Source organism: Nerophis lumbriciformis, linkage group LG04 (genome assembly GCF_033978685.3).
Source record: "Nerophis lumbriciformis linkage group LG04, RoL_Nlum_v2.1, whole genome shotgun sequence".
NCBI lineage: Eukaryota > Metazoa > Chordata > Actinopteri > Syngnathiformes > Syngnathidae > Nerophis > Nerophis lumbriciformis.
In genome coordinates this window covers 58,760,799-58,815,000 of record NC_084551.2, presented here as the reverse complement: position 1 = coordinate 58,815,000, position 54,202 = coordinate 58,760,799, and the positions used below count along the sequence as shown (strand labels likewise).

Here is a 54,202-nt window from a genome sequence, read left to right as displayed (position 1 = left end):
TTGTAAAAAAAACCAAAAAAAAAAACCATAATGATTTATACAATTTCAGAATGTGCTTGTTATGTTTTTAAACTAAGAAAACAATCTGAAGTTGTCTTTATTTTTAAGTGTTGGTGCCGTGATTTTACCAGTCCGGCCCACTTCGGAGTAGATTTTTCTCCATGTGGCCCCCGATCTAAAATTTGTTTGACACCCCTGTCCTATACAGTATATACCGTACTGTATACCGTATTTTTCGGACTATAAGTCGCAGTTTTTTTCATAGTTTGGCCGGGGGTGCGACTTATACTCAGGAGCGACTTATGTGTGAAATTATTAACACATTACCGTAAAATATCAAATAATATTATTTAGCTCATTCACGTAAGAGACTAGACGTATAAGATTTCATGGGATTTAGCGATTAGGAGTGACAGATTGTTTGGTAAACGTATAGCATGTTCTATATGTTCTAGTTATTTGAATGACTCTTACCATAATATGTTACGTTAACATACCAGTTGGTTATTTATGCCTCATATAACGTACACTTATTCAGCCTGTTGTTCACTATTCTTTATTTATTTTAAATTGCCTTTCAAATGTCTATTCTTGGTGTTGGCTTTTATCAAATACATTTCCCCAAAAAATGCGACTTATACTCCAGTGCGATTTATATATGTTTTTTTCCTTCTTTATTATGCATTGTCGGCCGGTGCGACTTATACTCCGGAGCGATTTATACTCGGAAAAATAGGGTAATTGTTTTATCTTGACAGATTGAAAATTAACACCAATGAGTTGACTGATGAACATCATCACATCATTTATTCAGAAAATATAAATAACGACAAATAAAGTATATATACTATTAACCGCAACAGGTAATTGTAAAAAAAACCCCAACAACAACATTATGATTTGTACAATTTCAGAATGTGCTTGTTCTATTTTTAAACAAAGAAAACAATCTGAAGTTGTCTTTATTTTGAAGTTACGGTGCCGTGATGTTGCCAGTCCGACCCACTTGGGAGTAGATCTAAAATTAGTTTGACACCCCTGGCCTATACAGTCTATACCGTACTGTATACAGCCTTCTATTTAATGAACATTGATGCAGTTCGATGCTCTTCCACAAGTTTTACAATTCATAGTAGCAAACTCTTCCTTCAGATGTGACATTAACAATAGTCGAGCCTCTCCAAATCAACACACTGATTGGCCAGTGTTTATTGCCAGCAAGCATAGAGTCAAGAAGTGTTTTGAGTACAACCCTCCTCCTTCGTTTGGCCCGTGTGACCAAGCTCGGCTGAAGCTGCAACTCCCCCCATTAGGTTTAGTTCGCATGGCAGCTCAGTGTGCTGCCTTTTTAAATCGCTTGTTGCTCCAATGAAAAAAAGGACTCTGTGAGTTGCGTACATTTTTCTTTTTTTTTGGAGATAGTTAAAATGTATTTAAAGTATTTGCTGTTTTGTGCATGCGGCTCTTTTGTTGGGCTCTGTGATATGCTGTCACACTTGCATTCGGTTTGGAGGGGGGCAGTCGTAGTTTTAACCTTATATAAACACATGCTTTTGTCAGATTAGAGTATTTTACTGTGCATTGTAAAATCTGAGGTGGGGGAAAACTGTGGAAACATAAAACGTGGCTGTCTACACAAAAACCCTGAAATGTATAAAATAGTCATGTCTGCAGCAGATGTTAAAACATTCAAGAACATCAAATATAGTAGAGAGGGGGGAGCTATGGCATTGTACCAACATTATTTGAAGGAGAAACCATACTGTGCTATCATATGGCTGTAAACTGCTGACTAAGTATTTTGAGTTAAGGCACAAGTAGCGAACATAAGAGGAGCGCTGGAGCCACTATGTGGATAAAATAGTCACTACAAGTTGAGGTCAAGAAAGACTACTGTGAGGTTTCAAATACTTTGCAAGAAGAGCTACAGTACAGGCCAAAAGTTTGGACACACCTCATTCAATGTGTTTTCTCTATTTTCATGACTATTTTCATTGTAGATTGTCAATGAAGGCATCAAAAATATGAATGAACACATGTGGAGTTATGTACTAAACATGTTTTATATTCTAGTTTCTTCAAAATAGCCACCCTTTGCTCTGATTACTGCTTTGCACACTCTTGGCATTCTCTCGATGAGCTTCAAGAGGTAGTCACCTGAAATGGTTAGCACTTCACAGGTGTGCCTTAGGGTTGATTCGTGGAATTGCTTGCGTTATTAATGGGTTTGGGACCATCAGGGCCACGACATTCACCTCTCATCCTCAGTCACTAATCTGGGTGTTAGAATGGACCATCACCTGACCTTTGAGGCTCACATAAAACAACTGTGCAAGACCTCCTTTTACCACCTCAGGAACATTGCAAAACTCCGCCCCTCACTCACTCTCTGATGCCGAGAGGCTCGTCCACACCTTTGTCTCCTCCAGGCTAGAGTACTGCAACTCACTTCTTGTTGGAATCCACAGCAAGAACACAAACACAAAATTAGAGTAGGGTAGGCTTGTACGGTATACCGGTACTAGTATAGTATCACGGTACTAGTGATAGTACCGTGACAGGCTAACCTCCTCCAACCGCCGAGGACAAAGCTCCGAACAATGGGAGACCGGGCTTTCTGCTCCACCGCTCCCACTCTGTGGAACGCTCTCCCTGACCACCTGAGGGTACCACAGACTGTGGATGCTTTTAAAAAAGGCTTAAAAACCCTTCTTTTTAAAAAAGCCTTTTTTTTTTTTAGATATATGTGTGCTAGTTCTAGCTATTAGGCTATTCTAGTTTTTTTGGTTTTTTTTAATGGGCTGTAGCACTTCAAGGTTGTTTGCTCAATGTAAAGTGCTTTTACAAATAAAATCTATTATTATTATTATTAGTTGTGTTGTGAATGAGAAGGTGTCCAAACCTTTGGCCTGTACTGTATTTAATTTAATTATTTCTGCAGTCCTAGAATAGTGAGATCATCAGGTAGTCTTGTACACTACATAATGTAGACCTCCATGGGCAAGGCTAAAAGATATACAGTGACTTAGAGAAAGCAAGATAAAGGGCAGGAAAACTTACTAAAATGTTCATGGAATTTTGCTTTTGCATGTAGTGAGACAAATACAAATTGAACAAAGAATGACGATAGAATCTCCCAAAAACTATTTTTTACCAGGACACATCTGGGTGTACAACTAAATTCCTGAACTTCTTAAACTACACACCTATGACATGTGCAATAAATCCCAGAAATAAATTGATTTTTTTTCTTTTTCTTTTAGCTCTAGGTCTCGGTCTCGATCAAGATCGCGTTCAAGATCTCACTCGCCACTTTATAACCGTGACAAGAAATACTTCAAAGGATACCAGAACAACCGTGAGTTCCGGGGCTACCACCGTGGCTTCCGGAGGCCATACAACTTCCGAGGCAGAGGACGGGGCTACTTCCCACGTGGACGGTACCAGCGTGGAGGTGGTGGTGGTGGTGGTGGTGGTGGGAGAGGCTATAATTATAATAATAATAACAATAATAATTTCCGTGGCAACTGGAAGAATTACAAACAGAACCCCCAGAAGCAGCAAAAGCAGAACCATCCAAGCCAGTACAAAGAGCGACCCGAGCAACAAAAATTCTCTGGAAGTCCACCTCCAGGACACTCGCGCCACTCTGACCGATCAGTTTCTCCATTATCCAGGCAATCACAGCATTCTAATGCTTCCTCCCACTCCTCTTCTCCCAAAAGTAAGCCAGCCTTGTTGCTGGATAATAAAAATGGTAACAATATGAAAGAGGAGCCCTTGGCTTCCAAGGAGGTCCAGAAGGAAGGAGCAGATGGAGATCAAATTGAGGCTAGAAACGCCAAAGAAGGTCAAAGCGGTGGGAAAACTGAGAGGGGCTGGCAAGGCTTGATGGACTGTGACAGCAGTCCAAATCGAGCCAGTCCGGAAAATCCTGCTGTTGTTGCTCAGGACCGGCAAAACTCTGACCAGGCTGGTAACTCCACCCAAAACATAAAAAACACCAGCAATGGCTCCCCCTCCTGGCAGACAGTGTGCAATTCATCCTCGACAAAAAAGCTTTCACAAGAAGCGCTAAATCAAATGCTTTCCAGCCTTGACATCCTCAACAGTGAGGAATACCCAGATGGAGAAAAAACTGCTATCACCATCGCCTTCAGAAAGTAAGACTGGTTTTATTCTTACATTAGACACAATCAACATTTGCATGCCCAATGACCTCTGTCTTTATCTATCTTCATTTAGGTTTTTAAAGGAGCACAATAAAAAAACTAAATCCACTTGTGGAAATGACAAGACTACAGAGGAAAATACAATCGATACGGAAAAAGTCAACATCAATGGTCAAGCACCTGCCAGGTTTGCTGACCCTGTGTCAAATCAGTACAAAAAAGACGCTGCTGATAAAGTGTCTGTAAACCATTTGTTGAAAGCTTCCCCTTGTCTGTCTGACGAGGAAGAGGATGTGATAACCAAAACTCATTTTAAGTCACTTCAAAAAGACAAGCACAATGGGAAGGACTCCTGTAATCTGAGGTCCAAGACAACCCAAGAGCAGTCTGATGAGTGCTTTGACAAATGGCACAGTGTGGGAGCTGACAGTGAGCTGGATGCCATGGGAGAGGAGATGTGCACCAGTCACAAGTCAGCTGCTGTTACTGCCGCCATCGCTCGGCGGGAAATGGTGGGGGATTTTGAAGAACTAGGTTGCAAACCTAGAAAGGTGTCTAAATCTCCCTCTACCCTATCTCCCACGCCACCACTGAGGCAGATGTTTATGGTCACCGGAGAGAGCTCATCTCTGTTGTCCGCAAGAAAACTGGAGACAAAGATTAATGTTAGAATGAATTTCCTTGGAGACAGCTTGATAGGGTAAGTTACGGCCGTGGTAATTGTACTTATGTTGTCTTGAGCAATGAATTGTTAATAGTGTTTAATTGTCCTATTTCAGCACTTCAGAGATTTTAGCTCAGGAGCGACAATTGTCTCAGGACCTGGTGCAGTCTTCAAAGAGGGGCCAAGAGTTTCACTCCATCTTTCAACACGTTCAGGCCACGCCACAGCAGAGGACTCCCTCCGAGCTTTTTGCTCAGCACATTGTTACCATCCTTCACCACGTCAGAGGTGAATCCTGGAGGAACATAAACCTAGATGGTCCTAAGGCAATCTTTTTGTTGAACTGAAATACTGTAAACAAACAACTAATCAATGCATGGTTCATGATCATCAACTACAAACAGCTCAATGGCCTTGTGGTTAGAGTGTCCGCCCTGACACTGGAAGGTCGTGAGTTCAAACCCCGGCCGAGTCATACCAAAGACTATAAAAATGGGACCCATTGCCACCCTGCTTGGCACTCAGCATCAAGGGTTGGAATTGGGGGTTAAATTAAATTACTGCTCTCCTCGCCTCCCAGGGGGTGTACATGGGGATGGGTCAAATGCAGAGGACAAATTTCACCACACCCAGTGTGTGTGTGACGATCATTGGGACTTTAACTTTAACTTTAACATGCTGAATCACCATATCAATGCGATGTTTGCTTTGACTAAACATGTAAAAAAGTGCCTGAGTGAAAAGTTACAAGAAACGTTAACAAACTTTCAAAAAAAACCTTTATCACTGACTGATAATCCTAGAAAGTTTGGGGCAGTGTGGCTCAAATGGTAAAGCAGTCATCCAGAAACTTGAGGATCCCTCGTACAGATCCAGTTTCCGCCATCCTCATCACTCCCATTGTGTCCTTGGGGAAGACACTTCATCCACCTTGCCTCCAGTGTAGCCCACACTGGTGTATCCCATCCATCCATTTGCTACCGCTTGTCTCTTTCGGGGTCATGGGGGGTGCTGGAGCCTATCTCAGCTGCATTTGGGCGGAAGGCAGGGTACACCCTGGACAAGTCGCCACCTCATCACAGGGCCAGCACAGATAGACAGACAACATTCACAAACTAGGGCCAATTTAGTGTTTCCACTGGTGTATAATGTAATTAAATGTTTGATGGTGGTTGGAGAGGCTGTTGCCGCAAATTATGGCTAGTTAAGTTTTTACTAAGTTTCAAGACTAAATGGGCGCCCCAGTCCTATCCTAGTAGGACCTTTTTAATCCCTGATCATTAAGGAAGACTCAGTCTAGAGCCAGGAAAACTAGTAGTTATGTGAAAACAAAATTTTGCTGGGTTAGTCGGGGAAGCAAACCAGTGCCATCTCCCATTCTTATTGCAACCATCACAGAACTGGCTTTTGTTTTACAACAGAAACTGAGCACTTGTGAGTCTTTGCACAAAGTTCTAATCGAAACAATATTGGTAAACGACATGTGGATAGTGTTCTATGTTTAATACTGAATCCAGAATGGATGGAAAAGGACCAATAATCAAGCAATAAAACCTAATCCCTTTACTCTTCATGCAGGTCAGCACTTTGCGCCTTCAAGAATGACTCTTAACGAGCGATTCACCGTGTACCAAAGGCAAACTGCGCAGAAGGAAACCCTGAAACCAAGACAAAGTCCAGAGATTCACAGGTAGAGTCGCTGGGTGAGGGACCCCTCTCACCCTTACTTTGCAGTGTGGCGTCACTTCCTCATAGTTCGACAGCTTTCAGGAGTTTCTCTCCATTTGTCTGCCTGACAAGTCCACTGTTTCCCCATTTATTTGTTTTCATTCTGAGTGGAGGTCAGTTTTTCATTCTTTGTCCTGTCAGATGTTGTCCTCATAGTTCAGTGTGGCTAACAAACCACATGTCTGCCTTACTTAACTTTTCTTTTGTGTCTTCCTTACAGGAGAATTGACGTTTCACCAAGTGCATTTAAGAAACACTCTCAGGTTTTTGAGGCAATGAAAAGCGCAGAAGATGGCACTTACAAGGTGACTGAATATTTTGCACTATGAAGTATAATTGGGGAACAAATCAAACAAGCAGACCAGTGAACAAGCCAGGTGGCTTTATAGCGTGCTCTCCCTAGAAATGAAGCCTGCGCTTTTCCATGAGGGGAGATGCAAGTCAAGTCAAAGCAAACTATGGCATTGCGACTTGGTTGTCAGTCGGTTATTATGTCGGCACAAGCCTGACCAAGGCTCATGCGTAAAATAAAGTCAAAGTGGATGCTGCTGTGCCCGAGCTGTTCAAAGGACTAATTGTCTTTGTAAGTATCCTTCAAAAACAAACAACGGAAATAACCAAAAGAGCAACCTTGTGAGCAGCTAACCAAATGGATAATCTTAGAAAACTCACAAAACACAATCTTCTGAAGTGTCTAGCACTAGCTAATATGGTGCACCAATACATAGATATTATTAAAAACTACAAATGTTGACTTTATTATGTTTAATTACCAAGAATAAGGTCTGTGGAAAGTGTATCTGCCTTATAAAGGAGAGATTAACCAACATGCTTAAAGAACTGCGTGCTATTCTATTTCTCACCAAAGCCTTTACAGTTGAACAAGTGGATTTCCCTACAATGTATAAACAAAACAATGTTGTAGGTACATTGTTTAAAGACAACCAACTTAAAAACATAGACTGATGGATGGTTGGAGCTTGGACAGATTGGTTGTGTTTTATTCATACCAGAGAGGCTTGTCTTCTTGTTCTCCAAGCAGCATGGCAGACTTCAAAGAATCTACACACTAGTCCAAAGTCTGTACACAACATTGTGTTGTGTTTTACTTTGCTCAGGACTCTGGGGAAAAAATGAAGGCTGACCCAATGGACCTACGCTTGGATATCGAGCGTCGTAAAAAATATACCAGCCGCGAAACAGATTACAGCCACGATGAAGAGGTTTCCCCCATCTCTCATATGAATAGCGAGAGATCTGTGGAAAAGTTGTCCAACAGCAACAAGAAACCAAAGTATGTGCAAACACGCAGACTTCTGCTCACAAAAAGAATTTAACAATGATGGAATTTGGACGTACCATTTCTCTTCCGCAGGGTCAGTGAGAGCAAGGGCTCTCGATCCAGGTCGTCCTCATCTTCGTCTTCCTCCAAATCCCAGAGGGATGATTTACCAAAGTCGGAGCTCAAAGACGAAGGTTTTAACAGGCTTCGGCTGTGTCCAAATGAATTACCTGGACCTGCTGAGAAAGAAACAGCATGGAGAGGATTTGTAAGTCAAACTCTTTTGTGAAACACCACAGATCTGAGCTACAGGTGGCCACGTTTCTATTTCTCGAATTATAGCAAATACAATTTCGTGGAAGAGGGTGGAAGAGAGGAAATCACCAGGGAGACAACTCACATTGCAATCAAGACATGGCACTACAACCCAATCATGAAGAATGGAATACAGAGTGTCCTCCAAAGAGCAGAACATACTACTTGGTAAAACCACATTTATTCCAGCTACAAAACCCAAAACCAGTGAAGTTGGCACGTTGTGTAAATGGTATATAAAAACAAAATACAATGATTTGCAAATCCTTTTCAAACTTTATTCAATTGAATAGACTGCAAAGACAAGATAATTAACGTTTGAACTGGAAAACTTTGTTATTATTTTGCAAATATTAGCTCATTTGGAATGGCACAATTGGCAAAAAAGGACTGAGAAAGTTGAGGAATGCTCATCAAACACTTATTTGGAACATCCCACAGGTGAACAGGCTAATTGGGAACAGGTGGGTGCCATGATTGGGTATAAAAGCAGCTTCCATGAAATGCTCAGTCATTCACAAACAAGGATGGGGCGAGGGTCACCACTTTGTGAACAAATGCGTGAGCAAATTGTTTAAGAACAACATTTTTCAATGAGCTATTGCAAGGAATTTAGGGATTTCACCATCTACGGTCTGTAATATCATCAAAAGTTTCAGAGAATCTGGAGAAATCACTGCACGTAAGTAGCAATGCTGAAATCCAAAATTAAATGCCCGTGACCTTCGATCCGGTACTGCATCAAAAAGCAACATCAATGTGAGGATATCACCTCATGGGCTCAGGGACACTTCAGAAAACCACTGCCCGTAACTACAGTTGGTCGCTACATCTGTAAGTGCAAGTTAAAACTCTACTATGCAAAGCCAAAGCCATTTATCAACAACACCCAGAAACCCAGCCGGCTTAGCTGGGCCCGAACTCATCTAAGATGGACTGATGCAAAGTGGAAAAGTGTTCTGTGGTCTGACAAGTCCACATTTCAAATTGTTTTTGGAAACTGTGGATGTCGTGTCCTCCGGAACCAAAGAGGAAAAGAACCATCCGGACTGTTATAGGCGCAAAGTTCAAAAGCCAGCATCTGTGATGGTATGGGGGTGTATTAGTGCCCAAGGCATGGGTAACTTACACATCTGTGAAGGCACCATTAATGCTGAAAGGTACATACAGATTTTGGAGCAACATATGTTGCCATCCAAGCAACAGTATCATGTCTTTCTGCTTATTTCAGCAAGACAATGCCAAGCCACATTCTGCACGTGTTACAACAGGTTGGCTTCTGGGTACAAGACTGGCCTGCCTGTAGTCCAGACCTGTCTCCCATTGAAAATGTGTGGCGCATTATGAAGCCTAAAATACCACAATGGAGACCCTGGACTGTTGAACAACTTAAGCTGTACATCAAGCAAGAATGGGAAATAATTCCACCTGAGACGCTTCAAAAATGTGTCTCCTCAGTACCCAAACGTTTACTGAGTGTTGTTAAAAGGAAAGGCCATGTAACACAGTGGTAAAAATGCCCATGTGCCAACTTTTTTGCATAGTGTTGCTGCCATTAAATTCTAAGTTAATGTTTGTTTGAAAAAAATTGTTTAGTTCGAACATTAAATATCTTGTCTTTGCAGTCTATTCAATTGAATATAAGTTGAAAATGATTTGCAAATCATTGTATTCTGTTTTTATTTACCAATTACACAACGGGTCAACTTCACTGGTTTTGGGTTTTGTAACTTGTTGAAGACAAATGACGTAACTACTTTTATTTTTGTCACAGCACGACGACAGAGACAGTGAGGTAGTCTCCCAGTGGACAGCTAACCAAGGGCAAGGCCGAGGCACCTCCACCCGGGGACGCGGCAGATTTCTCATACGCAAAGCAAACACCGGTCCAAATGTCAAATGGGCCCACAAGCTCAACGGTGATGAAAAAAGCGGTGAACAGGAAAACGGGACGGATCGGGAACATGAAGATGGAAATACTTGAGTGTAAACGCTGACCTCCTAAGAATCTTAAACTGTCTTCTTATGGATAAATCACTGTTTCATACACTCACAATGTTATTGTAGTTCTTATAAAACAATTGATAGAATTTTATTCCACTGGCAATACAAAAAACTCACTTTTGTGCCTTAAAACCTAAATACATTTTATTTGACAGACTGGTTTTTATAATCAGTAATCAGTACACTGTTATTAGAATCGTAGGAAACGGACCCTGATCTGACAGAGGGACCAAACTGTAAAGGGTCAAAACGTAACAGTCTTTTGTTGGTTGGCTTATCAGATTTTACGATAGTCGAGCATAAAATGTGATAATGCTATTCATATTGTGACATTCTGCTTTTAGTAGGGGTGTAACGGTACGTGTATTTGTATTGAACCAGTTCGGTACGGGGGTTTCGGTTCGGTTCGGAGGTGTACAGAACAAGTTTCCATACAAACATATTAAGTAGCCGCCTCCCCTTCCTTCTGCCTCTGTCAGTCCTCTACACAGCACCCAGCATTGTTCCACCCACACAACCATCTGATTGGTTACAAACAGAGCGGTAACAGCCAATCAGCAGTGCGTATTCAGAGCGCATGTAGTCAGTCCTTAGCGTTTAGCAGGTAAGCATCAGGCAGCGGACTCTCCCCAAATGATAATAAACACCTCCCAGTCAACTACTAGTAACATCACTATGAGCCCGTTGACCTTCAAGAAATATAAACTGCAGCTCAGCTCGCTCGCAGTTCTGGCTTGAGGTGAAGGCTAATTCGCTTTTAGCGTAACGTTAGCTCTTTTGCGGTGAGTGTGTGTGTGTGTGTGTGTTATGGACAACAAAGCCCTGTCTGTCTGTTATTTCACTTTACCTTTTTCTGTGTTGATTGAGCTGTGTTGAAGCAGCAAAAAAGGACATTATATTAAATGAAGAGTTTCTGTCTCTGATAGTTGATATAATAATGTAACTGCATCATTAAGCCTACATGAACTCCATGGTGTTCAGGGTTGAATAGTCTCTCCTATTGCTATTGTACTATTTTTTCAGCTATAGTTACAGTAATCATTAGTAATGGAGCAGCCTAGTTTTGAATGGCAGGGTCCCTGCTATTACATGTTGATAAAAATATAACATTTGCATAATAAAAATCAACTACAGGCTTCCCAAATGCTGTAGTAAATTAAGCATGATGAGTTGACTTGAAACTGTTTAATGTTGCACTTTTTATATGTAGAAGAAAAGTTTTGTCATTGTATTTAATCTGAGCAACAACTTGAGGCAGTTTAATGTTGATTAACGTGGGCAGAATTATTATAGTGTTCCCAATGTTAAAAGGATAAAGCCATTGTTTACAAATTTGGTAAATAAATAACCAAAAAAATTTAGATTTTGTTGTTTTCTTACTGTACCGAAAATGAACCGAACCGTGACCTCTAAACCGAGGTACGTACTGAACCGAAATTTGTGTGTACCGCTACACCCCTAGCTTTTAGATTTACCTTCTTCACATAATGACTTTTTGCAAACTAGCAGTAGAAAAACACTTTAAAAATATAACATTTTTTAATTTGTTGAGGGGTGTTTTTGTGTTGCGTTGAGAATAATTTAGATTTGGTCACTCTGTGCAAATGTGTCAACATAGTCTATAAGTGGAAAATGAGGTAAATTCGTACAGCAAAACATCAGGACTTTGTATATATACTTCAAGGGAAACTACAAAGACTTAAAATCTTACCAACATTTGTTTACATCTGCTTTTTTTCAGTCAAGTACACCAGAAGCCTCATTAAACATGGTCAAAGATGTATATACAAAAAAAAAAGGAGTGATCCAGTAATACTGATTTTTTTTTTTTTTAAATGATGCGCTGTGATCATACTGGAGTTATGAAACAATGTCATTTAAGGAATTATTTGAATGGTTTTTTTCCCTATCCACTGTGGAAAATTGGCTTTTTCATTGCCAATTCTTCTACAAGCTGTATGTTAGCTATTTGGAAATATTGTTTTTTTTTTGTTCCACATGTGTTTGTTATCTTGGAGGACATGTTAATTAAATGATGACAACAGAGTTGGATTGATGTCTTCTTTGGTCACACACTTAACTGAAATAATGATGCTGTTCCAATGAAAACAAGAGCAATGGCCTATTTAAGGAACAGTAAATGCTAAGTAAAAAGTCAATATGATAGCGCGATAAAGACGATATATGATATAAAGTGGGCCGATGATAGAGCTTTTATAATTATTGTTATATTGTGATAATGCACTTTGATGACACATTCTAGTTGTGTTCGCAAAGTTGACAATCCAATCCACTTTATTTGTATAGCACATTTAACAACAAACAACAACAAAAATGTTTCCAAAGTACTGCACAACAATATTAAAAACAATATTCAAATATTATCCTTAGCTCCACCAATGACTGAATAAAAACCAAAAATGAATAAGTATAAGTCCCACTGGGGTGAGTTTTTCCTTGCCCTTATGTGGGCTCTGTAGCGAGGATGTCGTTGTGGCTTGTGCAGCCCTTTGAGACACTTGTGATTTAGGGCTATATAAATAAACATTGATTGATTGATTGATAAAACCAATATAAAATCAATACAGAAATAAATATGATTAAAAACAATTTTAAAGGGTAAAACCAATTAAAACATTAAATAAAAATCTAAATTTAAAAACACAGAGGACCACACAACTCACGTAGTGTTAAAAGCCAGAGAATAAAAGTGGGTCTTAAGACGAGACTTAAAACACTCCACTGTGGGAGCAGTTCGAACATGGAGGGGCAGAGTGTTCCAGAGCTTAGGGCTGACCACAGAGGCTTGACAGGGACAGGCAAACAAATGTACCGTATTTTCCGGACTATAAGGCGCACTTGAAAAAAAAAAAAGTTTCTCAAAACTCGACAGTGCGCCTTATATCTGTACGGAATAATTCTGGTTTTGCTTACCGACCTCAAAATAATTTTATTTGATACATGGTGTAATGATAAGTGTGACCAGTAGATGGCAGTCACACATAAGAGATATGTGTAGATTGCAATATGACTCAAGTAAACAACACCAACATTTTATATGTTCCATTGAAAATATAGAACATTAAACACGGCGCTCAAAAATCCATCAAAATGTTTTAGTACGACTTTGGTAAACTATGAAGCCGCACCGCTTGACGGATTATTATTATGGTGTGTGTATAAGGTAAGACATTATCTGGTGTTTTGTTCCGCAATATTATGCAAAACCAACTTTTCTTACCTTCTGGTACCTGCTGATCTGTATTTGTGATCTGCATGAATCCTCAAAAATTGCGCGGGTCTGCCTTTGTCGTCCGTGTTGACACCATAGTCGATAAGCTTCTTCTTTTTCTCTATCTTCTTGTTATGGGACATTCATCCTCCACTGTTGCCATTTCTAATATAAAGTAGTGCAAAGTTCTTAATTATATTTGTCAGTATACTCGCCATGAAAGCACTAAAACATACCGGTGTAGTGAGTTTTGATAATTCACCCAAGGAACTTTAGTTATTTGAGAGTTCTGTTCGGACGTTTTTTCATGGGACACATTTCCGGCCTTGTTGTTGTTGTTGTTGTTGTTTCCGGATGAGAAGATGCTGCTCCGTTATTAATTGAAGTAAAGTTTGAATGTCATTAAAACAGTTAGCTCCATCTTTTGACACTTCTTCCAATCCCGTCCTTGCACGCTACACCGCGACAACAAAGATGACGGGGAGAAGACGCTGTCTAAGGTGAGCCACGTAAATAAGTAACACGCAAAAAAGAATAGATGTATAACTATAATGAATCTAATATTGTATACTGAATACAGATTGATTTGTGGCTAGTGTTTATTGAAAAATGCATAAGGGGACCTTGAAAAAAAATAGCCAGATATTAATCACAATCACATTATTGAGGAAAAACAATCGTAATTGGACTATTTTCAAAATGGTTCAGCCCTAAATAATACCGGTAATCGTTACGTCCTTAGAGTCATGGCCTGGAAACTACAAGCACTATTATTAACACAAAGTCTCAAGAGGAACTACATAATGTCTTGGCAGCATTATTATCCTCAGTGTTAAAATGATATGGAAACAGGACTTAAGAACATTCAGAGATTTTCTCAACCCACACAATCTAAAACATGTTTCCCTGGCCCTTCCCAAGCTGCACCATAGCCACCGGAACTGAACTTTTGAACTTGGAAATGAACACTTGATCCATCAAAAATGGTATCTACAAATCAATGGGACATCAACTACTGTATCTGAATAATGCGTGTAAGCCCTTCCTCCATGATACCATCAACATGTTAGTTTACCTCCTGCTGTTATCCGACATGTGACAATTAGCTCACTGCTGACAGTTCTGCTTTCAAGCTGGCCCCTTTGCATCGAGAAATTTCAAAGAACCGCAAGCATAGTAGCTCCTTCCCCAAAGCATGGGCTGCAATTTTGATAATTTGTAGGGTTTCTTGCATTATGAACATCCGTTAAGAAAAGAAACACTGCATGCTTTTTGTTATAATTCCTCTGATCTGTATGTTCATAACTATATATCAGAATCACATTTATTGGCCATTATGTTAAACAAAAAAAGGAATTTGACCTGGTAGACTGGGCTCTTTGTTCAATTCAAGAAACAGAGTAATGTCTAGCATTAAAAGATTACTGTTGGTACAAAATGCGGCTGCTAGACTTTCGAACAAAAAAGTTTGAAGTTTTATATACCTTTATATACCTATATACTAGGGGTGTAACGGTACGTGTATTTGTATTGAACCGTTTCGGTACGGGGGTTTCGGTTCGTTTCGGAGGTGTACCGAACGAGTTTCCACACATATTAAGTAGCTTTCCGCACATTGTGTAAACAATGCACACCGAGGCACAACTCACGGCATGCTAGCAGCTAACGGGCTAGGATAGACTGACCATACGTCCTCTTTTCACCGGACATGTCCTCTTTTGCGGAGCTGTCAGGGCGGAGTTTCTTAAATGCCTCAAATGTCCGGCATTTTGAGTTAGGGTTGCGTGTATTTTCAATGTACGTTCAGGGTTAAGAAGGGGTTAAAAACAAAACAAATTTTGCGCGCAGCAGCATTGGTGAGGGAGGGGCAGAGACAGAGAGAGAGAGAGAGAGAGTTATGATAAACGCGCATGCGTCGCCAGGCTCTGCTTTTTATCCATAGATTTATCACATTTAATTTTTTATTATCTATAGCAGGGGTGTCAAAAGTGTGCCCCGGAAGCAATTTGCGGCCCACGGCACATTCTAAAAATACTATTAAAATAAACAAAAACATAACAAAAGTGAAATAAAAAAGCTTTTAAAGGTGAAATGTAATTTAGAAAAAGTTGCATTGTTGATTAATAAAACAAAGCTGATTTTTCTTTCTTTCAAACTGTCATTGCTCAAAACATAATATTGAATCAAAATCAATGTTATTATGAATTATTGACCTATCCAAGGTTCCCATTACTTCACATCAAATGTTCCACTAAGAAAAATATTTTTGGTGGAAGATTTTGCAAATTTGGTAAATAAATAACCAAAAAATGTATATTGTGTTGTTTTCTTACTGTACCGAAAATGAACTGAACCGTGGCCTCTAAACCGAGGTACGTACCAAACCGACATTTTTGTGTACCGTTACACCCCTACTATATATATATATGTGTATATATATACCTATACTGGCTCACCTGCACTGGCTTCCTGTGCACTTAAGATGTGACTTTAAGGTTTTACTACTTAGGTATAAAATACTACACGGTCTAGCTCAGAGGTGGGCAAACTTTTTGGCTCAGGGGCCACATTTGCTTTTGCAATTCCACAGATGGACCGGGCGAGCACGCGATGCATATCATATCTGTTGGAACTAAGAGTAGGCTTCTTTAACATGGGCTATTTTATTCATAATACATCTATTTTCAACAATATATCATCAAAGAAACATGCAAATAGTATTAAAGGGTCAACACTTACATTCTCTTTTAGTGGGAGCAGTGTTGTTGGTCACCCATTTATGCGAGTGCGTCGAAGTTTAGTATCAGTTTTGTTGTGGCAATTCTCAAAACAGATCTTTGCTCAATTCTGTTTTAATATCTGGCGGGCCGGAGTAAAGGGACCAACGGGCCGGATGTGGCCCGCGGGCCGTAGTTTGCCCACCCCTGGTCTAGCTCCATCTTATCTTGCTGATTGTATTGTACCATATGTCCCGGCAAGAAATCTGCCTTCAAAGAACTTTGGCTTATTAGTGATTCCCAGAGCCCAAACAAAGTCTGCGGGTCTATAGAGCGTTTTCTATTGGGGCTCCAGTACTCTGGAATGCTATCCCGGTAACAGTTAGAGATGCTACCTCAGTAGAAGCATTTAAGTCCCATCTTAAAACTCATTTGTATACTCTAGCCTTTAAATAGACCCCCCTTTTTTAGACCAGTTGATCTGCCGTTTCTTTCCTGCTCTGGCCCCCTCTCCTTTGTGGAGGGGTGTGGAGGCACAGATTCGGTGACCACAGATGATGCGATAGCTGTCCAAAGTCAGGACCCAGGGTGGACCGCTCATCTGTGCATCAGTTGGGGACGTCTCTGCGCTGCTGACCTGTCTCCACTCAAGATGTTCTCCTGCTGGCCCCACTATGGACTGGACTCTCACTATTATGTTAGATCCACTATGGACTGGACTCTCACTATTATGTTAGATCCACTATGGACTGGACTCTCACTATTAGGTTAGATCCACTATGGACAGGACTCTCACTATTGTATTAGATCCACTATGGACTGGACTCTCACACTATTAACTAGATCCTCTATGGACTGGACTCTCACACTTTTATGTTAGATCCACTATGGACTGGACTCTCACACTATTATGTTAGATCCACTATGGACTGGACTCTCACAATATTATGTTAGATCCACTATGGACTGGACTCTCACTATTATGTTAGATCCACTATGGACTGGACTCTCACTATTAGGTTAGATCCACTATGGACAGGACTCTCACTATTGTATTAGATCCACTATGGACTGGACTCTCACACTATTAACTAGATCCTCTATGGACTGGACTCTCACACTTTTATGTTAGATCCACTATGGACTGGACTCTCACACTATTATGTTAGATCCACTATGGGCTGGACTCTCACAATATTATGTTAGATCCACTATGGACTGGACTCTCACACTATTAACTAGATCCCCTATGGACTGGCCTCTCACACTTTTAACTAGATCCACTATGGACTGGACTCTCACAATATTATGTTAGATCCACTATGGACTAGACTCTCACTATTATGTTAGATCCACTATGGACTGGACTCTCACACTATTATGTTAGATCCACTATGGGCTGGACTCTCACAATATTATGTTAGATCCACTATGGACTGGCCTCTCACACTATTAACTAGATCCACTATGGACTGGACTCTCACAATATTATGTTAGATCCACTATGGACTAGACTCTCACTATTATGTTAGATCCACTATGGGCTGGACTCTCACAATATTATGTTAGATCCACTATGGACTAGACTCTCACTATTATGTTAGATCCACTATGGGCTGCACTCTCACAATATTATGTTAGATCCACTATGGACTGGCCTCTCACACTATTAACTAGATCCACTATGGACTGGACTCTCACAATATTATGTTAGATCCACTATGGACTAGACTCTCACTATTATGTTAGATCCACAATGGACTAGACTCTCACTATTATGTTAGATCCACTATGGACTGGACTCTCACAATATTATGTTAGATCCACTATGGACTAGACTCTCACAATATTATGCTAGATCCACTCGACGTCCATTGCACCGGTCGCCAAGTGGGGGGGTCCCCACATCTGCGGTCCCCTCCAAGGTTTCTCATTGTTATCCCATTGGGTTGAGTTTTTCCTTGCCCTGATGTGGGATCTGAGCCGAGGATGTTGTTGTGGCTTGTGCAGCCCTTTGAGACACTCGTGATTTAGGGCTATATAAGTAAACATTGATTGATTTATGCTTTTGTTATAATTCCTCTGATCTGTATGTTCATAGCTATGTATCAGAATCAGATTTATTGGCCGAAAAGGAATTTGACCTGGTGGACTGTGCTCTCTTTGTTCAATTCAAGAAACAGAGAAAAACGCAACAACTATAAGAGAGCAGTGTACCGAGGCGGCCGTAAATGGCTAACAATGCCTCTTCTACATGAGCAAAGTAAACATTAAGGAGGCTACTTAGCTGTACTATTATAAACCTGCCTTACCTGTTTGTAACCTCCTTCCTTCCCTTCCTATCTCACTCTCTCTTGTGACCCACCCTCTTTCTTCCTCGCTGTGTTGACTTGCAATGACAAGCCTGAGGAAATGCTGCTGAATGTTAATGTTTGACGAGAAAGAAGACAATACTGGCAGCTACTGCTTCGGATTTTTGTTATAAAAAGGGTCGAGAGGTTCACACAGCTGAGGAATAAAGAATCGAACACGATGGGTGAGTTTGCCTAATATCTTTTTGAAAGACTAATAAAAAAGATATTCTTTCAGTGTGCTAGGAATCGTAGGGAGTAACTGCTAAATAGATACAATATGAAGATCTGGGTTCTAACTTGCCTTTCAACAATCACTATCCCATTGTATTCCACTTTAAAGACAACAAGATGTGGTTCACAATATCTTCCACAGTTATTTTCTAATCTAATCAGAGAATCAAATGTTCTTCCCCATAGAGGTGCTGGTGCTGTTTGACTTCAAGGGCACCATGGAAGATGAGCTCACGGTGCAGACGGGCGATGTGTTGAAAAAGGTCACGCAGGCCAGCGAGGAAGGCTGGCTGGCGGGCGAGCTAAATGGGAAGCGTGGCATCTTTCCAGCCAGCTTTGTGAAGGTGTGTGAGCAGCAGCAGTTGTACCGGGTTAGCGATGAGAATTGATAGGATTTTTCCGATTATATATTCTGAAATATTCTACTGTGGAATTGAACAAAATAAAAACATCGTATTTTTCGGACTAAGGCGCACTTAAAATCCTTTCATTTTCTCAAAAATCGAGAGTGCGCCTAATGTAAGAAATAGTTCGGGTTGTGCTTACCGACCTCGAAGCAATTTTATTTGGTACATGGTGTAATGATGAATGCATACCTGCCAACTTTTGAAATCAGAAAAACCTAGTAGCCAGGGTCCAGGGGCCGCAGGCCCCGGTAGGTCCAGGACAAAGTCCTGGTGGGGGGTTCAGCCGACGCAAAATGATTATTAGCATTCAGACAGGTTAAAATGTTGCTAAAACCATCACTTTTCTATCAGTCACAGTGACTTTTCAAAACAAAAATATTACAGCAAAAATCCTATGGGTTGATTGACATGTTTATTCTGTAAGATAACTTCAATAGTTTGAAATTATTTTGACAGTTAATGCCAGTTATCCTGTCAACCTTTCACAAGACTTCAATTTCTTAATTGAAAGTATGAACAGTATAAACACTTTTTACAGTAAACAAATGGTGAAACAGTACTAAACAATTCCATTTAAAAAAAAATTGGTGTCATTATTAACTTTCTGTCCAAGTTTGTATAATCTACTGCCTTGTTCAATTGTAAAAAAATATTCTGTGCCTAAAATTCACATTTCTATTACAATTATCATACTGTAAACATGGTAAGCTAACTTCATTAAAATTAATAGTCCTGTCAATAGCATGGAATTACAATTCAAATGTAGTTTTTTTGTAAGCCTTTCAAAAGAATTCAAAATATGAAAAATTCATGAAAATTAATTTAAGCCATCAGACACTTGAAAAGTGGCACATCACATCTCTAATGTAATCATTTTAACTTTTCAACAGAAATAGCACTGCAAAAATATTAAGGACATACTTCTGTATTTTGGTAGTTATGCTGTCAACATTTAACAAGATTTCTTCAACTTGGACTTGAAAGCATAAATAGTATAAACACTTTTAACAGTATAACAGTACTAAACAATTCCAATAGATAACATTGGTGTCATTACCTTTTTGTTTGCTCAATTATTGCCTCCGTAAATAAAACTTTGGCATTTATCACATCCAAAGAATCTGTTTGGGCGACGAAAAACGTTGAAAGTTTTCCACTTGTATCGCTAGCAACGGCATTAGACTTGTGTTTTTTTGTCCCAACGTGGTCTTTTACATCGCTAATTCCTCCGTGTCCGATCGAAAAATCTTGTCTGCACAAGGTGCAATTCGCGTAGTTTTCACCCTTTTTGGAACGGATAATTATTATTATTTTGAATATTCTTCACGGAATGACTGCAGTTTTCTTTTTGGTTTAAGACTCGTATGCGATTTTTCTCCGGCTGATTCCATGATCGTTCGCTCGTTTGGAAACAATGGCAACAGATGCCTCGTGCTTGGCAGCGGTGCTATAAATAGCCTCGCGCATGGCATTCGGAATGGCTCGATAGGAAGTTACGGGAAGCAGTGTCGATTGTCATTGTTGTTACGCGATTTCGTGAATAAAACTTAAAAAAAAAAAAAAAATTTAATTAATGAAAAACCGTATTTTTTATCACTGCAACCGTAACCCGGAATAGGTTGATGAAAACCGTACTAATTACGGGAAAACCGGAGTAATTGGCAGGTATGTGAATGTGACCAGTAGATGGTAGTCACACATAATTGATTGATTGATTGAAACTTTTATTAGTAGATTCAGAATCAAAATCAGAATCAGAATCAGAATCAGCTTTATTGTCAGGGTAACGAGATTGAGGCCATTCCATACAGTGCGATGTGTGCATGCAAGAAGAACAATGTGTAAATATATAAAAATATATTTACACATTTGCACAGTACAGTACCGCATTTTTCGGAGTATAAGTCGCACCGGAGTATAAGCCGCACCAGTCAAAAATGCATAATAAAGAAGGAAAAAAACATGTATAAGTCGCACTGGAGTATAAGTCGCATTTTTGGGGGGAAATGTATTTGATAAAAGCCAACACCAAGAATAGACATTTGAAAGGCAATTTAAAATAAATAAAGAATAGTGAACAACAGGCTGAATAAGTGTACGTTATATGAGGCATAAATAACCAACTGGTATGTTAACGTAACATATTATGGTAAGAGTCATTCAAATAACTATAACATATAGAACATGCTATACGTTTACCAAACAATCTGTCACTCATAATCGCTAAATCCCATGAAATCTTATACGTCTAGTCTCTTACGTGAATGAGCTAAATAATATTATTTGATATTTTACGCTAATGTGTTAATAATTTCACACATAAGTCGCTCCTGAGTGTAAGTCGCACCCCCGGTCAAACTATGAAAAAAACTGCGACTTATAGTCCGAAAAATACGGTACATATTCCGTACAATTGACCACTAAATGCTAACACCCGAATACGTTTTTCAACTTGTTTAAGTCGGGGTCCACGTTAATCAATTCATGGTAAGATATACATGTAGACTGCAATATGACGCCTGTAAACAACACCAAAACAATGTTCAATTGAAAATAAAGAACATTACACAAAGCACTCAAAAATCTGTCAAAATGTTTTAGTACGACTTTGAAGCCGCACCGCTTGATGGATTGTCAGCCCATTACGGCTACCGTAGTGAGACATACACATATTATTATGGTGTGTGTATTAAGACCGCAAAATGGCACCTATTAGCAGACATTATCTGGCGTTTCGTTTTGCAATATTATGCAAATCAACTTTTCTTACCTTCTGGTAACTGCTGATGTGTATTTGAGATCTGCATAAGTCCTGAAAATTTGCACATGCCGTAGTCGATAAGCTTTTTATTTTTCTCTATCTTCTTGTTATGGGATATTCATCCTCTGCTGTTGCCAATTCTAATATAAAGTAGTGTAAAGTTCTAACTAGGGCTGGGCGATATATGGAATATACTCGATATATCGTGGGTTTGTCTCTGTGCGATATAGAAAAGGACTATATCGTGATATTCGAGTATACGTTCTCACGCAGTTGTTTTTATCTGCGGGCATTACACTACAGGCTCTTTTCACTCTTTCTTGTCTCTCCTTCTCACAGAGACATAAAACAAGCGCACCTTCTTACATATGTCACATACTGTTGCGCGTGCAACGTCATACACCCTCGCCAAGCAGAGAGGTAGCGGCATGGGTAAAGTTAGCTGTGATGCTAGCGGTGCGGTGCGAGTGGTAATACGAGAGAAAGAAGGTGCAAATATGGTAACAAATGAAGGAATTACCAAGAAAAAACAGCACAGGGTCCATCGTCTGGCAGTGGTTTGGCTCCAAGCGGGAAGATGTTGAACAGACAACCGTAGTATGTCAAGTATGCGGCAAAAAGTGTAACAAAAAGTAGCACCACTGCTAATTTGTAGCATCATTTGAAAAGTCACCCGCTAGAGAATGAAGAGTGCTTGAAACTCCGCATGTCAACATCTCCGGCCGGTGCCACACCAACAAAATGCCGAAGCAACCATTTCCACATCAACACCGTATGACAAAAATAGTAAACAACAGAACCTACCACATAGTGAAGGACATACACTATTTGATTTCCTATTATGCAGCTCATTTTTATTTGACACTTATTGAAATATCTTGTCTGACATCACAACTAAGTCAATTTAGCAAGTGTATTTATTCAACAGTTATTAAGCAGTGGCACAAACATTCATGTCATTTCCCAAACAGAAAGTGCAAGATTGTCAGAGACATTTTAAAACAAGCTATCAAAACAACACTAAATTAAAGTGCACTTTTTGTACAATAGTTTAAAACAAATAAAGTGCACTTTTGTGCATGATGTCACACAAGATATTTCAATAAGTGTCAAATAAAAATGAGCTGCATAATAGGAAATCAAATAGTGTATGTCCTTCACAATGGGGTAGGTTCCTGCGGGCGTTATCTCCTTCTGTTGTTGACTATTTTTTCCATACCGTGTTGATGTGGAAATGGAAGACGCCAGGCTCAATTGGGTCAGTGCAGGTTGCTTGGGCATTTTGTTGGTGTGGAGTTTCAAGCATTTCTTATTCTCTAGCAGGTGACTTTTCAAATGATGCTACAAATTAGCAGTGCTGCTACTTTTTGCCGCATACTTGAAATATTACGGTTGTCTGTTCAACATCTTCCCGCTTGAAGCCAAACCACCGCCAGACGATGGACCCTGGCGTTCTGTACAAAAAGTGCACTTTAATTTAGTGTTGTTTTGACATGTCATCTTAGTGACGTCATGCACAAAAGTGCACTAATAGTTAGTTTTTTTTAAATAGTCTACAACAGAAGGAGATAACGTCTGCAGTTTTGGTTGATTGATTGAAACTTTTATTAGTAGATTGCATAGTACAGTACATTAATTGGCACCTTCTTTCTCTCGTATTACCACTCGCACCGCTCCGTTAGCATCACAGCTAACGTCACCCATGCCGCTACCTCTCTGCTCGGCGAGGGTGTATGACGTTGCACGCGCAACAGTATGTAACGTATGTAAGAAGGTGCGCTTGTTTTATGTCTCTGTGAGAAGGAGAGACAGGAAAGAGTAAGAAAAGCCTGTAGTGTAATGCCCGCAGCTAAAAGCAACTGCGTGAGAACGTATACTCCAATATCACCATATAGTCATTTTCTATATCGCACAGAGACAAACCCGCGATATATCGAGTATATTCCATATATCGTCCAGCCCTACTTACTACATAAAGATGAGGTGTTAGTGGTACTGCTGCTGGAATGAGATCGGAGTGTTTCGAAAACGGCACATTCGTTCATAGTTGTTATACGCTGTTTGAATGTTTCAGCATATTGCTCCTATGTTCTCCACTTGATGAAATAACAACCTTGCAAATATTACAAGTAGCGCTGTTGCAATCTTTTCATGTAAAACACAGCCAAACTTTGGACTGTTTCCACGAGCTGGGGGGCACGTTGCATAATCACGTCATTCCCTCCCGCAAAATTGGAAAGAGTTGTTAGGGAAAATTGGCAAGCGATTCAAAGAAATTGATACACTGGGAACTGGTCCTGAACAAGAACCAGTTCCCTCTACTGGGTTCAATTTTGTCCTGCAGTCGTGTTCATCTACTTGTGCTTTTGCCTTTGCAGGAGGTGCCAGTTTCTTTGAGAGGGAACAGCAAGAGGGTACCGCGAAGCGTTCGATCAAGTACATGTTTATACATTCTCTACATTTCTTCTTTTCACTTCTTTCATCTAGTGCCGTTAAAGTTAAAGTTAAAGTAGCAATGATTGTCACACACACACACTAGGTGTGGTGAAATTATTCTCTGCATTTGACCCATCACCCTTGATCACCCACTGGGAGGTGAGGGGAGCAGTGAGCAGCAGCGGTGGCCGCGCCCGGGAATAATTTTTGGTGATTTAACCCCCAATTTCAACCCTTGATGCTGAGTGTCAAGCAGGGAGGTAATGGGTCCCATTTTTATAGTCTTTGGTATGACTCGGCCGGGGTTTGAACTGTTGTGGTCGGTGTAGACCAGACCTTGGCAAAATACGTCCCGCGGGCCACATGGGGCCCATTAAGATTTTCAATCCGGCCCGCCGGATGGTCGACATAATTTTTTAGACCTTTAACATCAAAACTGTAGCCGCCATTATGTGTTGTTTTTAAATTGCCGTTAAGTCTTGAGCTATAGAAAATACAAACCCTGTTTCCATATGAGTTAGGAAATTGTGTTAGATGTAAATATAAACGGAATACAATGATTTGCAAATCCTTTTCAACCCATATTCAATTGAATGCACTACAAAGACAACATATTTGATGTTCAAACTCAAAAACTTTATTTATTTTTTGCAAATAATAATTAACTTAGAATTTCATGGCTGCAACACGTGCCAAAGTAGTTGGGAAAGGGCATGTTCACCACTGTGTTACATGGCCTTTCCTTTTAACAACACTCAGTAAACGTTTGGGAATTGAGGAGACACATTTTTTAAGCTTCTCAGATGGAATTCTTTCCCATTCTTGCTTGATGTACAGCTTAAGTTGTTCAACAGTCCGGGGGTCTCCATAGTGGTATTTTAGGCTTCATAATGCGCCACACATTTTCAATGGGAGACAGGTCTGGACTACAGGCAGGCCAGTCTAGTACCCGCACTCTTTTACTATGAAGCCACATTGATGTAACACGAGGCTTGGCATTGTCTTGCTGAAATAAGCAGGGGCGTCCATGGTAACGTTGCTTGGATGGCAACATATGTTGCTCCAAAACCTGTATGTACTTTTCAGCATTAATGGTGCCTTCACAGATGTGTAAGTTACCCATGTCTTGGGCACTAATACACCCCCATACCATCACACATGCTGGCTTTTCAACTTTGCGCCTATAACAATCCGGATGGTTCTTTTCCTCTTAGGTCCGGAGGACACGACGTCCACAGTTTCCAAAAAACAATTTGAAATGTGGACTCGTCAGACCACAGAACACTTTTCCACTTTGTATCAGTCCATCTTAGATGAGCTCAGGCCCAGCGAAGCCGATTCTGGGTGTTGTTGATAAACGGTTTTCGCCTTGCATAGGAGAGTTTTAACTTGCACTTACAGATGTAGCGACCAACTGTAGTTACTGACAGTGGGTTTCTGAAGTGTTCCTGAGCCCATGTGGTGATATCCTTTACACACTGACGTCGCTTGTTGATGAAGTACAGCCTAAGGGATCGAAGATCACGGGCATAGCGGCTTACGTGCAGTGATTTCTCCAGATTCTATGAACCCTTTGATGATATTACGGACCGTAGATGGTGAAATCCCCAAATTCCTTGCAATAGCTGGTTGAGACAGGTTTTTCTTAAACTGTTCAACAATTTGCTCACGCATTTGTTGACAAAGTGGTGACCCTCGCCCCATCCTTGTTTGTGAATGACTGAGCATTTCATAGAATTTACTTTTATACCCAATCATGGCACCCACCTGTTCCCAATTAGCCTGTTCACCCGTGGGATGTTCCAAATAAGTGTTTGATGAGCATTCCTCAACTTTATCAGTATTTATTGCCACCTTTCCCAACTTCTTTGTCACGTGTTGCTGGCATCAAATTCTAAAGTTAATGATTATTTGCAACAACAAAAAAAGGTTTATCAGTTTGAACATCAAATATGTTGTCTTTGTAGCATATTCAACTGAATATGGGTTGAAAATGATTTGCAAATCATTGTATTCCGTTTATATTTACATCTAATACAATTTCCCGACTCATATGGAAACGGGTTTTGTATTTTGGGCTGAAGTAAAACAAAGAAAACAATCTGAAGTTGTCGTATTTTTAAGTTATTATGCCATGATTTTACCCGTCCGGCCACGTGGGAATAGATTTTCCTCAATGCGGCCCCTCGGCTAAACTTACTTTGACACCCCTGTCATAGAGGTCATGCGGAGATGTTTATAAAATAATCTTGCCTACATGCATACTTCCTCCAAACAAGCCGTTTGGAATTTGCTATGTCCTGTGACGTTTTCTGCCATGTGACACCAGCTGATATCTCCATATATGGTAGAAAAGTACCCGATGAGCTTTGCAAAAGTCCGCCATTGTAGTGTGATGTCGTACACAATAAGCCTTTCTTTGTCTTTTCTTCTTTAAAATGTTGATTACTTACTGCAACTTACATTTATGTCTGCCGCCTGACAAAAAATAGACTTAAATGATCGGTATTGTGAATTGGTGTATTTGCTGTAAACAAAGTAGTAAAAGAAATAATAATTTATTTGCCATTTAAGGCTGCTGAGCACATTGTTCTGGAAGGTTTCAAAATAAATACTGTATTCCTAAGTAACGTTTGTTTTGTTTTGTATGCAAACTTTACATGAAAAAAAACCCCCATGGTAACAGTGACGGCATGCATGTAAATAACTGCTGTAAAACAAGTTGATGGAAATGAAGTAGCCTTCGCGCATGCGTGGACCGATCGTGTCTTTGGGTCCCGATTGTGTAGTGACAGCAGCTTTTAAGGAGAGAAAGTCCAACTGGAGCAGCAGCGTGAAGCAAGTGTGACGTCATGCTCACCTCTTATGTCACGCATACACAGAAGTAGTCTCTAAACACGTGTACATTTTAAAATAACACCAGAAAAAGATGCAAAATTTCTTGCTAGTTGTTTTTGATTAAAAATTTACAAAAAAAACTCAACAAAGTACATTGTACAATAAGCAGCAACAATTGAAATAATGGCAAAACATTTAAAAATACATGTTAATACAAATGAATAATAACATATTTGTTTTTAAATGTATGTATACATTTTGTGAGCCTTTTTAAAGAAAAAACATGCAAATTACTCAATGTAATCATGGTGATTATGCCCATAACCACGCCCCCACCGTCACAGGTATCTTGGCATCTTGGCAGTCCCGGGAAAACCCTGATAGCTATAAACTCTCTGTACAGCCCATTAGTTTATTATATTGTTAACTACGGTCAACCATATTATCTCTATTCAATACAACTATATTTGTATTATTGTGTTAAAATCAAGCAAGGGTTCAGAAAAATTATATTGAGTCCGAGCATACGTTTGTTGTCAGCGATATTTTTGTCACCCTTTCCAGTATCACTTGTTATATACATACATACATACATACATACATATATATATATATATATATATATATATATATATATATATATATATATACATATATATATATATATATATATATATATATATATATATATATATGTATATACATACATACATACATATATATATATGTATGTATATATATATATATATATATATATATATATATATATATGTATATACATACATACATATATATATATATCAGTGTTTCCCACAGGACAGGCATCTATTTGTGGTGGTGTGGTCGGGGGGTGGGGGGTGGCGGAGTTTGCAAAAGAAGAACGCGGAGTTGGAATATAATTACAACATTTTATGTACATATTTATATATAGATTTGAACAATTAGTGATTCACTGAAATATATTTATTAATTGTGGTTCTTACAAAAAATATATCTTATAAAATATAAAAGCTAAAATGTCTCTTAAAGCTCTGCCCCTTTAATTAGTGAATACTAAATAATTTAACTTTAGCCTTCTACTACAACCATATTATTTACCAGCAACATGAAGTGAAACAGAGGCAGAGGTGTCCTGCCACAGTCAGTCAACCTCCTCCTCCTCCTCCTCTTGCTGCTGCTGAACAGGTCGCACCTGTGGTCCGGACTGTAGGCCTACCTCCTCTCCAAGTCGAGCCCTTTTCGGCTGTTGAAATTATTTTTCTATACTCATCTGTGTGAAGGAGTGAACATCCAACATTAGAATTTATTACTAACGAGAACCGCTCTATGTACAGTGCCGTCTAACCTTAAGCGGCAGCAGCTCAACACATGCAGGGTTCAACGTTAAGGTTTTTTTCTACTTGCCTGACTTCTCAAATCTACTTGCCCCAATATTTTTACTTGTCCTGCCTAGGTTTTTTTCTGGCTGTGTAGTGCTCATGGCTTATATCTTACTAAAATTCTTCCCGTTGACTATTTACAACACTACACAGTATTTATTATTATTATTATTATTATCTATAATTACATTTAAATGGCATTGCATACTTGTAAAATTAAATGCTATTTCACATTATTTGACCAGTAGCAGTTACACTCATCTGAACAGGTCAGCCACCTGTTTAAAGCCCGATCACAGTTGAAATCTTGAAATGAAGGGCCTTTAATGGCCAAAACATTAACCTGGACAACATTTAACAGCTGGTTGGCTCAGATTGTATTCTTTTCATTGCATTCACATGCTGCAGTGGACAGTGGACAATTTAGCTTCAGTCCATGTGTGTTTATTGACAACAGGGTTATAACCTGGACACGTTAGCTCGTCGGTATGAAAACACGTGACTGTTACTATGTGCGTCTGCCCCGGCCCCCGAGTCAAACAGCGGCGGTGTTAATGAAGCAGCGTCAGGCTGCTCACCGTCAGTGAAACACTCGGTGAAATCGCGGATTAACGTTAAATATATGACGAGCCGCGAGCGATGCAGCTATAACCTATCTACCTATAACCGATATTACGGTACCCTCGTATTTTGATCCCGTCCGTCCGTCTTCGTCTTCTTCTTCTTCTTCTTCTGGCCCACCAGGTGAATTAAGTGCTATTGGCGGAGTTACAATGCATAGTAGGCTACCGCCACCTACTGCACCGGAGTTGTAACTACAAGGTACATTCACAGACAGAGTCCCATTGCTTTTATGATCGGTCGAGCGATTCAAAAGCCGAAAAATCCATTTGTGGCGGACGTAATTCTTTCGTGGCGGACCGCCACAAATAAATGAATGTGTGGGAAACACTGTACATACATACATACATACATACATACATACATATATATATATATATATATATATATTTGTATACTATATATATGTATATACATACATACATATATACATATATATACATGTATGTGTATGTATATATATATATATATATATATATACACACACATACATACATATATACATATATATATACATGTATGTATATACATATATATATATATATGTGTGTGTGTGTGTATATATATATATATATATATATATATACATACACACACACAAACACACATATATATATATATATATATCCATCCATCAATTTTTTACCGCTTGTCCCTTATTCATTTATTTTTGCATGTTTCTTTTCAGCAAAGAAAATGATGAAACAAGCGAGGACGTGTAGGGTGGCGTACGCCTATGACCCCATAAACGAAGACGAGCTGCAGTTGGTGGTCGGGGAGACTATAGATATCATAAGCACGGTAAGGCTTAGCCACCAACAGGTGAAACCTGAGCAGAATAAGTAAAAACATACCGGTACGCTTTAAAAATCAGGGCAACGCAAACCAGTGAAATATTTGTTCAGCCAACATTTACTATTTGGCTACTACAGTCCACAGAAAGCAAACCCTGAGGACTAAGACACTTTGAGACTGTGACATACTGTTCATAATCCGTGCAAATTGTTTGTTTGGAACATTGTTAGGAGACTTGGTTTGCATAATAACATAGCTATTTGACAAACTGTCTTTCCAACATGGCAGATCGAAGATGGATGGTGGATGGGGATTAAGAACGGCAAAGTGGGTGTGTTCCCGTCCAACTTTGTACAAGAAATCTTTGTCAGCCAAAAAGGTGAGTACATCAATGTGATTTATCAAAATGAACCAGGAAAGCTCTAAACCGTCTGACACATGTCTTTGAAGATGGAAAACACAATGACATCAAGACCAGACCAAAACTCAGTGATGCTACTTTCAGTAAAGAGGTGGTACCCTAAGACCAAAAACACTATTTGTTGCCTTTTGTTATCATTGCTGTTTGACTGAATCTATCTTGTTTGTTTACAGAAGGCATCTCAAAAAGCATCCGTACGCAGTAAAGCAAAACGCGGTAGGTTTAGTCATATTTGAAATCTGAAATGATAATCAGACAATTGCTTGCTGTTACTGAAGGGTGACAAAAGGAGATAGACAAGTCTATTTAGATGTACTGTATGTCTGTCACGACAATTGACAAGGGTAAAGTCCTGTTGTGGGTGAGGTCTAAGTGAATATGAGTAATGCACCTCATGGGATGTTGTAAGTCACATTGAGTCAGACTTAGTTCAGGCATCCGGGTATACAACTTTTATCACAATTCTTTAGAGTATGAGCTACACCTGGCTGGTCCACACATTTTAGTGTGGCAGTAGGTGTAGATCAGGCCTGGGCAATTATTTTGACTCGGGGGGCCAAATTTAGAGAACAAAATGTGTCTGGGGGCCGGTATATATGATTTTCAGGAACACCAATACAAAACCTCACAACAGTCTGATTGAAAGGTAAAAATGTTATGACAGACCGCCTAAAAAAACGGAATGGAATTTACCTACAATCTGATATATCTGATACATCACTAAGCTTTAGAACTTTGTTGTAAAAACCTCCTTCCGTGTTTGTCCCTGACACCCGCATTTCAGGCTGGCCGGTCTGGAAACACTCTGTGGAAACGCTCCCCACCCACACTGCTTGGTACCTTGTCTGAGCTGCTGTGACTTAGATTACCATAGTAACTAATTAGATTACCATAGTAACTAGTATAGCATGCAAAAGCACAAATTCCAACCATTGAAACACTTTGTATTAGGGGTGTAACGGTACGTGTATTTGTATTGAACCGTTTCGGTACGGGGGTTTCGGTTCGGTTCAGAGGTGTACTGAACGAGTTTCCACATGGACATATTAAGTAGCGTAACGCACGTTGTGTAAACAATGCACACCGAGGCACAACATACGGCATGCTAGCAGCTAACAGGCTACGATACACTGACCATACGTCCTCTTTTCACCGGACATGTCCTCTTTTGCGGAGCTGTCAGGGTGGAGTTTCTTAAGTGCCTCAAATGTCCGGCATTTTGAGTTAGGGTTGCGTGTATTTTCAATGTACGTTCAGAGTTAAGAAGGGGTTAAAAACAAAACAAATTTTGCATGCAGCAGCATTGGTGAGGGAGGGGCAGAGACAGAGAGAGAGAGAGAGAGTTATGATAAACGCGCATGCGTCGCCAGGCTCTGCTTTTTATCCATAGATTTATCATATTTTATTTTTTATTATCTATAGCAGGGGTGTCAAAAGTGTGCCCCGGAGGCCATTTGCGGCCCACAGCTAATGTTTTAAAGGCCCACGGCACATTCTAAAAATACTATTAAAATAAACAAAAACATAACAAAAGTGAAATAAAAAAGCTTAAAGGTGAAATGTAATTTAGAAAAAGTTGCAATGTTGACAAATAAAACAAAGTTATTAGTAATTATTAACCTATTGTTAAGGTTCCGATTACTTCACATCAAATATTCCACTAAGAAAAATATTTTTGGTGATATATTTTGCAAATTTGGTAAATAAATAACCCAAAAATTTATATTTTGTTGTTTTCTTTCTGTACCGAAAATTAACCGAGGTACGTACCGAACCAAAATGTTTGTGTATCGTTACACCCCTACTTTGTATAGTTCAAGACTTCCGGTCATTTGAAAACATCACTGCACATCATAATGGCAGCTACAGTTTCCATCTTCAAGATCTAAAAAAAATATTTCGGAATGTCCGGCGGGCCAGACTGAAAAGCTTAACGGCCCCAGGCCTTAATTTGCCCAGGTCTGGTGTAGATGGCCTCTGATGTGCAAATAATCACTGATAAGGTGTGATGAAATTAGGTGAATAGATGAACTATCCCCACAAACAAAGTCATTGTTTTGTAATCAGGATATCTTTGTTCAATACTCAGTGGTGGAGTGTTGCCATGTCATGTTTGACTACGAGGCCAGAGCTGAAGACGAGCTGGATCTCAAGACTGGAGAGAACGTCGTCATACTGAGAAAGGTCTAAGCACAGACTTATTTGTACCTGCAGTGTGTGTTTTCATTACGGTTACTGCCATCGTCATTTTGTTCAACACTGGCTTAACCAGTCGTACCTCTTTCACGGACATGTTTCAATGACAGTTGCAGTCATCTGTGAATAAGCAGAGATATTTGAGGAATCACTGAAGAGATTAACTGATAATGGCGGACATGGGTTCAGACTTGTTTGGTGTGTTATCGCTTAAGAAAGCTATCTGACATCACAAAGGAAGTGCCTTTGATTTAAAAAAAATGTGACTTCCATGTCCATTTAAAGGAAACAGAAGATGAAGGCTGGTGGGAGGGCGAGTTGAACGGACGCTGTGGATTCTTCCCTGACAACTTCGTCATGGTGATACCACCAATGGACAGTGAGGTTTGTGGTCAGCTTGCCAGCGACAATGAACGTGTGGACACGCTACTTTAAAGTAATTCATTGTGTTTGTATGTCTAAATGCAGCCAGCGGTTCCTGGCTCAGCATGCAGTTACGCGGGGGTTTTCCGTATTTTGGAAATACTCACCAAAAAGTCCCTCATTTGAAAAGCGCGTCAAATTAAGTGTTTTGAATTTTACAAAATAACCACCTGTAACTTGAGGTCTGTTCTACTCCAGGCTGGCAACACGAGCCTACCACCTGCACGAAGCATCAAAAAGGAAGTCGCAGGTAAATAGTGCATTTTATGGAATGTGAATGCGGCTTTGGTACAAATTTTAATTAGGAGGTTATGACACTGAGTTTGTACTGGAATGCACTTCAAACATTTAGAGAATGAGTTATTTGTGTTTCATCATATGTTTGTGGTTAGCATTGGTGGAACTTTTTCATGGGTAGCTTGTCACCATGCTCACAAACTTGTTTGTACATTTCGAAAGGTACAGTACTAGAACTATAAATCACTGTTGTGAGCTATGGTGTTTGTTACATTTGGACAGGACCAGTAGTTAAAATTACAAAATGCTGTATTTTACACTGCAAAAACTGAAATCTAAGTAAGATTAAATATCTCAAATAAGGGTGATATTTGCTTATTTTCTGTCTGATAAGATAATTCTTCTCACTAAGCAGATTTTATGTTAAATGTTTTACTTGTTTTAAGGGTTTTGGTCCTAAATGATCTCAGTAAGATATTACAGCTTGTTGCTGAGATTTGATGACCTATATTGAGTAAAACATGCTTGAAACTAGAATATCAACTGTTGCAAAGTTGTGTCATCAACACTCACAAGTATAAAACTACTTTTTTAAAGTAATAATTTCATACTTAAAGCATGGGGGGAAAAAATCATGATGCCGAGCGCATATCATTATGTCAAGATAATGGCACTAGCATTTACTTATTTAAGAATATTTTTCAACATATTCAGCAAAAAGGTCTTAATTCTTTTTTTTTCTACCAAGAAAATGCACTTGTTATTAGTGAGAATATACTTATTTTAAAGGTATTTTTGGGTTCATTGAGGTTAGCTAATTTTACTTGTTTTGTAAAGTCTTGACAAGCCAAATTTTCTTGTTCTATTGGCAGATAATTTAGCTTAGTTCAAATAAAATACCCCTCATTTTGTATGTTTTTTCTTGTTTTTGAACACTGACTTTTTGCAGTGTAGGGACTGAAAGTACTGGCAGCCTACAGAACCAGGCCACTACAAAGTTCTACAGGAGCTTAATCTAAGAATATATTTCAACATATTGAGCAAAAAGGTCTATTTTTTTTTTTCTACCAAGAAAAGTGCACTTGTTATTAGTGAGAATATACTTATTTTAAGGTATTTTGGGGTTCATTGAGGTTAGCTAATTTTACTTGTTTTGGAAAGTCTTGACAAGCCAAATTTTCTTGTTCTATTGGCAGACAATTTTGCTTAGTTCAAATAAAATACCCCTCATTTTTGTATTTTTTTTTTCTTGCTTTTGAACACTGATTTTTGCAGTGTAGCTTTGGTGTTTTGCTTACATTGTCTTTGGATTAAGGTTTTTTTTTTAATTGATGTAATTAAACACTGTAAACACCTTAAACATTATCTGTTAATGTCCAATTGGCCTGACAGAGAAGAGAATGTGGCTTGTGGTTAGGGTTCAGCTTAGGATAGAGCTTTGCCTGATTTAGCCAACGTCTTCACCGCTGGCTAGAGCAACAAAAACAAAAAAGTAAGGGTTAGGGTTTGGTTGACATAGTTGAAATGTAGTAACTGTTACGAGTGCAAGGTGGCAATTTTGTTTGAGAGAACATTGTTACAACTAAATGTTTTAGAAACTTTTGTTGCTATAAGTAAAGGTTGTATTGAGTCCTGAATTGTTGTGCAACCTGCAATCTTTGTTTTTGTGGTTACAATACTGCATTATTCAGGCTAGACAAAGGTAGTTTGGAAGTTCATGATGCTTTTACATACTTGACTCAAACAGTAAAATAAATCATTAACATTGCTACCTCCACCAAAAAATTTTTTTAAGAGTTACAGTATTGTTTTGAATTATGTTTTTGGGTTGATTGGTTTTGTTTGTTAGTTACCCCGATGGCGCAGGAACTACACAACCAATATCCATGAAAATCAGAAGAATTTGTCACATTTTTAGCCATTAAAATAAACTAAGATTAAGGCCAACTGGGGCAGTAACCAACCAAATCCAGGAGATGAAGCTCATTGTGCAAAGCTGGAGTGAAACAGTATGACCAGACTGGTTTTGAAATGTTCAAATGATCAAACATTTAGAATAGGGATGTCCCGATCCAGGTTTTTGCACTTCCGATCCGATACCGATATTGTTTTTGCATTTCCGATCCGATACCGATACTGACCGATACCGATACTGACCGATACTGGCCTATCCGAGCATGTATTAAAGTTTAAAGTTATTTAGCCTACTTAGTTGTCAGAATCATGTTGAAAAGGGTTTTAGTACTCTTGATAACAACTAGCCAGCTGAATTAGGGGAGTTTGAATAATACACAATGGTTGGTAACAAGAAACTGACCTGTTTATTCAAGGATAAACACAAAATAGACAAAATTATACATGACAAACAAAAATGGCATCATTGAACTAGGGCTGGGCGATATGGCCTTTTTTTAATATTGCGATATTTTAAGGCCATATTGCGATATATAATATACATCTCGATATTTTGCCTTAGCCTTGAATGAACACTTGATACATATAATCACAGCAGTATGATGATTCTATGTGTTTTGATTGATTGATTGAGACTTTTATTAGTAGGTTGCACAGTGAAGTACATATTCCGTACAATTGACCACTAAATGGTAACACCCCAATAAGTTTTTCAACTTGTTTAAGTCGGGGTCCACTTAAATTGATTCATGATACAGATATATACTATCAGATATATACTATCATCATAATACAGTCATCACACAAGATAATCACATTGAATTATTTACATTATTTATAATCCAGGGTGTGGAGGGGGGCGCCGGATGTAAGTGTCAGAGTTTGATATGAGAATAAATCTAAAGTTAAAATATAGGGTAGAAATGCACCCATTTCAGGAAATGTAGTCTTGATTTTCAAAATTTTCTTTCAAGGCTTGCATGTCTACATTAAAACATTCTTCTTCATACTGCATTAATATATGCTACTTTTAAACTTTCATGCAGAGAAGGAAATCACAACTAAAAAAATCACTAATTTTTTCATACGGTGTTGATGTGGAAATTTTTGCCTCAGCATTTTGATGGTGTGGACGTGTGGCACCGAATGGAGATAAGCGTCTCGACAGACGTCACAATATTTGAAAAATGATGACGAAAACTGTTTTCTCTGTCGTGTCCGTGTGTCGAAAATTGTTATGCGCTTATTTTTTTATTAGATTTTGTGCGTGGCATAGATTTGCTATGCGCAGAGAACGTTTAAACAGTGCGCAATTGCACAGGCGAGCACCTTAGAGGGAGCGTTGCGCGCACGGCTGCGCTAGCATCACAGCTAACGTTAGCCATGCTGCTACCTCTCTGCTCGGGGAGGACGTATACGTATGTGATGTATGACGTGACAGTATGTGACGTATGACGTGACAGTATGTGACGTGTGTAAGAAGGTGCGCTCGCTGTCTGTGAGAGGGAAACACAGGAAAGAGTGAGAAGAGCCTGTCGTGTAATGCCAGCAGTTAAAAGCAACTGGGTGAGAATTCACAGACGTGTGGATGTGTTGAAGGTGTGCTGGAAAATGCGGAACGGAAATTACGAAGCAGCAGAAAAGTGGAATGTATTATTTAAATAACTGTGTTGGAAAACACGGACCGGTGTTTTTTTTAAACTGGATCTGGATCGGCATTTTCCCATGCCTTGCCGATACGCAATTTTTGGCAAATATCGGCAGCCGATCCGGACATCCCTAGATTAGAATAGTGCAGCCTTGGCGGACGTCTGCTTTCTACTCAGTTTGTTGAAGATAGACAGTACTGCTATTGTACTTTTTGAAGAAATGTTTAAAAGAATACTGGACTGAGGCTTACTGTTCATTACAGTCTACTCCAGAAACGTTTGACACAAAAGGGTAAAGGTTTGGCAAAAACTGTTACATGTTTGCTAACAAGTAAACCACAGGGTGGCGCTGTTTTTAAACACTGAAACACTTCCTTAAGTCGGACTGACTTGAAATTTCTCACGCTGCTCAACACTCTCTACAAAATACCCACTGTAACTTGAAGGTGTTTCGCCAAATTACTACGACAAGCACATACAATTTGAGATTGATTGGAAAAATCTGTGTTGGCCCTGCGATGTCCAGGGTGTACTCTGCCTTCCGCCCGAATGCAGCTGAGATAGGCTCCAGCACCCCCCGCGACCCCAAAAGGGACAAGCGGTCGGTAGAAAATGGATGGATGGAAAAATATGGCCGCCATAAAGCAACACAATTGTGCAGAGGTACGGGCAGAATTTAGCAACTAATTGTCCATACTGTAAGTCATCACCATTATGTTACCATTATACCATAAAATAATTGTAAAACTTAGAAGTAATTGTCTATACTGTAAGTCATCAGCATTATATCATAAAATAATTGTAAAACTTAGAACTAATTGTCTATACTGTAAGTCATTACCTTTATATTACCATTATACCATAAAATAATTGTAAAACTTAAAACCAATTGTCCATACTGTAAGTCATCACCATTATATTACCATTAAACCATAAAATAATTGTAGAACTTAGAACTAATTGTCTATACTGTAAGTCATTACCTCTATATTACCATTATACCATAAAATAATTGTAAAACTTAAAACCAATTGTCCATACTGTAAGTCATCACCATTATATTACCATTAAACCATAAAATAATTGTAAAACTTAGAACTAATTGTCTATACTGTAAGTCAGTGGTTCTCAACCTTTTTTCAGTGATGTACCCCCTGTGAACATTTTTTTAATTCAAGTACCCCCTAATCAGAGCAAAGCATTTTTGGTTGAAAAAAAGAGCACTATGTCATCAGTTTCTGATTTATTAAATTGTATAACAGTGCAAAATATTGCTCATTTATAGTGGTCTTTCTTGAACTATTTGGAAAAAAATGTATATAAATAACTAAAAAGTTTTTGAAAAATAAACAAGTGATTCAATTATAAATAAAGATTTCTACACATAGAAGTAATCATCAACTTAAAGTGCCCTCTTTGGGGATTGTAATAAAGATCCATCTGGATTCATGAACTTAATTCTAAGCATTTCTTCACAAAAAAAAGAAATCTTTAACATCAATATTTATGGAACATGTCCACAAAAAAACTAGTTGTCAACACTGAATATTGCATTGTTGCATTTCTTTTCACAGTTCTTTTTGACAGACATTTTAGTGAGAAACTCGAGCTTGTGCTTCACTGAGTTTATGAACTTACATTCATATTTTGTTGAAGTATTATTCAATAATTATATTTATAAAGGATTTTTGAATTGCTGCTATTTTTAGAATATTTAAAAAAAATCTCACGTACCCCTTGGCATACCTTCAAGTACCCCCAGGGGTACGCGTACCCCCATTTGAGAACCACTGCTGTAAGTCATTACCATTATATTACCATTATACCATGAAATAAATGTAAAACTTAGAACTAATTGTATATACTGTAAGTCATTACCATTATATTACTATTATACCATAAAATAATTGTAAAACTTAGAACTAATTGTCCAAACTGTAAGCCATCACCATTATATCATAAAATAATTGTAAAACTTATAACTAATTGTCTATACTGTAAGTCATTACCATTATATTACCATTATACCATAAAATAATTGTAAAACTTAGAACTAATTGTCTATACTGTAAGTCATTACCATTATATTACCATTATACCATAAAATAATTGTAAAACTTAGAACTAATTGTCTATACTGTAAGTCATTACCATTATATTACCATTATACCATAAAATAATTGTAAAACTTAGAACTAATTGTCTATACTGTAAGTCATTACCATTATATTACCATTATACCATAAAATAATTGTAAAACTTAGAACTAATTGTCTATACTGTAAGTCATTACCATTATATTACCATTATACCATAAAATAATTGTAAAACTTAGAACTAATTGTCTATACTGTAAGTCATTACCATTATACCATATATACCCTTTCCATCCTTTGTAACTGTGTGGAAAAATGTCCCTTGTGGATCAATAAAGTTTGTCTAAGTCTAATGATTGTAAAACTTAGAAGGTTACGACATGTATTGTAACACGTCTTCCAAAGCATAGGGAGCGCCACAAACCATCATCTCACTAAAACACATCCTTACTGTGTCATGTTTTATTTTGCCGACACAGTTACACGGTTGTTCCCCAGGAAGTCTGAAAAGTAAACAAGTGGATGGTGAGAGCGTGGTCATGTGACGTTGTTTGAGAGTCTTGGAAGCAAACGGGAGAGTGCAGGCTGAGGAAAGAAGGCTCTTGTCACAGATCTCTACAAGAGTTCCAGTCTTGTCGCTCGCTGCTCTTTGTGGTTTTTACTTTGGAGGAAATGCACAATGCTCTAAATATTCAAGGTACGGTAGGCTTCCTGTGTTGCTGAAAGTGCCTCGTATACAGTAAGTGTTATGCAATTGCCCTTTTTTTGGATGGGGATGTAAATGTGATATTTAAGTTTATAAACTGGAATTAAGCAGTAAATAGCACACTGGATCCATAATTGAACCAACCACGGCTGAGTTTGCCCAGGAGCTGTAGTCTTAATAGTGATTGTCGCTGATTGAATCCTTCAATTGGTTGAAGCTGCTCCTCGTTTTGCCTTCCTTTCCCTGCTCTTGAGCTGTTGAAATAGTCAACGAGCACTAAAGCTACATTTGCTGGATGAACTATGGTTGTTTTCAATTGTCTTGGATCTATGAATGTCCTCAACTCTTGCCTTCATGCTCGTATTGTCCATCCATCCATCCATTTTCTACCGCTTGTCCCTTACGGGGTCACAGAATAATGCTACTTTTAGTAAGAGTTGTCATAGCACGGATGTACTGGAGATCAATCTCCCAAAAGTTAATGCCATGAGCTTCTTTATTTGATGGTGGACTAGTTGAGACCAAGTTGATTGGTTGGCGTTGATTGCTTTAAAACAGATAGTCCATTCATCACAAGGTCCTTTTTCACCAAAAGGTTCAGGAACTTTAAGTTCCTGGAACTAAAGTTTCCTGTAGATCTGTGTGGTTTGTGTTTCGACTGCATTTTACAGATCAGGGTAGATTATAAAGTTAATGTTAAAGTACCAATGATTGTCACACACACACACACTAGGTGTGGCAAAATGATTCTCTGCATTTGACCCATCACCTTTGATCACCCCCTGGGAGGTGAGGGGAGCAGTGAGCAGCAGCGGTGTGCCGTAGGAGATTATCTAATTTCACTTATTTGGGTTAAAAATATTTTTGCAAAGCAGTAATTATAGTCTGCAAATTAGGTGTTGTTGAGTGGTCGGTGCTGTTTAGAGATCGGCAGAGTAACCGTGTAATACTCTTCCATATCAGTAGGTGGCAGCCGGTAGCTAATTGCTTTGTGGATGTCGGAAACAACGGGAGGCAGTGTGCAGGTAAAAAGGTGTCTAATGCTTAAACCAAAAATAAACCAAAGGTGAGTGCCCCTAAGAAAAGGCATTGAAGCTTAAGGAAGGCGATGCAGAACAAAAATAAAACTGAACTGGCTACAAAGTAAACAAAAACAGAATGCTGGACGACAGCAAAGACTTACTGTGGAGCAAAGACGGCGTCCACAATGTACATCCGAACATGACATGACAATCAACAATGTCCACACAAAAAAGGATATAAACAACTGAAATATTCTTGATTTCTAAAACAAAGTAGATGCGGGAAATATCGCTCAAAGGAAGACATGAAACTGCTTCAGGAAAATACCAAAAAAAGAGAAAAAGCCACCAAAATAGGAGCGCAAGACAAGAACTAAAACACTACACACATGAAAACAGCAGAAAACTCTAAATAAGTCAGGGTGTGATGTGACAGGTGGTGACAGTACACCTACTTTGAGACAAGAGCTATAGTGATGCATGCTTGGTTATGGTTTAAAGTCATATCCAACAATTGTGACAACGACTTTTTACTGTCAACTGAGTTTCGTTTTTTAATGATTTTTCCTGGTGGTGTGCCTCCGCATTTTTTCAACGCAAAAATGCCCTGAAAATATGCCCAAACTCTGGAACCATCTCCCTCTCCATGTGACTGGACCCCGACTTAAACAAGTTGAAAAACTTATTGGGGTGTTACCATTTAGTGGTCAATTGTACGGAATATGTACTTCACTGTGCAATCTACTAACAAAAGTTTCAATCAATCAAAAAATGAGACAGGCCCTTTCTTTGGCTACTTTTAAGACCCTTCTTAAAACCCATTTTTATTCACTGGCTTTTAACCCAGCATGATCTTTAAACTGTTTTTAACTTTTTAACTGCTTTTTATCTAACAAATTGTTCTTAGGATAATTTGTATAACAAATTGTTCTTAGGATAATTTGTATTTGCTTTTTCAGTGTGTATTTTACCTCTGTTTTAAATTGTATTATTTTAGTCTGTCCTTTGCCTCTATTTCTTTGTGATGTACAGCCCTTTGTTCTTCAACTGTGGTTGTTTTTGTAAGGGCTTTATAAATAAAGTTGGTATGGTATGGTATGGTTTTGCTCAAAAAAGGTTGAAAAACACTGATGTAGACCACAAGATGGTGTTTTACATTTAGAAAAAAAATCATAATCATATGACCCCTTTAATCCGGTGTGACTTTTGTATGAAAATAGACCTGACTCGACCCGCTCACTCGTGCGCATTGAAATCCGGTGCGCCCTATGGTCCGGAAAATACGGTACACTGCAAAAAGTCAGTGTTCAAAAACAAGAAAAAATACAAAAATGAGGGGTATTTTATTTGAACTAAGCAAAATTATCTGCCAATAGAACAAGAAAATTTGGCTTGTCAAGACTTTCCAAAACAAGTAAAATTAGCTAACCTCAATGAAATCAAAAGTACCTTAAAATAAGTATATTCTCACCAATAACAAGTGCACTTTTCTTGGTAGAAAAAAAAAAAGACCTTTTTGCTCAATATGTTGAAAAATATTCTTAAATGAAGTAAATGCTAGTGCCATTATCTTGACATAATGATATGCGCTCGGCATTACATTTCTTGAAAGCAGCAAACTTATACTAAAAACTAATTTATTGTTCTTAATGGAAAGGCAACAAGACAACATCTTGTTACTCTCGGGGTCTCCTAGCCACTCAGGCAAATCATATGGTCTAAAAATGCATTTTTCCATCGATAACATGACATCATCGCGCCAAGTGCGTGCTTTCAGTCAATTAGTGCGCATATATACAGCCCGGCCAAAAAATGTTTAATTTTAAAGGCCTACTGAAACCCACTACTACCGACCACGCAGTCTGATAATTTATATATCAATGATGAAATCTTAACATTGCAACACATGCCAATACGGCCGGGTTAGCTTACTAAAGTGCAATTTAAAATTTCACGCGAAATATCCTGCTGAAAACGTCTCGGTATGATGACGCCTGCGCATGACGTCACGGATTGTAGAGGACATTTTGGGACAGCATGGTGGCCAGCTATTAAATTGTCTGTTTTCATCGCAAAATTCCACAGTATTCTGGACATCTGTGTTGGTGAATCTTTTGCAATTTGTTCAATGAATAACGGAGACAGCAAAGAAGTAAGCTGTAGGTGGGAAGCGGTGTATTGCGGCATGTGTTGTGCCGGATAACGCACCCCCGCCGCAGAATGCAACCCCTGACTGCTGTGCCGGATAACACAGCCGGTGTTTCATTGTTTACATTCCCGAAAGATGACAGTCAAGCTTTACCATTGGCCTGTGGAGAACTGGGACAACAGAGATTCTTACCAGGAGGACTTTGAGTTGGATACGCAGATGCGGTACCGTGAGTACGCATGCAGCTGCGGCTTCCAAACATTTGATCGCTTGCCCGTACGTGCGTGCCGCTATGTGCATGTCACGTACGTAACTTTGGGGACTTTGGGGAAATATATGTGCTGTATGAACTTTGGGGAGGTGAACGGTACTTTGGGCTGTGGGCTTGAGTGTATTGTGCAGGTGTTTGAGTTGTACTGGCGGGTTATATGTACGGGATGGGGGAGGTGTTTGTTAAGCGGGATTAATTTGTGGCATATTAAATATAAGCCTGGTTGTGTTGTGGCTAATAGTCTTGTGTTTATTTACTGTTTTAGTTATTCCCAGCTGAATATCAGGTCCCACCCGCCTCTCACAGCATCTTCCCTATCTGAATCACTCCCACTGCCCTCTAGTCCTTCACTCTCACTTTCCTCATCCACAAATCTTTCATCCTCGCTCAAATTAATGGGGAAATCGTCGCTTTCTCGGTCCGAATCGCTCTCGCTGCTGGTGGCCATGATTGTAAACAATGTGCGGATGTGAGGAGCTCCACAACCTGTGACGTCACACGCATATCGTCTGCTACTTCCGGTACAGGCAAGGCTTTTTTATCAGCGACCAAAAGGTGCAAACTTTATCGTCGATGTTTTCTACTAAATCCTTTCAGCAAAAATATGGCAATATCGCAAAATGATCATGTATGACACATAGAATGGAGCTGCTATCCCCGTTCAAATAAGAAAATCGCATTTCAGTAGGTCTTTAAGGAATTTATCTGAATGTGCATGAACTATTTCTGTTCAAAATAGTTTGAAATGTCACATGTTAAATGTTTAAATATTAACTGTCAGTTTACTGTACTGTGCCAACTGTACTACTATATGAGTACGTATGTTCTATTGTTTCATTGAAAATAAAACAGCAAAGTCCATTTGGCTGTCATCTGTTTTAATTATGAGACACAATTGTGTCAAAGTCATGATTTTTTTGTTCAGGCTTGAAATAAGAAATTATTTACTTTAAAAAAGTAGTTTTATACTTGTGAGTGTTGATGCCACAGCTTTGCAACAGTTGATATTCTAGTTTCAAGCATGTTCTACTCAATATAGGTCATCAAATCTCAGCAACAAGCTGTAATATCTTACTGAGATCATTGAGGACCAAAACACTTAAAACAAGTAAAACACTCTAACATAAAATCTGCTTAGTGAGAAGAATTATCTTATCAGACAGAAAATAAGCAAATATCACCCTTATTTGAGATATTTAATCTTACCTAGATTTCAGTTTTTGCAGTGTACTCAGGTAGTTTTTGGTGGAAATGCAGGGGGGTGTTAGTATTTACCGGGGTGAATGGGAACATTCCTGTGGTGGAAAAGGGTCTAATGTCGCTGTGCTGTTAAAAAAAACATGTTTTCTTGTCACAAAAAGTTTATTTGACGTTTGTTTTTTTTAACAAAAGTGACTTTTCTTTGAAAAACTTGGCAATACAGGACACAACTTTAGTTTAAAGTGTAAACGCAAAGTAAATAAGTTGTTTGACTAATTGTAAGCATTTGCTACATTTCCCAGCACCAAAAGAAGGTCCGGCCATGGACAAAGGAGTCCCAACCAAGGCAAAAGGCAGGATTTGAATGTCAACACAACATATTTAGTGATTACATGTAGAATAACATGACGATGTGTTCCCTCCCACAGATGACAAAAACGAGCTTAAGGACTTGAGAAGCCATCCTCCGGCCAAAGTCAAGCTTCCGAGCATCAAAAAACTCAGCCCACCTGCAACCAAAGACAAACCTGCGAAGCTTTCACCAAAGTGAGAACAAATTAATTTTGATTAAATCTTTCTCAGAAAAAAAATGAAAAGGTAAAGGTCATTGAGAAAAGGCCAGGAAGCCTCCTGCCTGCTTGGCACCAGGAGTAAAAAGCCTTTAGAAAGTCAAGGTTTTGGTTGCCATAGTGTTCTTAAAAAGAAGAATGCCAGGATGCCCGACCTTTAGTGGCAAACAGTGGAAAGTCTAGGATGAGTCAGATTAGGCTCGAACAGACGAGAGCAGCCTACTTCCTGTTTCCGGAACATAAACGCATGAAGGCTTAAGAAAACAAAAACAGGCCCTTCTTAAAGGAGCTCCTTGAAAACTGTTAGAAGGTGACAGTGTATACATTTATAAAGGAACATTTAAGACGAGGGTCTACAACCCAAAATGTTGAAAGAGCCACATTGGACCAAAAATACAAAACAACAATCTGTCTGGAGCCGCAAAAAATTAAAAGCCTTATATAAGTGTTATAATGAAGGCAACACATGATGGAAGTGTCTATATTAGCCTACTATCAAAATGACTTTAAAAGTCTTATATAAGTGTTATAATGAAGGCAACACATGATGGAAGTGTCTATATTAGCTATATTAGCCTACTATCAAAATGACTTTAAAAGTCTTATATAAGTGTTATAATGAAGGCAACACATGATGGAAGTGTCTATATTAGTTATATTAGCCGACTATTAAAATGTCTTTAAAAGTCTTATATAAGTGTTATAATGAAGGCAACACATGGTATAAGTGTCTATATTAGCCTACTATCAAAATGACTTTAAAAGTCTTATATAAAGTGTTATAATGAAGGCAACACACGATGGAAGTGTCTATATTAGCCTACTATCAAAATGACTTTAAAAGTCTTATATAAGTGTTATAATGAAGGCAACGCATGATGGAAGTGTCTATATTAGCTATATTAGCCTACTATCAAAATGACTTTAAAAGTCTTATATGAGTGTTATAATGAAGGCAACACATGATGGAAGTGTCTATATTAGTTATATTAGCCGACTATTAAAATGTCTTTAAAAGTCTTATATAAGTGTTATAATGAAGGCAACACATGGTATAAGTGTCTATATTAGCCTACTATCAAAATGACTTTAAAAGTCTTATATAAGTGTTATAATGAAGGCAACACACGATGGAAGTGTCTATATTAGCCTACTATCAAAATGACTTTAAAAGTCTTATATAAGTGTTATAATGAAGGCAACACACGATGGAAGTGTCTATATTAGCTATATTAGCCTACTATCAAAATGACTTTAAAAGTCGTATATACGTGTTATAGTGAAGGCAACACATGATGGAAGTGTCTATATTAGCTATATTAGTCTACTATCAAAATGACTTTAAAAGTCTTATATAAGTGTTATAATGAAGGCAACATATGATGGAAGTGTCTTAGTTATATTAGCCTACTATCAAAATGACTTTAAAAGTATTACATAAGTGTTATAATGAAGGCAACGCATGATGGAATTGTCTATATTAGTTATATTAGCCTACTATCAAAAGGTCTTTAAAAGTCTTATATAAGTGTTATAGTGAAGGCAACACGTGATGGAAGTGTCTATTAGCGGCAGCCTGTCATATTCTAATGGATTTATTACAATCCTTGGAAGTCGGGTAACGTTTGCTGTGGTCTGGAACAACATGGCACACAAACAACTATCAAGACATGCAGCCAATATTACATACAGATGATGTGTCATGAGACATGCAAATATAAATAAAATACACAGAGGACATAAGTAAAGGAAATTAAATGAGCTAAAATATACCAACAAACGAGGCACAATGATGCAATATGTACACACAGCTAGCCTAAATAGCATGTTAGCAATGATTAGCTTGACCAAATATGCCTGATAAGCACTCCAGCAAATCAATAAAATCAACAAAGCTCACCTTTGTGCATTCACGCACAGCATAAAACGTTTGGTGGACAAAATGAGACAAAGAAAGAGTGGCATACAACTTGTCTTTCTGTGGCAGCGTCAGAGAAAGTTGTACATGTAAACAAACTGCAATGAGTTCAAGGATCGCTGAAATTAGTAGGACAAAACGATGCTTGCCAAATACTCTCATTAGTGAAGCATGTTTAACATAAACAGTGGGATTTCTAACAATTAGGAAGGTTTGTGTCATGTTTGTTCTCCTACAGAAAATATATTAAAACAATAAATATATATATTTTTTCTTCATCTTTTTCCATTTTCACTCATCTCTGGAAGAGGTCCAGGGAGCCACTAGGGCGACGCTAAAGATCTGGAGCCATATATTAAAACAATAAATATATATTTTTCTTCATCTTTTTCCATTTTCACACATCTCTGAAAGAGGTCCAGGAAGCCACTAGGGCGGCGTTAAAGATCTAGAGCCGCGAGTAGCTGACCCCCAATTTTAAAATCTTGTTAACTTAGGTCACAGAACAAGATATTCAAACTTAAACTTATTCTACACGATACTTAAATATGACGCCACCTTGTGTTTATGACCAGAGCCAACGGTGATGCGGGGCCTAAGTCACCAAGAACCCCGGTGAAGAAAAACGCCAACCATTTTGACGACGTTGACATGGACAGCGACAAGCTGAACCATCCCACGGCGACCCGGGCCAAACCCCCCCAGAGGAGACCTCCGTCAGGCGGGGCAACCGGACCACAAGTAAGTATTTTATCTGATTATGGAATGAATGATTTAACGCTGAGTCACTGTCAACCTTTGCAACAATGAGGCAAGGCTGCACCTTTACGTCGCATGGTTGCACCTTTCATCATATTGAGGATTGGTAGCCTGGTTATGCAACTCTAAAAAGGTCGACAACATTATGTTTACGATTTATTAAACTGACGGTTTGTGGACCGAACCTGGTCAGTGAATGACCTCAGACAGGCACGGAAGATCAAATCCGTATTTTTCGGACCATAGGGCGCATTGGATTAAAAGGCGCACTGCCGATGAGTGGGTCTTTTTACATACAAAAGGCGCACCGGATTATAAGGCGCATTAAAGGGGTCATATTATGATTTTTTTCTAAATGTAAAACACTTCCTTGTGGTCTACATAACATGTAATGGTGGTTCTTTTGTGAAAATGTTGCATAGATCAGTAGTCCCCAACCACCGGTCCGTGACGCATTTGCTACCGGGCCGCAGAGAAACATGAAATAATTTATAAAAGTCTGCATTTTCTCCAACTTAACTTTGGCCTGTCTCACTAGACCAGGGGTGTCAAACTTGTTTTCATTGAGGGCCACACCGCAGTCATGGCTGCCATGAGAGGGCCGCTTGTAACAGTAAATAACTAATGAATTTGCCTATGAATTTAAATATTTTTTTAAATATTTCCTACGTAAAGCGTAAAAAAAAAATCTGCGGATTTTACCACTGTTTTTTTTACAGAAAAAAGGTTGCCAGACTTTTACTGTAAAATATATGGTGTTTTTTTTAATTTATTATTATTATTTTTACAACATATTATTGTAAATAGAAATACAGTACTGCTGTTTAATTTTATTTTGGCAGCAGTTTTTTACCATAATAAAATGCGGTACCATAAAATCATCAACCGTGGATTTTACAGTAAAAAAACAAACAAACTGACAATTCAGTCGACAGGATTTTACTGTAAAAAAATAAACATTGGTCGTTTTTTTTCAACTTACAGTATTATGCTGTAAAAAAAAACTTTACAGTAAAATCTACTCAGTGGCCTAGTGGTAGAGTGTCCGCCCTGAGATCGGTAGGTTGTGAGTTCAAACCCCGGCCGAGTCATACCAAAGACTATACAAATGGGAGCCATTACCTCCCTGCTTGGCACTCAGCATCAAGGGTTGGAATTGGGGGTTAAATCACCAAAAATGATTCCCGGGCGCGGCCACCGCTGCTGCTCACTGCTCCCCTCACCTCCCAGGGGGTGATCAAGGGTGATGGGTCAAATGCAGAGAATAATTTCCCCACACCTCGTGTGTGTGTGTGACAATCATTGGTACTTTAACTTTAACTTTAACTTTATTGGTAATTTTTATAGTGTACAATTTGATGGATAACTTGCTTCGAAATAATAAGTTCAGCAGATATTTAAGTATTTATTTGGATTTTGACCAACAAAGTGAGATAATATAATATTTGTTGCAATATTGGACACTATTTTTCCCCCCTGTCAAATTAGAAAAAAAAAACGAAATACCTTTAGTAAGGAAAATAAGAAAGTAAAAAAAGAAAATATAAGGTATTTTATTGACACATATTATTTCCAGGCTTTTGCAGGCCATATAAAATGTTGAGTTTGACACCTGTGCACTAGACACACCAATGAACTTGTTTATAGATGTACAATAAAACTCTTCATAGGAAGTTGCCATTTGTTATAACTTTGTGACATGATACAATGCACATTAATGAAGATATCAAATAGAAAAGTGACAGATTGTAGCAAAAGCTGATTTCCATCTGCATGTCATTGCAAAGAAACAAGCCCAGGGCTCCCACTAATTCAGCGTTATAGTAACTTGTATTTTTCATGCACTTAATTTTGCTGTATTTGTATTTGGCACAAGCGGAAAGCCGGTCCCTGAAAATAGTGCCTACATTAAACCGGTCCGTGGTGCAAAAAAGGTTGGGGACCACTGGCATAGATGATGTTTTCAAGTCGCTTTCTGACAGTCTCTTCAGGATGCGCCGTTTCTGTGGGCGGTCTTATTTACGTGGCTCACCTTCGACAGCGTCTTCTCCCCGTCATCTTTGTTGTAGCGGTATAGCATGCAAGGACGGAGTGGAAGAAGTGTCAAAAGATGGAGCTAACTGTTCTAATGACATTCAGACTTTACTTCAGTCAATAACGGAGCAGCATCTCCTCATCCGTGGCTCACTAGTGCAACAACATCGTGAAAAACCGTTAGACCGGAACTCTCTAATGACTAAAGTTCCTTGGGTGAATAATGTAAACTCACTACACCGGTATGTTTTAACGCTTTCATGGCAAGTTTACTATAAGTAAGCACTTTACACTACTTTATATTAGAAATGACAACAGCGGAAGATGAATGCCACATAAGAAGATAGAGAAAAAGAAGAAGCTTATGACTACGAAGTCGGCACGGACTACAATGGCGGAGGCGCGCACATTTTCAGGACTTATGCAGATCCCAAATACACATCAGCAGGTACCAGAAAGTAAGAAAAGTTGGTTTTGCATAATATTGCGAAACAAAACGCCAGATAATGTCTGCTAATAGGTGCCATTTTGCGGTAGTTATACACGCACCATAATAATACTGCTATGTTTAATGCGCCGACAATCTGTCAAGCGGTGCGGCTTCATAGCTTACCGAAGTCGTACTATAAACATTTTGACAGATTTTTGAGTGCCTTGTGTATGTTGTATATTCTCAATGGAACATTTAAAGTCTTGGTGTTATTTACTGCCATCATATTGCAGTCTACACATATATATTATGTATGACTGCCATCCACTGGTCACACTTATCATTACACCATGTCCTAAGGAAATAGCTTCGAAGACAGTAAGCACAACCAGAATTATGCCGTACATTAGGCGCACCAGGTTTTAAGGCGCACTGTCGATTCAAAAAAAAAAATTAAGGATTTTAAATGCGCCTTAAGTTAAAAAAATACAGTACTTAAAAACAGCAGAGCGATCCTGTCAAAAAAGCAATGGTTCTCAATCACTACAGAATGAAATATTTCAAGATTGTATTTTCCTAAACTTTTTCAAAAATGATAGTTTACAGCTAGTAAAAGAATATCGAGACGGTGACTTACCGTACTTGAGGGATGTTATTCAACAAGACACAAACCCACAGTAAGTGTTTCACTCGAACACTGGAGCTGATCCCATTGTCAGAGAGAACCTTATTTAGGGATGTTGAAAGTGAAAGTGATGAGTATGCTGAATGTCTCTGCAGACGCAGACAGAGTCTCAACCAGAGTCGACCAAAAAAGTCCAGAATGAAAAACTTCCCGGCTTGCAAAAGGTGTGTGACTGATTCTTGATGATTGACAGTGGGATGATTCTAGCGACTGATTCTTGATGATTGACATTGGGATGATTCTAGCGACTGATTCTTGATGATTGACATTGTGATGATTCTAGCGACTGATTCTTGATGATTGACATTGGGATGATTCTAGCGTGATATATATCTGACACAATCAGGGTGCAGAGCAACTCAAGCCAACGAAGCCTGAATGCCCGCCCAAGTCGCCGGCCCCAGTTCGACCATCGCCTCCCCGTGTGGTGACGGACAGTCGAAAGGTGGCCCACAAACAAGAGGGCACACTGGAAATCCTCCAGGCTGACATCAAGGACCTGCGGAAAGCGATAGAGCTTCTACAGGCGCAACATGAGTGAGTGGAATGTTGACATTTTGTAATACAAAGAGTTCACAATTAGGGCTGCACAATTAATCGACATCAAGGTTTAAATTACTGCAATTATTAATGAGGCGGAATTTTATTAATTTCTTCTCTCAAGCCGTTCTGCAAAGTTACAACAATTAAGAGGATTAGCGGTAGAAAATGGATGGATGGAATATGGTTACAAAGCGAAATGTTCTGTTGAACTAAGAAAAAAAACAGACTTTTTCCAACTGGTAAAAAAATGCACTGTAAAATGTTTAATATGTATTTAAGTTAAATGTTTTGTTTTGCTTTAAGATAACTAAATGCTATTATATCTTCCAATTACAACGGTAAACAATTCTACAGTAATGACAAATAAAAGTTTATAGCCTTTTAAATGGTTACTTTGGCATCATATATTATGATTACATTACATTATGATCACTGTATAGATTTTATCGGGTATTTCTTCAGTTTCAGAGCATGATGTAGACAAAAGCTCTGAGTCTGTCTGTATGAAGCCAAATAATTATGTTTTAAAGTAAATAATTGCATATTGTTATAATGTGTGGAAGAATATGTTAAATGACACACTAAAAGTAATATATCTTCCTTCACCCTATGTTCTGTTGTATGCATTTATATGTATAAAATATAAAAATTACATACTGGATCACAATAGTAATTTAAGGGAAAAATCACAATTAGGTTTTTTCTCAACATCGTGCGGCCCTAGTGGTGATCGTGTACAATGGCTGAAGGAACGTCTACGGTGAAAGTACTTTGATGCCTATCAACTTAGCTCATAAAGTGTTTCCACACACCAGCTTTTAGTGTGGAAGGACCTGGTTAGATCTCTGGGTGAGATGGCTCGCTGCGGGCAACCAAAGACGTGTACCGCACTTTTATGTTACGCATTTTAGAAGTGCCTATTTCGATTCTTGAACATTTGCCAATGGATTTTTACAATCGCCCATGTCTGAATCGCAATGCATCTAAAAGACTATTATTTCCCCCACCTCTACTAACAACACACAAAGTTAATATGCTTGTTACATACGTGCATAGTTTGGAATTTGAATGAACCCTTTTAGGGACCATAAAGCATCTACCCTATATCAGGGGTGCCCAATACGTCGATTGCGAGCTACCGGTCGATGGTGAAGGGTGTGTCAGTCGATCGCCAGCAGGGCATTAAAAAAATAGACCTAAAAATTTGCGAATGTTAATATTTGCTTACATGTCCCTTGGCAAGTTTCACTGCAATAAGGCGCTTTTGGTAGCCATCCACAAACTTCTGCTTGAATTTTTGACCACTCCTCTTGACAAAATTGGTGCAGTCCAGCTAAATGTGTTGGTTTTCTGACATGGACTTGTTTCTTCAGCATTGTCCACACGTTTAAGTCAGGACTTTGCGAAGGCCATTCTAAAACCTTCATTCTATCATGATTTAGCCATTCCTTTACCACTTTTGAGGTGTGTTTGGGGTCATTGTCCTGTTGGAACACCCAACTGCGCCCAAGACGCAACCTCCGGGCTGATGATTGTAGGTTGTCCTGAAGAATTTGGAGGTAATCCTCCTTTTTCATTGTCCCATTTACTCTCTGCAAAGCAACAGTTCCATTGGCAGCAAAACAGGCCCAGAGCATAATACTACCACCACCATGCTTGACGGCAGACATGGTGTTCCTGGGATTAAAGGCCTCACCTTTTCTCCTCCAAACATATTGCTGGGTATTGTAGCCAAACAGCTCAACTTTTTTTAATCTGACATCCCACGGACAAAGATAAGACCTTCTGGAGGAAAGTTCTGTAGTCAGAAGAAACAAAAATTGAGCTGTTTGGTCAAGGTTTTGGAATAAAGGTTTTAGAATGGCCTTCCCAAAGTCCTGACTTAAATGTATTGAAAATGCTGAAGAAACAAGTCCATGTCAGAAAACCAACACATTTAGCTGAACTGCACCAATTTTGTCAAGAGGAGTGGTCAAAAATTCAAGCAGAAGCTTGTGGATGGCTACCAAAAGCGCCTTATTGCAGGTAAACTTGCCAAGGGACATGTAAGCAAATATTAACATTGCTGTATGTATACTTTTGACCCAGCACATTTGCTCACATTTTCAGTAGACCCATAATAAATTCATAAAAGAACCAAACTTCATGAATGTTTTTTGTGAGCAACAAGTATGTGCTCCAATCACTCTATCACAAAAAAATAAGAGTTGGAGAAATGATTGGAAACTCAAGACAGCCATGACATGATGTTCTTTACACGTGTATGTACACTTTTGATCGCGACTGTATATATTTCCTAAAAGCTCTTTAATTTATATCATTGATTAGACGTGACATAGAGCAAGTGAAAGAAGAACTGAAGGAAGAGAGAAACAAACGACTGGCACTGCAGGTCAGTGAAACTTTGATGTGTTTTGCAAGAATCCCACAATAATCCTGGACTAAAAGACTACTAAAGATGTTTGTGTTTTCCATGCAGGAAGAAGTGCGCGTGTTGGGAGGGAAACACTAGAACTGCAACATTGAAACAAGCTCTTATTCTGCTGGCACAAAGACAAGGGCTTACATTTAAAAAGGACTTCTAAGAATTAAAAATGTATATGTTGTGAATGCTGGAAAAGGACGGATTACTATTTTTTATATTTATCTCTCGTGTTTAACATTTAGTCTTCTGAATGTCTCAGCAGAATATTATGTATCATATGTAAAGATAGTGTCATGTCTGTTGATCAAGGGTTTGATCAATTAACAGCTGATAATGTTTATTCTATGCAAGACTGTTGTACTATTAAAATCCACCTGGGGGCGCCATGTTGCTATTAAAGATGAGTTTTTTGAGCCCGGACACATTCATGCAAGTGAGCTCAAGCAGGCAGAGGAGACGTTGTTGTGTCCACCTCTGCAGCATGCTGGGGTCAACCAGGGTGACTTCAGTTCCTTGCATTGTTGCTGATGTGAGTCCTCACTGAGCGTTGCCCACCTTGGAGCACATCTGGCAAACATCTGGAAGCGGTCCCGTACAAATCAAGGGCCATGGGAATGAA

At 38.8% G+C, this 54,202-nt stretch overlaps 2 protein-coding genes across 4 annotated transcripts in view; both read left to right on the top strand.

Moving 5' to 3' along the window:
• The window catches only part of thrap3a (thyroid hormone receptor associated protein 3a), a 32,614-nt gene extending 21,418 nt beyond the window's left edge, over positions 1 to 11,196 (top strand). For 2 of the 3 annotated variants that reach the window (XM_061958536.2, XM_072913099.1), the window contains exons 3-11: positions 3,264 to 4,163; positions 4,246 to 4,872; positions 4,952 to 5,124; positions 6,415 to 6,526; positions 6,785 to 6,869; positions 7,683 to 7,858; positions 7,940 to 8,114; positions 8,189 to 8,329; positions 9,936 to 11,196. In XM_061958536.2, coding sequence (XP_061814520.2) covers positions 3,264 to 4,163; positions 4,246 to 4,872; positions 4,952 to 5,124; positions 6,415 to 6,526; positions 6,785 to 6,869; positions 7,683 to 7,858; positions 7,940 to 8,114; positions 8,189 to 8,329; positions 9,936 to 10,145 — 2,599 coding nt within the window. In that variant the 3' untranslated portion in view covers positions 10,146 to 11,196. Of the gene's footprint in view, positions 1 to 3,263; positions 4,164 to 4,245; positions 4,873 to 4,951; positions 5,125 to 6,414; positions 6,527 to 6,784; positions 6,870 to 7,682; positions 7,859 to 7,939; positions 8,115 to 8,188; positions 8,330 to 8,602; positions 8,700 to 9,935 lie in introns of those variants that run through there. The other variant, XM_061958545.2, reaches the window with a different exon arrangement.
• Positions 11,197 to 18,473: 7,277 nt separating this feature from the next.
• Positions 18,474 to 53,982, top strand: sh3d21 (SH3 domain containing 21). Its single transcript, XM_061958608.2, has 17 exons — positions 18,474 to 18,650; positions 18,886 to 19,043; positions 24,246 to 24,303; positions 29,830 to 29,942; positions 30,225 to 30,315; positions 30,387 to 30,448; positions 30,531 to 30,573; positions 32,447 to 32,541; positions 32,839 to 32,937; positions 33,175 to 33,226; positions 44,523 to 44,573; positions 44,649 to 44,766; positions 47,283 to 47,448; positions 50,711 to 50,779; positions 50,962 to 51,152; positions 53,487 to 53,550; positions 53,638 to 53,982. The coding sequence occupies exons 1-17, from the start codon at positions 18,647 to 18,649 to the stop codon at positions 53,668 to 53,670; spliced, it is 1,467 nt and encodes a 488-aa protein (XP_061814592.2). The 5' UTR covers positions 18,474 to 18,646; the 3' UTR covers positions 53,671 to 53,982.
• Positions 53,983 to 54,202: the final 220 nt, after the last annotated feature.

Coding starts and splice junctions, on each gene's coding strand:
- sh3d21 (XM_061958608.2), top strand. Junction 30,449..30,530: donor ATGCTACTTTCAGTAAAGAG/GTGGTACCCTAA, acceptor GTTTGTTTACAG/AAGGCATCTCAAAAAGCATC. Junction 50,780..50,961: donor AACTTCCCGGCTTGCAAAAG/GTGTGTGACTGA, acceptor TGACACAATCAG/GGTGCAGAGCAACTCAAGCC.